Source organism: Alligator mississippiensis, chromosome 8 (assembly GCF_030867095.1).
Source record: "Alligator mississippiensis isolate rAllMis1 chromosome 8, rAllMis1, whole genome shotgun sequence".
In the NCBI taxonomy this organism is placed as follows: domain Eukaryota; kingdom Metazoa; phylum Chordata; order Crocodylia; family Alligatoridae; genus Alligator; species Alligator mississippiensis.
Genome location: NC_081831.1, coordinates 30,715,578 through 30,778,841, shown reverse-complemented (window position 1 = coordinate 30,778,841; position 63,264 = coordinate 30,715,578). Strand labels below are relative to the sequence as shown.

At 48.4% G+C, this 63,264-nt stretch overlaps 3 protein-coding genes across 5 annotated transcripts; 2 read left to right on the top strand and 1 right to left on the bottom strand.

The window, feature by feature from the left end:
- The first annotated feature begins 5,809 nt into the window (after positions 1–5,809).
- TMEM220 (transmembrane protein 220) lies at positions 5,810–20,749 on the top strand. 3 transcript variants are annotated; one of them, XM_006277767.4, is made up of 6 exons: positions 5,822–6,089; positions 12,701–12,730; positions 13,843–13,903; positions 16,179–16,302; positions 17,599–17,658; positions 20,575–20,749. In XM_006277767.4, exons 1-6 carry the CDS (start codon positions 5,982–5,984, stop codon positions 20,705–20,707), a joined length of 516 nt encoding a protein of 171 aa, XP_006277829.1. In that variant the 5' UTR covers positions 5,822–5,981; the 3' UTR covers positions 20,708–20,749. The 3 variants fall into 3 exon arrangements, with proteins under 3 accessions (XP_019337401.1, XP_006277829.1, XP_014453734.1); XM_014598248.2 differs by lacking the exon at positions 5,822–6,089 and adding an exon at positions 7,084–7,297; XM_019481856.2 differs by lacking the exon at positions 17,599–17,658 and having other exon boundaries at positions 5,810–6,089.
- A 6,954-nt stretch (positions 20,750–27,703) lies between these two features.
- Positions 27,704–31,519, bottom strand: ADPRM (ADP-ribose/CDP-alcohol diphosphatase, manganese dependent). Its single transcript, XM_006277769.4, has 3 exons — positions 30,840–31,519; positions 28,445–28,561; positions 27,704–28,033 (listed from the first exon to the last, which is right to left on the bottom strand). The coding sequence occupies exons 1-3, from the start codon at positions 31,399–31,401 to the stop codon at positions 27,738–27,740; spliced, it is 975 nt and encodes a 324-aa protein (XP_006277831.1). The 5' UTR covers positions 31,402–31,519; the 3' UTR covers positions 27,704–27,737.
- A 75-nt stretch (positions 31,520–31,594) lies between these two features.
- Positions 31,595–50,587, top strand: LOC102564085 (protein SCO1 homolog, mitochondrial). Its single transcript, XM_014598254.3, has 7 exons — positions 31,595–31,700; positions 31,808–31,918; positions 32,884–32,974; positions 33,708–33,905; positions 39,458–39,550; positions 39,723–39,838; positions 45,665–50,587. The coding sequence occupies exons 1-7, from the start codon at positions 31,611–31,613 to the stop codon at positions 45,794–45,796; spliced, it is 831 nt and encodes a 276-aa protein (XP_014453740.2). The 5' UTR covers positions 31,595–31,610; the 3' UTR covers positions 45,797–50,587.
- Positions 50,588–63,264: the final 12,677 nt, after the last annotated feature.

The window sequence follows — 63,264 nt, the reverse complement described above, 5'->3', positions numbered from 1 at the left end:
TTGTAGATAGAGTAAATATTGCATTAGAACAATGGTCTAGGGGAATGGCAAGGGTTAATTTGTTTCTAAAAGTCTGTTTGTGGCAAAGTTTCATGTTCTCAGCCTTCAAGGCCAACTGTCTGAAGCTATCAGACAAGTAGGCACATACATCCTGGGAAATTGAAAGCATGCCCTGAAAACCTATAACAGAGATAAGACATTGGCACGAGGTCAAGTGACCAGCTGCAAAGCCCCTGGGATTTCCAGTTTTGGTGGAATGACCAAATTAGGAGGCCAGGGGTGCCCAAACTATGACACTGGTAAAGATAAATTAAGATGTATGCATGTGATGAGTTTGTGGGAACAAAAGGATATGCTGACAAGACAGAATGTGGACAATATGATGACAACAAGGAGACCAATCAACAGTGTTCTGAAATGAAGAGTCATCAGGAGAAAGAATACAAAAGAAGGGATTTTCAGACCAGCAGGGGGATCCTGAGGCCATTAGAGGCAGAGGGAGCACCACCGCCCCCACTCACCCACCACACTGGACTGGGGTGGGGGGGCACACCGGCAGTCAAGCTCCAAGACTGATGATATTCAAGAAAGAACCACAGGGTGGCGCTCATGTACTGGCCTGGCATACCATTCCTCTGTGAACCCTGGAACTGGTAGATAAGTAGAAGTGTGTGTGGGGGTGTTATTTTGTTTGCCTGCATTACTCTGATCTGCTATCACTGTGTATCAATAAAATTTGTCTATTATCGAATAGAAGTTGTGGTTGGTCTGAGGGTTTGGGTTCTCTCAGAAGAAGGTATCTGGGTCATAAACCCAGTGCCAACAACTTTCATGGGTTAGACTGGATCTCCTCATGGACTGGATCCAGCCTACGAGCTGTAGGTTGCCAACCCCTGACTTAATTGTGGGCTATAGGAAAAGCTCCCAAGCAGGGTATATCTGAACTTTTGTCCTTATCCGGAGCTCAGGAGCCTGTGTGGGCTGTAGGGAGGTGCCTCTGTTTCCTGCAGATCAAGATTCTAAAATCTTCTTTTGGGGGTAAGTGCTAGAGTTGTTTTATGACAGAAATTCATCAAATTCCCCATGTCCCTTTTAAAATATAACAGAGAAGGGGTGCTGGGAGTGGTACCTACCTTTTCTATTAAAGTAGAGTGGTGGGAATGCTTCCTGAGGGGGTTCATACGCACATATCCCACCTCCCAAAAGTGTGCACTAATCACCAGGATATAGAATCATCAGGAGGCACTCCCCACCCCTTCTGTTGAAGCTGAACCACTGTCCAACACAATAGGTAGCCTGGTTGTGTATTCTTCTGGTTTGAGCACTCAGGGACGGAGAGTCCTTGGTTCTGTTTCTTGCTTCCAGGACTGTGTATTCATTTTATGTTAAAGTCAGTTATTGGGTTAACATGCATGAATACACAAACCCCCCCCCCCCCCCCCCCCCCCAATGTTCAGAAGGCCTCCCTGATTACAGCATTCTCGCTCAAAACTTCGAATTCTGTAAAGGCCTACATTTTTTCTTCCAGGAACTAAGGAGCTTTTCAGTAAAGATGGATGATTGCTCTTATAAATTTATGAAACTTCTTGAGAACCCATGCATTTATTTTTATTTTAAGTAAGAAACTAGGGGAAAAAATTGCATTTATGTTCTGAACTATATCTTTTTATCCATAGAAATGGCATCATGAACTTAGAAACAAACTATACTCCCCTACACTCTGATCTTTGTGTGTACAACATAGTATTGTGTCAAGCACTGTGTATAATATCAATACAGTGATCCCTGAGGGCTTAACTGCACATTAGAAAATAAGCTTTGCAATACATATGAAAAGAAGGCCAGTATTAAGATAAGAGAGAGCCATCAGCTCTTCCCCCTCTTCTTACTTCCCCTGGTGTTGGGAAGTGTTGGTTTCCTATTACTGTGGACTTGTTCCAGGTGGTAGTTGTATCCCTGTGGGAGACATTTGTAAAGACTGAAAATGCTAGAACAGCTACTAGAAGTGGCTGCTACACTAAACCTGTGCCTAACGTTGTGCACAACGTTGCCTTCTAGCGGACTCTGTTGCACAAGGCAGCCCTGCTAGCTCGTTCACTTTACAAATCTTTTCCCCCGACCCTTGTAGCTTAGCAAGAAAGATGTAGACATGAAGGCACGTGTGTGACTGAAACTTGCTGCACAGGTTGTTGTCTCCACATGGTGTAACCCATGATAGCTGTTGTACGAGAAAAACACACATGCACAGTCAATATTATCCTGAGATCACTGTACTTTCACATCATATCATTGCAGCCACACAGCACGGTGATATTTCAAAATAAGCACACTCCTTTTTTTGTGAGGCATTCCCTAGGTGTTGCTCCACAGCTGTGCTACATGTGTTCTGGAAATTTCTGTTCTGTGCATTATGATAGTGGAATTCAAGGGCTTTGAATCAAGTGAGACAATTCCTCTTACTTCAGCCAATTCCTCATTTGGTTTCTGTGAGCCAGTCAATCAAATTTACACAATTATCAGCACAGAGGAAACATTGACTGTGTGATCTTTGAAGTGATGACTATTGCTATTAATGTCTAGATATGGGGTTGATATTTACAACCCCTCCTAAAATAAGCACATAATTACACTCTAAAATGGTGAAATATGCATGTAAAATATGCCTGATAAACTTCAATATGTTATCTTCAAAACTTATAGAAAATAAGTTTAGAAATAAACCCCATATCATTAAATATAGTTTTCACTTTTCAGTTTTCAATTATCCATGTAAAAATATTATTCACAACACACTTGTGTGCATTTTAGAATATGCCTGTGCTGATGCTGTGTCCCTTTACTTGCTTAAATAATAATTAGGGGGTGCACCGATAGAGATTTTGGGGGCCTATACTAATAGCTGATTTTTAAGGAGGCATATTGGCCAGTACAATCCGATTTCCGATACATTTGTGTGCAGCTGGTAAATCCGTTGTGGTGGAAGGGGTGGGGGAAGGGAAGGGGCATGGGGGCGCAGATTAAGGGAGGGAGTGGGGCAGGGGCTGGGGTAGGCACTGCCCAGCTGCGGCAGGGTGGGTGCGGGATGGAGCCACAGCTCATCCAGGGGGCACAGGGAGGAGGAGTTGGCGGGGGGGGGGGTGGCTCCCGCTGCTGCATGCCACTCATCCAGGAGCCGCTCATCTGGCAGCTCCTGCTGCTGCTCCCACCGCTCATCCTAATCAGACCTGGGATAAAACTGACATCTGATTTTAGTCTCTATGTGGAGTAGAGCTGAATTTTTTTCTTCAGCCTCCTTGATTTAGTCAAAGGACTATTTTATCTTTCCCCAATACCACTAAGAATCTGGAAACTATGTCAAGATAATTTCTCCATACAGTCAGTTCATCTGGAACACACCAATTTACGCAGAATTTTTTTCCCCAAGAAACCACAAAAAGCTGGTTTATCTTAGGGCTGTCTAGCTGGTGGCCCATGATGGGTTTACTGGGTACCACTTCCCCCACATCACTCTGGCTGGAACAGCCACCTCGCTCCCAGAACCTCCACTTCCTGCCCTCTCCCAGGGAGGATCACAGTATGGTGATGGGGGAGCCCACAGCTTGGTGAGCTGAGGGTGGTGGCTGGGGTGTCCATATGAATGGTTTTAAGAGGGGTGGGGGCCAGCTTCACATGCAGCAGGGGAGGAAGGCCACTTGTGGCCTGCATAATGTGCAACTGCTGGTCACTTAGAAATTGGACAGCCCAGATTTAACCTATTTCAAAGAATGCTGCTGTATACCAGGAGGTCAGCAGCAGCAAAATGATTAGGCTCTGCAGAAGTGGATTTATCTGAGAAGGTTAGACTATAGATTTGTATAGGATGGTTTGGATAGGGATGATCCTGTTTTGGGCAGGGGTTTGGACTAGATGACCTATGGAGGTTTCTTCCAGTCTTACTTCTCTCATGATTCTGTAAGACAGTGGTCTCCAACCTTTTAAAATAGATCGGCTTTGGCATTTAAAAGCAACCCAAGATCTACTGTGCACCGTTGTCACTCCCCCCACCCAGCAGGTAAATCTGTGGGGAGGGAAGGGGGGGGCAGATTGAGAAAAAAATATTTGGGGGCACGCCTCCCTGGCAGGTAAGTCCCACCCAGCCAGGGCCCCACCCTGCTCCAGCCTCTGCCGCACTGTCCCTCACTGCAGGGGCTTCAATTTAGCCCCTGTCCCTTCCCTCCCCCATGGACTGACCTGCTGGGCTAGGGCACTCAGCAGCACCCCACCTCAGCCTTGGATCGACTCCAAGAGGCTCCGAGATCTACTGGTGAATCAAGATCCACTGGTTGGTGACCACTGCTGTAAGAGTTGAAGTGCTTTGAACCATTTCACTGTTAAGCAAAAAAAATGGTATTAGTTTCCATGAGTTCCTGGATCTGGCATTATTTTCTGCTTCTCTCACTAGTAACAAAATAATTTTGTGGACTGTGGAGTCAACATCAGCTACAATCCACTGTCATAATAGTTTACTCTTACTAGATTTCCCTTTTGGCAGTATTGATAATAAAGAGCTAGCACCAGATGGAAGCTCTCAAATCACCTTATATAAATAAAAACAAAAATCTAACCCCATTGACTGATGTGTGATGTAAGGTGTACAACAGGCTACGCAAACTTATACAATAAACATTCCTTTGGGCCTGGTGGCATGAGAGAGACTTAAGGGAGAAGAGTAGCCTGAAAGCTCCAAGAGGATGGAAACTTAGAGGGGGATCTGAGTGGAAAGGATCAATGGGAAAGCCTAACAGGCTTAATCTGCATTACATATTGCCCAATATTTGGGGGCTTTTCAACTAAAAATGACCTATAGTAAAATTTTGGGGGAAATTGCATTTAAGAAGTGGATATAATGAAGTGTAAAGTTTGTTTTTTCTTTTGAAAACATTTGAAAAATAATATATTTTCCTCCAAAACGCAAATACGGTTTTTATGCATTAGCACCATCACTACGCACTAGCCACTATGCAAGAAGCAGAAAGCAGAGCAGCGGAGCAGGCAGGGGAGAGGCATCAGAGTAGCACTAGGGGAAGGTGTGGCGCTAATTTCTGGCACACCTGCCAAAAGGTTGGCCCTTGCCAGACTCGATGACTTCCTGACGTCCTTTCCAGCCCTATTTTCTATGATTCTCACTCACTTCCACTTCCCTCCGACAGCTCGCCACTCCTACTCAGTTGATTTCCTGTCCTCCACTCTGAATTCCTTCTCTCCTCTTTCCTGCTACAATGCCTGCCCCTCCAACCCTCATCCCTCTGCTGTTCTACTACCGGAAAGCTTTAGAGACACGCCTGCGAGCTTGTTTCACTAAATTCATTCTCTTCAGTGCTGCCATTTTTCTCTCCTGTCTTTTAATTCTTTTAAAGCATGTCCTCCAGTAGTAACAGTCCATTGAAGCATTATAGTAAGGACTAGAAGTGGGGGTGCATTTTACTTTCTGCTATGGCTGTCTGTTGAAAACAGTTAAAACTTTGCCAAGTTCAGGTGTTATCTGCACGGGGGCTTTTGATTTCTGGGACAGATGATGTCACAGCAGGAAATAATTCCCCCTCTTCCCTGTCCCCTGGGTCTAAAAAACCCACCAACACGTCTATATTAGACCGGGCAAATATGTCCTGACTTCACGGCTCTTAGGTCTCCAGAAGGCTGATGCCACTTTCTCTCTAGAGGCGAGGCGCGCGCAGGCGCCGCCTCGAGGAGCTTGCCCAGGGCAGAGGAGCAGGGGACGCGCTCCTCGGGCTGGCGGCGCGGGCCGGCGGCCGTCGCTGCTGCGGTGCCGGGGACGGGCCCTTGGGCCAACCTCCCTGTGCCGCGGGCAGCAGCCGAGCGCTGCGCCCCACAGCCCCCGCTGGGCGCGCAAGGCCGCCCCTCGGCCCGCCCAGCGGCACCAGTGCCCCGGCCCGGCCCGGCCGCAGGGAGGGCGGGAGAGAGGGAGGAGCCGCCTCGGCGCCATGGCTGCCGTCTGCCCGCAGCCTCCTGCCGCCCGGGGCTGGGGCGGGCTCTGGAGACTCTGCAACCTGCTCATGGCCGCCTTCTTCGGGCTGGCGGCCGCCGTGCAGGTTGGGGCCGGGCCGGGCCGGGGCGGGGAGCGCGGGGCGGGGCTGGGTGGCGCCGGGCGCGGGCAGGGCCACGACCCCGGCTGCAAACGCGCTGGCGCTGAGGCAGCGGCGGGGAGCGAGCCCCTTCCCTGTGCTGAGCGCAGCCCGCGGGCAGGAGGCTGATGAAGTGCGGGCGCTGGGAGGAGACCTTGCTTTCCCTGCTGGGCACCAGCCAACGCCTGAAGAAGGCGGCTCTGCGCCAGCAGATGGGACGCCAGCCTGCCTCGGGTGTCTGGTCGTGTCCCCTCTTCGGCAGTCCCTGGCAGTGGAGGATGATTGTTTTCTGTGACCGTCTTGCCTGTGTGTCTGAAGCTAGCTGCTGAGCCTGGTGGGGATTGGCATGCTCTGTTGCAGCTCCCACATGTATCTCCAGTGGGGTGGGTGGCACTGGTTTCTTGATTTGGTCGCCAACAGGCCACTTCTGCGGCTCCCACTTTTTCATCTCCTGGTGTCTCGTAGATTGTAAGGCCGGAAGGGACTTTGGAAGATGGTTGGGTCCGGCCCCCTGCACCAGGCAGGAAAGACAGCGGGTCAGGTGACCCCAGCGAGGTGACTGTCTAGTCTCCTCTTGAAGATTTCCAGAGATTTATTGTTGTCACGAGGTTTCACAGTACTGAGATCTGTGCAGCAGACTCTTCTTCCATTTGGGGCCATCCTGGGTGATGGTCTCCCACAAGTTAATAGCAATGTTGTTTAAGTTGGCCTTAAGGGCATCCCTGAAGCACTTTTTCTGTCCTCCATTTGGGTATATGCCTGGGATGAGCTGGGAAAATAAAATTCGCTTCAGGAATCTGGAGTTGGCTATCCAAATGACGTGGCCAGCCCAACCAAGTGGATGTTGGATGATTATCACCTTAATATTTGTGGTGTTTGCTTGCAGGAGGACACTCACATAGGTGCATCTAGCTTCCCACTGGATTTGGAGGATCTTCCATAGGCAGCATTGATGGTACTTCTCCAACAACTTTAGATGTCTCCTGTACATTGTCCATGTCTCAGCTCCATATGACAAGTTGGGGAATCACAACTGCTTCATAAAGCGTGAGCTTGGTTTCAGAACTGATGGAGTAGCCTTCAAACACCTGTTTCTTCAGGTGTCTAAAGGCACATTTGAGGCAAAGTTGGATTTGTTCAATGATGTCAGCTTTCTGCCAGAAATGATGTCCAAGGTACAGGAAATACTCAGCATTCTCCAGAGTCTTACCATGGATGTGGATTACCAGAGCTGGGAACTGTTCATTAAGAGCTTGCTGGTGGAGGGCTTTAGTCTTCTGAATGTTAAGCATCAGTCCCATTTTCTTGTATGCCTCAGTAAAGAAGTCAATGATTGCCTGAAGGTCTGCTTCCGAGTGAGCACATGCTACAGCATCACCAGCATGCAGAAGCTCAGTGATTGGGGTGGTTTTGGTTTTGGCTGTCAGCTGAGGTTAAACAGCTTACCATCCATTTGATAGTTTAGTTCCACTTCATCTGGAAGCTTGTTGATGGTCAAATATAACATCACGACAAATAATATTTAGAACAGTGTTGGAGTGATGATGCAGCCTTGCTTAACTCTCATTTTAACCTCAAAGGGATCTGTGATAGATCTATTACTGAGAACTGCTCACATACCATCATGGAGCAGGCAGAAAATGGTGACAAATTTCAGTGGATATCAATGCTTCAGAAGGGTGCTCCACGACACTTCTCAGCTGACACAATTTAAGGCTTTCATGGGGTCAAAGAAGGCCATGTAGAAAGGCTTATGTTGTTCCCAGCATTTCTCCTGCAGCTTGCGAGCTTTGAAGATCACGTGACTTGTGCCACTTGATTCCCTAAACCCACACTGAGATTCTGGGAGCAGCTCTTCAATAAGTGGGAGGAGATGGTTCAAGAGGGTTCTCACAGTAATCTTTCCTGTGGTGGACAGTCAGGCGATCCCTCTGTAATTTCTACAGTCGGGCTTTCTTGAAGCTTGTCACAATCATGTCATCTGGGATTTCCTCATCATTCCAAACACTTAAGATAAGGTCATGAAGCTATGTTGTGAGCTCGTCTCCTGGTTATTCTCATCAAACCAGTCTTAGTGTTTTTGGTAGAGAATCCAAGTATCTCTTCATAGGCACCGATGATGGTGGCCTGAAAGGCACCCCACACACTGCTGACGTTCTCCCTTTGTTGATTGGAATTACCCAGTTTTTCGTTGAGGCACTGGGTGGAGGAGGTCTCGCTTATTTGGGTCCTTGAGTCCTTCAAAGTTGATCTTCCGTTGGCATTGCTTCTGCCATCATTTGGGAGCCAGTCTGAGTGATGTAACTGGGTGGATGAGTTGATGATCAGTACAGCAAACATTGCCTTGTAGCCCTGGTAGTTGGGGGGGGCCCCTCCAGCAGGGCTGGGGGAGGCAGGGGACTTCAGGTCAGGAATGAAGGGCACTGGCAGGGATGGGGTCTGCAGGTTGGGTGTGAAAGGCAATCATCAAGGCTGAGGGGGCAGAGGCTGTGGGTTGGGAGTGAGGGGCACCGGCAGGGCTAGGGCGGGGTGCAGGTCAGGAGTGAGGGACACCAGCAGGTTCAGGGTGCTACAGGTTGGGAGTGAGAGGCATTGGCTGGAGGGGCTATGGCTTGGAAGTGAGGGGCAATGGCATAGGCAGGGGCAGGGCACCAGCATATCAGGGATGCTCAGAGCGGGGACAGCTACAGCTGGATCCATGTCCTGGTGAGCAAAGGTGGTAGGGGGAGCTCTGATTTTCTATGATAAAAAACCCCCCAAAATCAAATACCAAAATATATAGGTATTTAGAATTTATTTTTATTATAATGATTGTGGCACTGGTAGGCTTCCAAATTGTTTTAAAATTGTAAATATATCAGTAAAACATTGTGTTCAACTAATATATATATAGTGGTGTTCAATTTTAATCATGGAAAAATGTGGATTTGGGGTTTTTAAGCAGAGAATTTTGTGGGTTTTTTGTTACAATCAGAAAATATGGGATTTTTAAACAGAGAAAACGAGATTCCCCGGATGGTGAGTCCATATTCCTCACATTTGGTCAAGAGGATGCCATTAGAGTTGACCTTTCCTATTCCTTTCTTGCTGATGGTTCCATTCCAGAGGTTAAACTTCCTTCAGACTCTGGCGTTGAAATCACCAAGAAGAATAAGTTTGTTTCCCTCCAGAACATCAGAAAGGACTTGGTCATGGTTGATGCAGAATTCCTCCTTGTTTTCATCAACGTTGTCAAGAATCAGGGCCTATGTGCATATTGGCTCCCTGCTAGTTTACTACGGACAGTCATAAGGTGCTCATTAATTCTAATAGGAAACTCATTGAGTTAGCTTATGAGTTCATTCTTGATGACAAAACCAAGTCCGTGAAGCCAGTGTTCTCCTTCCAGTTTACCCTTCCAGAAGAAAGTATAGCCACCTCCAAGTTCTTTGAGCTGCCCATCTTCCACTTGCTGGGTCTTGTTAGTGCAGCTGCATCAGTGTTATGTTGTCTGAGTTTTGAGGCCATGACTGCAGTGCAGCTTTTTTGATGTTCACTATTAGGGTTGTCCATGAAGGTCCTGATGTTCCAGGTCCCGAACATGATAATGCATCTTTGCTGGTATTTTCAACTTCAGTAAAGGTGATCCCACTGGATGCAATTATCTGGTCAGGAAGAAATACAGAATACTGCATTAGGTTATTTTTACGGCACCTTTTCTAGCCCCCTCCCTATGTCGGGTGAATAGAGTGGACCCTGAAGAGGGCTGTTCAGTCAGTTACAGCTGCCAAATCATACTCCTGTCTCATCCAAGTGCTAGACGACTTTCTTGTATTTGCCGCGTTCATGCCAGTTCATGACTAGGAGTTTCCAGACCTTAGAATCCTACTCCCATCATCATTAGCTGGTCACCAAAGGGCTCGGATGTGCTGGAAAATTTGTTTTCATGGAAAATACCTGGGCGTGACTTCTTTTATCGTGGAGAAGCTGCTGCATATCAACTTCCACATGGCTCTTGACAGAATGGGACTGTGATCCAATGGCAAGGAGATCAAGACAACTGGGGATCTTGTTTTGCAGCAACCTTTGTCCACCTTTGTAGCCACTGAGATTCTAACATCATCTTCTGCCTGCTGTGCTGTTGAAGACTTGTAGACCCATGGCTGGTGGCTGGGCAGGCTTTTATAGTGAGGACCTACCTGTACCTGCCATGTTACAGCACCATCCAAGGATATATGTGACATTTCGGGAGGGAGACCATTGCTATCTGTTGTTCTCACCACATCCTGGTGGTGGTGCTGCTGCTGCTTGGTCCACAACATAATTACCCCTGCTTATTTCAGTTAACCTTCCCTGAAGGTCATTCCATTATCCACCACGTGTGGATGCGCTGGGTAGCAGTACAGTATACCTGAGCAGGAGAATTGCATTCTGCAGAGCAAGGAAGTAGGATGCTGTGTTGCTTAGTCCTGATCTTGGTGCCTAGGCTTGGTTTCTTCTCTAGGGGCTTGGGCTTCTTGAACTATCCTGTCAAGGTTCGTTCTTTCTAATCTTTCTCTCTAGCCTCCCTCTGAGAAGAGGAGCATGTTGGAGAGGAACTGCAGTCACTGCATAACTCTTTAGAGTTTTGACCAAGCATAGCTCTTTCCTGTCCCCCTCCCCTCCCCCATGCAAACTGTTTCCCTTATCCCCGTAAGTGCCGTGCACAGCTCTGCTCTCTCATCTCCTGTGTAGCATTCAGAACTGTTTTTTTTAGTGTTCAGTCAGTGAAAGTATGGCATACCCTTAATATGCCATAGATCCAGTGAATGGAGGTTGGAAATAAAAGCAGGAGTGGAATCCAGTGCCTCCTGCTAACTAGTGTGATCCCTCAGAGTCAAGATTGGCATAGGTGTATGGAAGGGCTGCAACAGCTAAGTCAGGGAAGTGGTCTGTTCAGTGTTTGAGTTCAGAAGTAGTTATTGAATCTGGCCAGTTCCCTAGGCTTTACTTTGTGCATTTAAATTAGATTATATTGATAAGGGTGTAACAGGGAACCTACTGTACCTGTTCCTGAGAGAGAGCAAAGGGAGGCAAACTGCACTCAGGCAGTCAAGAGGAGGGCACGCCATAGCAGGATAAGCAGTCACAGCCCTTTAAAAGGAGAAGTGCCTATTACTATGCTATACCAGGGGTCAGGCTCTAGGCACTGGCTGGGCTCAAAGGCCCAAAGCCTTTGCAGGACAAAGACTGGAGGCCAGGAACCATGAGCGAGGGGCAAGGAGTGAAGATCCCAAGATACTGAATTGACAGAGACACCTGTGAGAGTCAAAGCAAGGGTCAGAGACCGATAGCCTGTGAGGGGTGAACTCGGGCCAGGGACTCAGAGTGGGAGGCAAGGGGCAGAAACTCCAAAAGCCAGGATTGACAGGGCTGGGACCCAGGATCCTAGCCCAGCATGATGGGCTGGACAGCAAGGGGCCAGCCAGAGAAAAGGGGCAGAAGCCAAAAAGGCTAAGACTGCCTGAGCACAGTTTGCATCCCTTTGTTCTCTCTCAGTAACAGGAATCAGAGGTTCCCTGTTAGAAAAGGGAATAACTCTATGACAGATGTGAAGAAAAAAAGTGCTTTACCAAAAGAGACAGTGCGTTAGTTCAACCTGGCTCCACAGTGTCTGTATGGATCGTGTGGTTCAGCAGGGTTTTTTGGTGCTTTTATCTAAAGTTGATTCAATCAGCTATTAGATAAGAGCCGAAAAAGCCCCGCTGAAGCACCTGATCTATACAGATGCTGGGTGAACTGGGTCCAACTAACGCAATGCCTCTTCTGGGCATGCACTGGGCTTGACTTGGGGGTGCCCTGAGTTTAAAGTAAAGCACGTTTTCAGGGGGAGTGTTAACATCTGTAAGCAGACGGTATATATATGTATAGTTTGAAAGTTGCCCAATTGCAGATGTTGCATGAGTGAATGTGATCAAGGTGGAGTTTGTGTTGACTGTTGCTCCTTAATGGCAAAGACCTGAGAAAGTATGAGAATTTCCACAACAAAATTAACAAATGCTTGGTCAAAAAAGAATAGAATAATAGAAAATTCAAACTTGTTGAAGAATTGGTGGGTTTTACAGAGGGACCAACTGACACAGAAACAAGCAATGACCTTCCATTGTCAAATAGTAGGTCCATGGCAGAAATTGTCCTGACTTGCAGTTTATACATTCAAAAGGACAGTTTATCTTGACTGAATCTATTTCCCAGGTGGCTCAAATTGACTCTGAAAGTTGCTTCATGCTGTTCTTTACCAGCATTACCCTTAATCCAGTTGGCCTTATCAAGGGAACAGTGTGCTCATTGCATAATAAAATTTTGATCTCTGTACTTTCTGTATCTGATGCATCCAAATGACAGTGACAATCCCCATACAGGCTTTAGTCAGCCCATCTTTCCTTTCCTCCCCAAAGTTAAGTGCAGCGTGATTTAGGAAGGCTCCCTTCAATAAAGTGCTTTTTAGTTTTGCCCCAATTGGAAGCACTAACATAAGTATGTAACTAAAAGTAGCACCTCATGGGTGAGCTTGTAAAGAGTTTGTCTAAGCTGCTGCTCTGTCCTTTTTGTTATTCCAGGTAAATGACCCTGACGCTGGACTGTGGATAGTGAGTATGACTACAAACACATGCCAATGGTTGGGGAATCTGGAATGCTTTTTTGGAGATGATCCTAAATTCTCTTCTGTTACATGTAGCTGGTGCCTATGTAGCAGCTATGCTGGAGTTAAGTTTCTGTCCTATTTCCTTTCACAGTCCCCTTTCTCAGAGATTAATAATGGCTCTTTCTGTTGGGGTCAGCTAAAGCCTTGATGCCCTGGTTATTAATGTGTGTGTGATCTCAAGCTACCTGGAATGGGTTCTGAAATTCTGCTTAGAATAAGTAATATTTGCTTTCTGTTTCAAATGAGGCTTACATCCAGTATCAGTGAAAAAATAGTCCCCCTTTTAAAATTTCACCTCTGGGGAATATAATTTTCCCTATTAACAGTTACAGGGGAGGGGTACAAAAATTGCTCAGGTTTGATTGTCCACATGCAACTTTCATGGTTTTTCTTTCCACTTTAATATTTATCCCTGTCGTCTATCAATTTGCTCTGAAGTAAGCAATAATTATCACTTCTTTTTCTTTTCCTTGGGCACACGCCTCCTGTCCTGTTTACCTCCATCTCTATTATAATCATTCCAGATCAGGGGTCAGCAACCTATAAGAACAGTGGGATGCTGCTTGCCTTTTCCCCTCACCTCCAAGCTCCACAGCCCTCCGTGCACTATGCCAAGTGCTACTCCTGTTCTCCCCCATGCCCTACAGCAGCTCAGCTTATCTACACCACCAAGTGTTGCCGATTCCTGTTGTTGAAGGCAACAGGGAGTGCCAGATTCAATCAGAATGATAACTGGAGGCTGTAGTAAAGTGGTGAGAGAATGACCCTAGGAACAAAGCAGGGAGGGTGGGGTACTGCAGAAGTGATCATATGCACACAGCAGAGGTGCATGGTACAGAGAGGAAAAGTTACCCTTGCCACCGCATGCTGCTGATCCACCCTGTTGTCGACGCATCTAATCTCTACATGGACTGGATCTGCCCTGTGAGCTGTAGGTTGCCAACACCTGCTCCAGATCACCTGCTTTTCTGCATGGTGTCAGTTATTTGGATGGGGTATTGATGCTTCGTGCACCTACCTGTCTTTTGTGACAAGATATTTTTGTCTCATTAACAGGTGGTCTATTCTGTACCAGCTGCCCTCACACTGCTTGTGGGCTATAGCCCATCAATTACAGGTATGATGTTGGTGTTCTGAATAAACTTGCTTTTCTCATCCAGAAAATTAGCTTCCTTTCTCTTTCATAGTGAAATGAAAATTCAGGGCCGATCAGGGAAATGTGCTCAACTGTCCTTGGCTCCAGGTACCAAAAGTTCCCATTCCCCTGAATGATGATAACTACCTTGCTGTTTGCAGGTAGACAACTCAGGAATGGATGTAGCCCATGGGGTTGTGCATAAAATTTAAAACATGGAAACATTTTTGTTATTGAATGTATACCCTAATATTTTAGTTCTGGTATGCAGAGAATGGCCTGAACATGAGAGGGAGACAGACAGGAATGTCTGTGCTCTAAACTTGGCTCTGCCACTGGCACTAGTACATCTGAACTCTCTCTTTTCCAATTTGTAAAATTGGAATGGTCCTTTGAAGGGGGGCTGTGAGGATTGTTTGTACCTAGTTTTGAAGATACAAAGTTTTTGTTAAATGTCAGGCATTCTGAATACTGCACAAGGTACATATACAGCAATATATTCTTTATCAGTTACAATATGCCATGGTGGGATTTTTAAAGTTGTGTTGATTAGGCAAAGTTATCCGCTGGTTTGGGCTGATACAGCTGTATGTATGTCAGGCTAAATTTGGTACAGAAAGTATCAGTAAGATTTATACCATTTACAAGTATTAGAAATGTGTCTTTGATTCATTTAAAGTATTTTTTTGTAGACATAGTCTATATTTTATCTGAATAAATCTTATTTTAGATTAACAAAAAATAATTAAAATTCCAAAAAATTAAATTCTTGAAGACCGTGCACATTGTTTCTCATCTGCAGCAAGCTGCATCAGCTCTGTTTTCCCAAATGCTGTTTGCTTCAGAAATGTGAAGGTTTAGTGTATAGAAAACAGAATCACAACAGTTACTGCTCAGTTACTACAGTTACTGAGTTATGTATGGGTACATCACACAAACACACAGCTCTCCTATGCTGTTTACAGCTTTAGCATTGCAACATTTGGATGGTTCTGAGAACCTGAAAGTGAAGCTGAGAAGCCTATTATCCTTGTCCAAGCTGTGATAAACAGAAAAGCAAACAGCATACACATTGGGAAAAGAAATAGCTTTCCCACAGTCCTTTGATTTAGATAGTCTAAAAGTTATTTGCAGCAAACTACTATGTTTCAAAGACATTTGGTTTCCCTAGATATTTTTATCTTTAATAAATTCACTAGGACATGGATTGGCAATCTTTTTTGTTTGGGGGGATGGAGGGAGAGGCTGATTGCCTGCTGTAGGCTGCAGGTCTGCCCCAGAGAGCTCAAGTTGCCTGTCCTTATGCTCACAACAGATATCCAGCCCTCTGCAGTGAAAGTGAGTCCAGGCAGGACAGAGCAGCAGGGAGGGCTGTGGAGGAAGGTGCTGCTGAGGGTACAGGCAGTTGTGTGCCCTGAGCTAAGTCAGACCTCTTTGTGGGCTGGATCCAGCCTGAGGGCAGTAGGTTGCCAACTCCTGTACTATTAAGTAGTTGACACAGCTGTGGAAGGCCCAGATTCTGCCTCCATAGGGCTATAGCCAGTTTAGCAGATTCGGCGAATTGTTAGTTCACTTTTGAGACCTATTACGAAGTTAAAAATCACATAGATAATCTATTTTGCTAGTCTATAATGCTCCTTTCTGGAGTCTTCCAAGTATTCACTGCCCTGAAGAAATGTTAAGGTTTTCCATTTGTTGACTTTTTATTCCTGGGGTCATTCAAGGAACCACTTGCATCGTTTGCTCACCTTTACCTCCCACAGCTCTTGGGAAAGAACATGTAATGTATGTGCCCCTTCTAATCTTTTGTGATTTTTCTACTTTCCTTGATGACAAGAGCCTGAAGACATGGGACGTGAGAAAATTATGTTCCTTGCTTTGATGAGGCTTCAACCTGTCATTTTAATTGGTCTTTTCTGAAGTTATTGAATAGTGGGGTATATGTGTATTTCCTAGGGAGAAAAACAACTTCATAGCTGTGGAGTTGAATTCCTGTCTGCCCATGGTGTGAATTTTTCAGCAGTTCTTCCGAGCCTGCTTTCCTTCATTATCCGAAAATTTGACTCCATAAAGGAACAAGTTCTGTTTAGGACTGGAACAAAAAACCCCTACATCTGCTCCCATATTGAGCACACACTTTATTGTAAGGGTCCATCTTTCTTTGACTCCGCTGCCTTACGGTCCCAGAAATACAGGGGGTGCGTTTTGTTTGGTATGCTCCTACACAGTTAGTCGTGCAGTCTATTCTTCTTCCCAGATAATGTTGTTTGGAGGACTCTGTCTGATCTGCACTCAGTTGCTTGTGTCATGGGGACCATTGCCTTGGGGTGCTCTTTGTTTGCTTACACACAAGCTAATATCTTGCATGAAGAGGAAGGCAGGTGAGTAACAAATCTGCTTTGTACACATTTGTACCCCATTGTATGGGGTAGGTTTGTCCTGCAGCACTGCCAGTTAGTCAGAGCCTTACTTATTTGGTTGCTGCAGTGAGAGACTACCCCAAACACTAAGTGGAGTCAGGCCAATGAAGAACAGTACTATGGTATTGCAAGTCCAGAATTTGTTGGTGAAAAGTTGACTGAAGGGACTGAGAGGTCCCCTGACTGGCTGGACCCATTGTTCTTTCTACAAGGTTAGCCCACAGCAATGAGTAGGATTCATTTTGGCTTTGAAAACCTATAACACAGGCACTATGCATCTTAAAGCCCCTTGTATTCTGTTTCCAGAACTTTAAAATTAGAAATTGGGAAAGTTTCACAAGTTTCTTGTATTTGAATGTTACCATATCCCTGTCTGTCTGGACTTGAATTCTGCTAAGCCCTTGGAGTCACTCCTGCTGAACTAGGGGAAGAAGGTGGAAACCTCTTACTAGGCAAAGAAACAAATATTCCTTCAATTGTTTGTATAACTGAGGTGCTTGCTTGTGTATAGAGTAAAAGCAGTGATATCTCAGACTCCTGTATAAATGGGAGACACCTGTGGGCAAGTGGAGCACTAGTCCTGGGCACTCACTTTGAGAAGGTGCCAGAATGGCAGCTCTGGGGAGTTCATGGTGGTGCAGCAATAGCAGCATCCCTGGGCTATGGCTGTAACAGGGCCCCTGTGCCACTGCTGTGGTAGCGGCAGCAACAACAACCAGGCTGGGCAGACTGCTCTGTGCCAGCAGCAGCCAGGGACTGAGTTCTGCCAGCCCCTGCTCACTGGCAGCCAGCACCCCACTTGCCACATGGCTGGTTTATGTCACATTTTAATTTGAACAGGTGGCATGCAGCTTGGCCCTTGGTTGCATGATGTAGCTTATATGTCCACAGTCTACAGGCCTTGGGCTACATGGCATGGCTCTAAACATCAGGCATAGGGAGCTGGTGAACATCTGGCACAGTGGGATGTGTGATTGTTGGGATCCAGGATAGTATTCCTCAGATCCCATTGCACGATTAAATTAACATCTGATGCTTACTATAAAACATTGAGTAGAATACAAAGTAGAAGTAAAAATTTTGCATCTTCTAAAGGTTGCTGGGTGCAGGGAAGGGAAATTTCCTTAAAAATTTTTAAGCTCAGATCCTGGTCAAAGATAACTGAACTCCTCTGAAAGAGAACTTGCACACCTAGTGCCTTTTGCAGTTAATTATTTTTCTACACAAATACTGTAGTAACTTTTTTTTTCCCTCTAGGGAGTTATCTGGTCTGGTGATTATTGTAGTATGGATGAGTCTCTGTCGCAGTTCAGCAAAGTATGTCTTTCTAAGCCCTTTGTATGGGAAATACTATAGGGCTATTGAATTATGGTTAAATGCTCCCTGTTCTGGCCACCAGTTTATCTGTAGAAATAGTTTAAAATAGGTGTTTAATAAATTATAATCTTGCAATCAAGATCTATGCAACTGACAAGGTGTCAGGCCATGAGCTGAGACAAGCTTATGGTTAGGTTAGCAGTTGATCAAGGACATAAAGGGCTCAGGTGGGCATGAGATGCAAGGCAGCAACATCTGAAAAAGCTCTTGCTAGAACACAGCCTCAAAGCAAGTGGGAGAGTTTGATAGTAGGCCTGTGTGAAGCAGAAAGTATTCACTTCGGATTCGGCGATTTGTAGGGACAGCAATTCGACTTGGTGATTTGAATCGCTGTCCCGATTCAATTTGGCCGAATCCAAAGATATTCAGCACTGAATCTTATTCGGCCATAAACTATACAGGCAGGCAGTGCCGGCGGGAGCAGCTGAGGGGGCAGCTGGACAAGTCCTGGCTTGAGCTGACAGCCCCAAGAGAAGCCGCAGGGGCTAGGGAGAATGATCAAGGAGCTGGGGGAATGATTGGGGGCTGGGGGAACGAACAGGGGCTTCCCCCCAGCTCCCAGTTCAATCCCTCAGCTTCCCGATCATTCCCTTAGCTCTTGATCATTCCCCTAACTTCCTGATCATCCCCCCCAGCCCCTGTGGCTTCTCCCGGGGCTGCCAGCACTGCCTACCTCATCCAGACAAGCTGCAACTTGAGCTGGCAGCAGCTGCAGGGGCTGGGGGGAACTATTGGGAGCTGGGGGATCGAACTGGGAACTGGGGGGAAGCCCCTGTTCATTCCCCCCCAGTTCCTGGTTGATTCCCCAGTTCCTGGTTCAATCCCCCAGCTCCCTGATCACCACCCCCGCCGTCCCGCAGTTTCTCCTGGGGCTGCCAGTGCTGCCTGCCTTGCCCCAGTGGGGTGCAGCCGGGGGGAGCCATGGCTTCTCCTGGGGCTGCTGGCTCAAGCCAGGGCTCGTCCAGCTGCTCCCCTAGCTGCTCCCACTGGCACTGTCTAGTGCCTGCCTGTACAGTCTATGGCTGAATCTCTCCAAATTTCTCTGAACTGATTCAGAGGCTTCTGATTCGATTAGAAGAGTTTAATGGGTCTCCCAATTTGATTCAGATTCAGAGATTCAGCCATCAAATTGGACCAAATCTCCAAATCGAATCTGCTACCGAAGCTTTGCAGATAACCTATTTGATAGACCTCACATCAAGGGCCCATGGTTCTTATTGTTTCCCCCAGGTCTCCTGGTTCCCCACTGGGAGCCTCATGGGAGGGCCAGCTGGGATGGGGCTGGCATTTGGTCTCTTCCTATGGGAGTAGAAGACCTGGGGTTTGAATCCCAGAGGGCATGACAATTGCTTTGATTACTACTGTTGCCTCAAGGATTAGAAAGCTTTAAGAGCCAAGGGTGTTCCATCAGCACTGAGCTAAAGAGCGAAGACCCAAGAATGAGCATCCTGCGCAATACTCCATGCCAGACACAAAAACAAGCTTTTTGCAAGTGCTGAAAGCAGCAGTTCTCAACCTTTTTGGACTTGAGGCACCCCTCCATAATTTTTGTGACTTGAGTGACACCAATTTCAAAAACTATTTTATATATTACAGAGCTTACCTCCTTAAACAGGAGCTGGGTAGCAGGGGTGGGGGGATCATCCAGACAGGAACAAGCTGGAGCCTGGCTTATCTGCTTAATTTATCAGCTTACTTCCTCATGGCTAACAGTACCCTTCAAAGGTCCCCGTGGCACCCTGGTTGAGAATCACTGTCTCAGTTTACTTTACTATTTAACTTGGAAGAGTTAGGTATGTTAATCCATAAGCATTTAAAAAAAACACAGCAGAAAAAAAAGGTGGTGCATGTACACCACCAGAAAGCACAGTCTGGCTGGCCAGAGCCACACTTCAGCTTCTGGCCAGGCTCTGAACGCCCAGATCACTGCCCCTGCTGCCCTGGGAGGTCCCCAGGACTCCAGGTAAGGCTGTCGGGGCTAGCCCAGGTGCTGGCCCCAACTCCCTTTATCCACCCAGGGCAATTAGTCACATGCCAAAATACATGTGCAGCAGCATGCCTGGGGACAACTTGCAATGGCACAAATATGTGCTACTTCTATTTTTCCCCAGGGAAATGCACTTTCCCACCCCTGGGGACAAGCTCATAATAACTATTCCTGTCATTAGAAAATGCCATCAGGCTCTCAATTTCTTAAGGGCTAAAAGATATCCTTTTTTAAAAAGAAACTAAATATACAGGTTTTTCCCTATCTGGTAGTTATTGCCATTGCTGTATCTTTACTGATTCCTATGAAGTGCAGCATTATGTGTTTTTCTTATTTAAACTGGATCAGTTTTTATTTTTGGTCTTACATGGTTATCTGGAAAAAATAAAACCTGGGGAGTCTTTTTATGGAAGTAGGGAGAGAGGGGAAATCATATCCTCCAAAATTGGCTTCTTGAATCCTGCTATCTTTTTTTCTGCCCTTTGGATTAAAAACAGTGCCCTCCTTCCTCCAATACCTGTAATGCTGCCTGGATTCCTATGTATAGCACAGGCTTTTAGCTCTGTGCAGCTACTGAAAGAAGGCAGAGTGTTAAACATTCCTGCAAGTATGGCCTTAGAAGAGTGTTTTTGTTGGCTGGGGTGGTGATCTTGTTCTGGTAGGAGAAGAACTTGTGCTGTTGGCATATATTACATTTCCATTATGGGGTTCTGCTGACATAACTGTTGACATAGCTATTGTGGCAGAGGCTGTCTAGTGTAGACAAATCTTGAGAGCAAGTCTTATGTCACCCCATACATTTATGAGTGTTTGTTTAGATAAATCTGAAATAACAATACTGCTTTTTGCTTTTTTTTTTTTTGTTTTAGAAATCCGTTTGGAGGAATTCGGCTGTTGGTTGCAATTTCTCTTTCTCTCGTTCCTTTTGTAATGTGGCTGTACATTTATGTGAACAAAGAAGTGCGATCATCTTGGCCAACACACTGCAAAACAGTGATTTAACTACATGGGAAGAAACTCACACAATAAATATTTTAACATCTATTTGCTTTCAACCTTTGGTTTTTAGTTGAAAATTGGGATCAGAACGAGATGAACTGCAGCATTGAAAACCTTGAGCACTTTGAAATTTTAAAAATGCAATTTGAAATTTTCAGTGGTCAGAGGAGAAAACTTAGGAATTTTGGCAAAATCAGTAGAAAATATGCCCAGATCTGAAAAACTGTATCTTGCCTGGCACCACTGACCATCTGGTTGGCAGGACCAGAAAGAGGGGCTGGGTGATGGTCAGGGTCCATCAGGGTGGCACAGCCAGTGTTACAGCTCTGCTAGCTCTGCCCCTGACACAGCCCAGTGTTCTGGCCACAGACCAAGGGCCCCACAGTACTGCTCAGGCTATTAGGTTGCACCCATGGTCTGATGGCCAGGTGAGAAGCCCTACTCCTACAGCTAGAACACTGGCAAGAACCAGTGTCCTGGTCATGGGATCTACAGACCCAATCCTTGTGGGGTCGGGCCCTGATCAGAGTTCTGCCCATGTGCCCGCTTCCACCCCTGGCCCTTGCCCTACAGGATGCCCAAGAACAGCCTTGGTTTTTGTGGAGTGGCAGAAAGCTCTGCTTGCTGCTTCCCTGCCCCATGGGATACCTGGGGACAGCCTCACTTGGGTAAGGATGAAGGGAATCCTGGCCAGTGGCAACAAAGACTAATGAGGGGAAGGGGTTTCTACACCCTATCAGCTCTTGCCATCACAAAAGCAGCTGCAGCACGCACAGCTTGCAGGCTGTCCTGTCCCCATTGCCACCCAGGGGCAATGGAGACAGGGCTGCTATACAGTAGCCAGGTGATGCTTGGGCAAAGAATCTGGCATTTCCTGGTTCCAGGCTGCTTGTGCACCAAGAAGTTTAAGGGGTGGGCAGCCCAGGACCAGGTGCAAAGCATGTGAGGGTAGAGGGGGATGACTGGAGGGGGTTTTGCCACCCTATCAGGCCTTATCACCACTTCAGCTGTTTTGCCTCTCTTGCTGCCTGGTGGCAAGAGGAACAGGATAGCTTGCAAGCTGTTCCAGGTAGCTGCTGCCAGACAGCATCAGGGACAAGGCAACTCTAGCTGCCTGGGGTATTTTGCAGGCTACCCTACACCCCACCTGCTATCTGAGGGGGAACTTTAAAAACTAATCTGCCAAATTTCCTTTCTCTTTTCACATCAGACAGTTTCTGGCTTATAGAGACTAAATATACTTAATCTCCCATAAGGCACGCTGGGACTAGAGACATTTTCCATCTTGGATAGGTTTTGGAAGCTAGTGCTTTACAAGTGAGAAAAGGTGCTTCTGGTGCTTGGGAAGCAAGAAACAGTCAGCTCTCAAGTATCCCCAGACAGTGACTGTTAGGTGTGAACAGGTTGCTTTGGTAGAGGGAGCAGAAACCAGCTCCATCAAGTTGTATAGCCTTTCTGTCAGTTCACCAGCATTAATGGAATGATCTTAACTAGTTCATTCACAAGCCTCTCCCTCTCAGTCAGATGCTGGGGAAATATCTGGGTTTCAATTTGTCTTTATATATAGTAATAACATGACAGCCCTTGTTTTGCCATCTGTAGTACCACTGTGAACAGGAGTAGTGACTGACTAAGTATGGATAAACAATGTTTAATAGTACCTGTTAGAAATTCTTGTAAAGAGAACAGAAAGTGCTCAAATCTGATCCTCTCCTTTAGGATGAACAACATAAGCTCATGAGCAGTAACATCAAAGGCTACTTGGAGATCTAAGAGAACTAGCACGGACACTTAGTCTGTCCATTCAGTCAATAAGAATAAGTAAATATGTGCGTCATAGATCGAAAGAGGTTGAGAAAGTTAGAAAACTTTGAATAGCTGAAGACTTATCACTTCACTATACTTCTCAAACCTTCCCCCTGAAGTGGCTTGTGTTGCTCATGGCTGCAGAAAATTAAAAAATTAAAACTGAGATTGAAGGGGAGAGCAACCTTAGATGTTGCCCATTGCACGTTACTTGTTCAGAGTTGTTCAAGAGTCAAAGGTTGTGGACCACTGCCCTAAAGTATAAAGGGGCCAGTTGTGGCTGCTGTAGTCCTTGGGTGCTTGTATACGCAACAAAATTTGCCTTAAAAGCATCTTAATTTCTCTTTTGCACTGCTTCAACAGCATTGCTATTTACATGTTTGGCAGTGTATTCCACTTTAATTTTGTGATGATGTACATGTTCGGTGGCGTATTTTGCTTTAAATGACTTTACTACATAGCAAGGTAAAACCCAGCCGAGGTATTTTAGTTTGCTGCATAACAAAGCGTGATGGTGCACAGGTGTCTGTAAGTTGATGTGCTTGGGGAAGCTCGGGCCTGGCGGGCTTCCAGAGCCCCATGCACTGTCCCTATCACCTTCTCCTGCCACCAGCACACCCAGCTGCCCTCCTGCTGCCTTGCCGCTCTGCCCCAGGGGCAAGCCAGCTTGTTCCTCGGCAGTCCCAGGCAGCGGGCAGATAGCAGGGACTGTGCATGGGGTGCTGCAGCCTACCTGTCTCTCCCACGGCTGGGGGGACCAGCTGCTGGCAGGCCAAGCAGTCCCTGAGTTGCAGGGGACCCCAGCCCTTCCCAGGTGGGAAGCACCAGATGCCGCTTGGCTTGGGGGCTGTGGGACCTGATGGCAGCTCATGCAGGCAGGCTCCACTGAGGAAAAAAAATGGAAGCGAGGAGACTAATCTTTTTTTAATTTTCTCCCAGAGCCTGCCTGTCTGCCTGAGCTGCACAGGGCCATGCTTCCCTCCGCACCTGTCCGCTAGCAGCCCACCTGGGTGGTCCCGGGGGGTGCTGCAGCTGTGGAGAGAAGCACCAGGCCCTGCGCAGCTCAGGCAGGCAATCAGGCACCAAGAGGGGAGAAAAAAAAAAAAGATCAGGTTCCTCAGCTTCCCCCCCCCCCCCCCCGGGGAACCTGCCTGCACAAGTTGCTGCTGGGTCGCACAGCCCGAGGTGCACGGGACCCAGTGCTTCCCTTCGCGTTGGTGGTGCCCCCCTACGACTGCCTGGGCTGGGTGCTAGAGGGCAGGTGTTGCCTGGGGGGTGCCACCACCATGAAGGTGTAGCAGAAAGCCCCCTTTTCCTCTTGCCTGCATTTGCTCTCCCCTCTGGATATGTTTCTCTTTTTCTACCTTTTCTTCCTTCCTCTCTCTTTCACTTTAAGATAAGGAATTGTGTTTTAAAATTTGTATGTGTGCATTTTGCATCTCCCCTTGTAGTTTGGTATTTTTATCTATTTGTGTGCCGTGGCATTTGTAGCTTATATTTTATACTCCTCACCTTTCAACTTTCAACTAAATGTGTTTAGTTTCATAAGTAAGTTATACATTGTAACAATGTTAACAAGGGCAGGAATCAAACTGCCCTTCCCTGTATCAGGCTGGCCCCTGGAGTGAATCAGTGACTGAATGTGTAACACTGTAGCAGCAGGCAGCAATTAACACCTGGGAAGCTGCAGATCAGCCAATGGAAGAACTCAATAGAAGACAATGTAACAACCAGGAAATCTCTAAACGTCACTGATCAAGGGATAGAAGCCCTGGCCTGAGTTAATCAATGCCGGGGACCAACTTTTGGACTGAGTATCTCCAGATCAACGGCTCCCAGAGCCCTATTCAAAATTCATCAATGGACTCCCAAACCTTCGTGTACATGCGGACGACCCCTGGGGCTGACATATGTCATCTGGTAGCCACCAAGGGGTGGGGGGGAAGTCCCACAAGGGTCCATGACCCCTGGATTGGGCAAACCTGAAAACTGGGGAGTCACCAAAGTCTGCCAAGGACAGATAAAAGGCAGTGAAAAGTGACCCTCAGTGGCACCCTCTTGATCTCCAACTCGACCACACCTGTCCAGCCAGAAGGACCAGCTGGCGACCCCCTTCTGGAAGATAACACCATGCTGAAAGAAGCGTCAACGGCAGACTCCAGCGCTTGTAGGATAGGTATAACTGACTCTGTAGCCTGCTACTCTGTGTGTGTGTGTGTGTGTGTGTGTGTGTGTGTGGATGAGCCCCAAGATTTATGATTACAGTGTTTCAATCCGCCTAATAAACTAGAATTTTAAGGATCCCGAGTTGGACATTTGTAGCCAACAGAGGGAAGGACCCGGGGCCCCCACAGCTCAGGAACTACTTGGCCCACCAACTCCCCCCACCCATCCTGTCTTGGGAGAGGCAGGTAGGCTCTGGGGAAGAAAAAGCAGCAGGGCCCTCCGCTGTTTATTTTCTGGTGGAGCCAGGGGGAGTGAGAAGCGGGTGAACTGACAGGGGGGCTTGATGTACTGTGGGGCCACGTGATGTCATCAAAGTCCTTAAATTGAAACTGGGTTTTTAAACAACACAAAAAAAACACCAATTAAAAACCTACCATTTCAATTTAGGGAGAACTAAACCCCTGTTGCACGTACAAGCACCCTTGTAACAGAATCACGCACCAGCTCAAAATTGGGACTGATAGGTTACTGAGAAACAGCAAGATCCAATGGCTCAAGTACTGGACTAGGAATCAAGAACCCTGTGTTCCATGCTCAACTCTGCTACTGACTTACTCTGAAATGCTTAAAAAGTCATTACACCAAATTGTGCTGCTGTCTGTCTGTCGTCTTAGAAATGCATTTTCTAAGAATTTACAAGTAATTTCTTAATGAATTACTTTAAAATGGGTCCTTCAAGAAGCACAGCACCCTGTCAAAACTTTTTTTGTATCCACTTATCTTATTAATGGAATAACAGACTTTTTAAATTCATATGGGAAAAGTTCACTAAGATCTTAGGCATATTTGAAGAAATATTTTGAAGTAATTGGTCTTTTTTTTGATGTTATTCTTAACTGAAAGTTACTTCTACAGAGCTGAAAATTTCTCTGAGGGAGAATACTGTTTTATGAAAAAGCTGCCATCTCTTCTTCTTTTCAGGAGGACCTAGGCCAAAAGCTTCCTTTAGCAAATATGAACACTGCCACAGTTCACCTGTTCCTCATTATTCTTTTGCTTGGTGAAAGTGGACAGTCCTCCTTCAGCACTGCTTTGATTCAGTCTCATTGGAAGCATGGGAGTTGCAGCCATTTTGAAAGAAAACATCCTAACTGTGAATAATATTTGTCTTCTGAACAATGGGTGACTGTAGATATTCTCCAAGGGTCATTATGAATTTTTAAAGATTTTTTTTTGGCATTGGCCACTACTGACAAATTTTCAGCTGTGAAAAATAGTGGCAGAACTGACTGTCAATCCCTTTTTTTTTTGTTAGGGTCTATTTTCAAACCCCTGCAGATCAGAGCTGTTCTGCTGTTCATTTATTCCAATTTAATTCTGGTGCTGTCTGCAAATTTGACAACGTAATTTTCACCAAGTGATTGCTCAATGAAGAGAGAAACAAAATGACTATGTGGGTTTGTGGGGAGGTCAAAAACATTTTAATAGCTTTATAGAAGATTGAGGTCTGGCCTCAACTAGCATAAGGGTCACTGTCTGAATAGTGAAAAATGCTTCACTGAGACTGAAGCAGCTGTGCAAACTCAGTATGAGAACTGATTTAATTCAGGCTTAGGAAAGACCTGTAAATATACTTATTAGACCATCTTCTGATCTCAGATGTACTAGTATAAATTTGGAACAGATTTTGTAAAATTAATTGACTTATTCCAAGTTAAACCAGATCAGAATCTGTCCCCTTTTGTTCATTTCCTCCAGCAATGGTATTGAAGTGCAACGTGATATTTGTAGTAATGCACATCCTATGGTAATTTTATGAGTTTGTGACATTTCAGTTGTTTCTAGCACTTGTTGAGATTTTGTGCATCTCACAATGATTACACTATACCAGATCTCAAGGCCATATCTCCAGGGTTTAGAAATTTCAGTGTCCTTGGCTGCAAATGCCAAAACAGTCAAATTTAAGTACCTAAAAGCACGTAATCTCAATCAATGATTAGGCATCAATGATTAGGCAATCAATACAAACATGCACTTCTCTTTTACCTCCCAAAATACCAAAACTCAAAGGAGAGGGATTTTCAGGTATGCTAAGCAGCTGCAACTCCTGTTAATTAAGGAAGGAATCTCCTGCCACACTGAAGAATATTGTCAAAGTTGATGACTGAAAAGCATCTGAATTATTGTTGACTCAGGTTTACGTTTTATAAGTGCGACCAATAAAAATGCATTCAAATCCTTGTTACTCTTATCAAAGTTCCCTATACGTTGCTTGTGCCGGCTGTGTCATAACAACTAACAAAGGCTGCTTACAGATGTAAAAAAAATTAAAATGGCGCTTTACTATGAACTTGGCATGTTCCTGTGCTGAGCCCAGCACATGTCCATCGCATTAGTTCAGGGATGGGCAAAATGCAGCTCGTGGGCCAGATGCAACCTGCCAGGCCATTCTGTCTGGCCTGCGGGGCCCCTAAAAAATTTAAAAAATTAGTATTTATCTGCCCCGGCTGCCTGTCATGCAGCTCTCGGTGGCTTGCCAAAACTCAGTAAACAGTCCTCCACCCGAAATAATTGCCCACCCCTGCATTAGCTGGACCCAGCTTGCCCAATGTCTGTATAGATTGGACGCTTCAGCAGGGCTTTTTAGGCGCTTTCAACTCATAGCTGACTGAATCAGTTTTAAAGCACCAAAAAGCCCTGCTGAAGCACCCAATCTATATAAACACTACAGAGCTGGGTCAAACTAACACCTTTTTTTTTTTCGTGTCTGTCAGCAGCCAAAGTGCTCGCAGTTCCGTATTTCAAGAAGTTACCCAAAACTAGTACATTTAAATACAATTATTTAGTATTGCCCTCACAGAAAACATTTTTTTTCTTTTGCAGATCCAAAACTTCCATAATCCAGGATCCAAGGAAACTAGATTCTAGTTATCAAGCTTGAAGAGGTAAACACCATTTTACATAAATGGGAAATGTGATGAACTCCATGGCTTCAGTGGTCACCTGTTATTAGTAAACGGACCATGGTACTGCAAATGCTCAGTTTTTTATTTAGGTCTATCTACTGTGTTCTGTAATACATAACTTTGTCTGGAATTCTACCTTTCCCCTTTAATATCATTCTATCTTCATAGACATATATAGTTCCAAAGGCATGGCTTTGTGGTGGAGTTTCAATAATCCCTTCCACAGTAAGATGATGGACTCCATGAGAGTCTAGACAATAACCACCATCATGGAGGTGGCCTGCAAGAAAACACACCACACACTGATGAGAGTGGATGATGGAAAGGGCATCTTTATAATTCCAAGCAAGGCAAACGTTGTTTGTAGAGCCTGGATGAATGGGAAGGTGACCTGCAATTGGGAAGAAAAAAAAAAAGTGAGAGGGAGACAAGACAGTATTTCAAAATAGTAAAGCAGCCACCATATCCCTGCTACTTGGATATAAAGCTTTCAAGGAACTGGATATCCTCTGCAGGCTTCTGCCCTGACCCAAGTTCTCAGTAGTTCTTTCCCTCAAGTCTCAGTGTCTTTCCAACCCTATGAATTTTCAAGTCCCAGCAACATTTTTTCTTGTTCCAGGACAAGCCTTAGCATTCATCCGCCACAGCAACTTCCTTCACTGAGCAGAGACCTATTCACCCCTTACCTAGAGCCCTCTGAAATCCACAGCATTCTTTCACGTGCTCATACAGTACATATTTACTCTTTGAGGTGTGCATGTGAGGGGAAAACCATAAGTGGTTCCAGGGTTGATATACTTACCCATGACTAAAACTTTCTCTCTATTTTTATCAGAAGCCGTAAGAACCTCATTGAACCAATCCAACTGCAGTTGGCTAAATCCTCCATTGAACTTCACAAACTGAGGCTCATCAAGTCCTGTAAGAGAGAAGATTAAGGGCACAGACACAAAACAGCTGCTTCTCTACTTATTTTAGTGTCAATCTAGGCTCAGAATAAACAGTTGCCTTTGCCCGTGTGGTACACAAAAATAACACCCTCTGGAGTAGATAAGGGAAAATGATTTGCTAGTAATTTTGCTGCCTTTGATGTTGCCACATGCCCAGGATTTCCAGTTTTGAGTCTCAGCATCCTAGCATGAGGATTTCTGAGTTGGCAGTTAGACAATAGTCCCTTGTGTCCTGTTCCAAATGCCACTGTCTCAGCTCTTGCCTAAAAATGTCTACATGAGAAACAACAGCTCCTGTAGATTGAGAACTATATAAAACTACGAGTATGATTTTTTTCAGATGGCAATGGCTATCTAGTGGAGGGAAATAATAGGGACAGTAAGATACCATCTGTATATAGAGCCCCAGACTCTAAAGAGACATGCAGAAGAATCCAATGAGATGCATTTAAAGACCCAGAATTACAGGTAGGTTAATATGGGTATTTTAAAAGATACTTTACATACAGGATTCCCCCTTTTGGAGAGGAAAATGCTCAAGAGTCCCTGCGACGGACACCATTTCTGCAGGCAGGGACATGCAGGGAGCCAATCACGGCTCTGTCCCAGGGCCCTGGCCCCTCACTGTCACCACCCCGTGATCCCAGAACCTTATCTAAACCCCATATCAACAGAGCCATATCAAGTCTTCCACTGTGGTTTCTGTAAAGGTTCACAGTTCAAAGAAGAGTCCGTGCTTCAGCAAGTATAGTCACTTCAAGGAGACACTTGTCATGTTTGTGTTAACACCGACATTAAAAGTGAGTTTGAGCCTTGGGAAAAGTGCCATGGTTCCAGAACCTTAATAACCCATTGTATTCCTAAGGCATCCGGTACTAGAAAATAGGGTCTAGCCCTGGATGTCTAGAAAAAAAAAATTGAGTGCAATTTTTCCCAAATTCAGTATGCATAAATCCTCAACTGCTGAGATGCAGCTGCTGAGGTCTAACTGGCAGACAGCTTTTGAGCTCTGTCTGGCTTAGGTATTCATGCTTGCATGATAGATGTCATGCATCCCCACTAAGTTATTTGGAATGCAAAGGACTCCTGTTGGAAAAGTAGAGCCAAACAATTTGAAAGAAACAAAGAGCATCAAACCCCTATATCCAGAAAGCCCAGGCTATGACTATTCAGTTCACCAGTGAATCATGCTCCCAAAGCACTGGTAGAATTTAGATGAAGCCACATGAACCAACTATACCCTGGAAAACAGTATCTACAAAGTACAGAACTAGGGCTGTGTGAAAAAAATGTTGTGCAGGAACTGGCATCCAGCCTCTGTATTGACTCAGATGACAATATCTCCCAGCATAAACTAAAGTACTGACGTTGAACTGCACAGCTCAGCCCTTTGTCCCAGGCATCCGTGGATCTGTCTAGGCACCGCCAAAACTCCTTTTGCACTCCTATGCTTTAATAATGTAATCCTTCAGATTATGCAAAAGATCAATGCAAGAAGTTGTAAAGCCTGTGATAGAATAGTCTCAGAAAGTGCCAGAGCAACGATGGTTGAAAAATAAAATCCGTGCTGCTTACGTGGGACAGTCTTTGCCTGACTGCATTTGAGAGAACCTACTTGCAAACATCCTGGGGGCAACTGAGGCAACTTGTATCAGACCTCAGGAAGAGGCTTGTGCCTCACTGGACAAAACCCACTTACCATCTAATGAAGGTCTGACTCCTCCTGCACTAGAAGGCTGTCACCCAATCGGAATCCTGCCCACAGCTTCATTAATGAATGCACCCCACTGCACATTGTGGCATCAGCACAAACTAGGGCAACCAAGCTCTTAGTGATCTGTGAAGTCATATTTTAAGTTAACTGTGAGTATTTCTGGTTGACGGGCAAGGAAGATTGATCCACCTTCTGCATCCGCCAGCTGTGCTGTGTGCTGTGCATTACCTAGAGCAGTGGTTCTTGGCATTTTTTGTTCCAGGACCCATTTGTAAACATCAGTGGCCAGTCGTGACCCAGTGCCCCTCACTCCCGATCTGCTGCCCCCTGCCCCGCAATGTGTGGGGCTGGAGGGGTGGCGGGGGGGAGGGGGCAGGCAGCCCCTGGCAGGCTGGAGCTCTGCCAGCCTGCGAGGGAAAGCCACATCTTTCTCCTGTAAAGGAGAACCCATTTTTAAAGTTTGTTCACGACCTTTTAATTCGTTCTCGCGCCCCACTTTTTGGGTCACAACCCACAGGTTGAGACTGGCTGACCTAGAGAGCTGTTCAGATCCTCGTTTGGGTTCTTCTCTTTCAGGAGCTTCAGGGAGTGCTGGTATTTCTGAGAATACTTGTCCCACCCGAGGACACTCAAGTCGTAAGCGTCGAGCATAACAAAGCGGAAGCCCGCGGCGGGACTGAAGTGATAGGCGTAGCAGGCGTCTGCCTCAGCGCCCGGGCCCGGGGCGCCCCCGGGCGCGCTGTTGAGCTCGGAGCGCAGCAGGTACTCGCGGCTGAAGTTGTAGAGGTCGTGGTTGCCCCAGGCGTGGTGCACGGGCGCGCGCAGGTGCCCCAGCTCGCCCAGGACCGCGCGCAGGGCCGGCTCGGAGGCGCCGCGCTGCGCGTTGAGGCCGTCGATGAGGTCGCCGAGCTGCAGCACGCAGGCCAGGCGGCCGCGCTCGCCGTTCCACGCCCGCACCGCGCTGCGCACGCGGCCCAGCCCGCGCCGGTAGTAGCGCCGCGCCGTGCGCCCGAAGTTGTAGCCGTCCTCCACGTCCGCGTACTGCACGTCGGCGATCACCCCGAAGCAGAAGCGCGGCGCCGGGGCGTCCCCCATCGCCGCCGGGCCCGGCCGAGGCAAGGGCGACCGGCCTGCGGGGTGCGCGCGAGCGAGCCTGCAGCGACACGGAGAGTCTGGCGTCTCAGAGTACTCGGCCCGCGCCGCGCCGCGCCGGACCTACCTTCCCGCCGCCAGGACGCGAGTGATGCGGCGGAAGCGGCTGCTAGGCACTGGAACCGGAAGCGGAAGCGGGCGGGTGGCTCGCGATGGCGGCGCGTGCTCTGGGGCTGCGGCGGGTCCAGCTGCTCTGCTGCCTGCTGCGGCCTTGCGGCGCGGGTGGCACCGGGAGGCGGCTGGTGAGGGCCGGGCCTGGCCCGGCCGGGGCCCTCTCCCTTCCCCTCCCCGCGGGCCTGGGGCGAGACCGGGCTGCGGCTGTCTGACTTCGCCGTCTCCTTCCTCGCAGGCTCTCGCTGCCGGGCTGCGCTGGGACTCCCTCGGCCCCCCGCGGCTGACGCGCCGCCTGGCCACGCTGCCGCCCGGAGACGGGCCCAGGACGCGCCCGTCCAAGCCGGGGGTGAGAGCATAAGAGTCGCCTTTGCCCGGGGCAGGGCGTGGGCCCGCGTGGCGCAGCTGCAGGAGGAGCAGGTGCTGCGAGTGAGGGGTTGGTTTCTCTGCTGCTGCTCCTCTGCCCGGCTGCCGCTGCCTTTCAGGGCTAGGCAGTTCTGCTTCAGAGTCTGAGCCCCTGGCTCCCGAGCCCAACTGCTGCTGGTGCTCTTTCCTCCAAAAATGTATCTAGTCCTTTTCCGAATCTGGCTAAACTGTGTCAGCTCCCACAACGTCTTGTGGCAACAAGCCGCACACTTGAATGAGACTCTGGGGAAACAGACCTTCTTTTTGTTAGTTTTAAACTGCACGCCTGCCTGCTGGCATCATTTTGTGACCCCGCGTTCTTGTCCTGAGAGAGAGTAAATAGTAAATCCCTGTTTGCTTTTTCTTCACCATTTAGTAGTTTGTAAAACCTCATCATGTCCCTTAAGGGTCATGGCCAGAACAGGCCTAATCTCCTCATATGAAGCCCCTCCATAGCACTCATCATTCTTGTTGCCCTTCTCTGCACCTTCTCTAGTTTTTCTATGTAGTTTTTGAGGTGTAGAGGCCAGAACTGGGCACCATATCCAAGGTATGGATGCACCGTGGATTCACAAAGAGGCATAATGATACTTTCAGTTTTGTTCACAATGCCATTCTTAATCCCTAATATTTTGTTTGCCGTGCACTGGGTGGGAGGACTTGGGCTGAGCCCAGGCCCCCATGCCAAGTGTGGCAGCTCCAGGGGCCTCAGCAGCTCATGCTGGCAGCCTGCACAGTGGGGCTTTTTCAGCCCTGCAGGCTGGGGGTTTACACACAGCCATGCCTAGCTGCAGGCATGGGTGGAAGCAGGGAAACCAGCACAGGCTCTTAACCAGCGCATTCAGCGTCTTGCTGGGCTCCAGCACGGGAAGGAGACACTCAGTTCATACAGAGTCTCTCTCCCAGTAGCCAGTTTCTTGGACGTCCCTGGCAGTCACGTTTGCAGTCGGAGGTGCTCTGCTGGCAGGCATGAAGTACTTGAAGAAAGAAAAAGAAGAATGTAAGTTTAATGTCATCATCCTGACATCTCTGATCCTGCTTAGAGCCTTCATGAAGTCAGGACTGCATGTATGGCGCATGACAGCTTACTACCCCAACAGCTTCCTGTACAAATAAATCTGGAAACAGGATGCAAATTGATTTATTTTTCTCATCACTCCAGTTTTAGTTTTTGTACTTGTTTATTTTGCTCGGTATTTTTAGTCTTTGCCTGTGGTTATTTAACAGCCTTTTCCTCGCTCTCAATCGATATTTTTATAAATTCATACTTCTCTACACCAGCTCCAGATAATACTTACGTAATGGATAGTTGTGACATCTGCCTTGCTAACTTATGTGTCCTGAAGAATGAGGCAATATAGCCTCCTGGCACTGTTCCTGGAGTGCTTGACCTTGCTTATTGCCATTCCATGCTGCTCTAGGATAGCTAAAAGGCACTCACTAAAAATAAATGATTTCTTCCATCCTATTCCAATTTTGGTACATGCCTCAGTGCCATCTTTGCAATTAAAACTTTTGGAGCCTTATGGGATATTTTGTTTAGAAAATATCACAAACTAAAGGTTCTCTGTTTATCAGTTTGACTTTTCTTGTCTGGGAGCTTTTTGAAATTCTAGGTGCTGGTAAGCTTTGGTTCTATCAGGTTGCCTTATCAGTCTTTGAGGATTTCTGAATTTTTTCTGTTCTCTCATGTATGGTGTATTAGGCAGTAAACTTCCGTTATTTCCTTTCAGTGCTGGAGAAGGAGCGAAAGCGATCACTGGGGAAGCCTTTGCTGGGAGGCCCTTTCTCTCTCATCAATCATGAAGGGCAGCCAAGGACCAACAGTGACTACCTGGGCCAGTGGGTGTTAATCTACTTTGGCTTCACACACTGTCCCGATATCTGTCCAGAGGAACTGGAGAAAATGATTCTAGTGGTGGATGAAATTGGTAAATCCAGTCTGAACTTTAATTGGAGGGAGGGAGGGAAGAGCATCCTATTTCAGGAAGAGTTCATGTTACTTATTCAGTAAGAGCTGTGTTGTTCAGAATGGGGAACATGTTTGTCTGTTTGTTTATAAGCGACTTTTCTCAGTCTTTCTTAGGCTCTATCTTAGGTCATACTGGTCTCCTGCTTTGATCTAGGGAGAGGCTTATTCTAATCTAAAACATTCACATGCGGCATACTTAGAGTGAGGATTGGTTCTCATCAGTCTCCTGTACTTGGTATTGGCCTTTGAATATGCTGTGGTACTGCTAGAAGGCAGACACCCTGTCAATGCAGCCTAATTGTGACCACTAAGGCAGCTTCTTCATTAAGAGGAGAATGGCTCTGTTGTTGAAAATGTGCTTCCATTTAGACATGGGCAGTGTTTGTGTTGAAGAGGTCTCTGCTTTTTTCATTCAGTTACAAAGCACTTAAATTATTTTGCATTTGGTCAATTATTGTAGAAGCAGGGATTAGTGTAATGTACTCCAAATTCTTATAGGGCAAGAATTGAGTAGCGATATAGCTTGTGTTGACTATATTCATGTGTATATGATGATTTAAAAATGCACTATCCATTCTGACAACTGTTACCCTCACTAGTGATCAGAGGTGACAGCTCTATCAGGTGGCAAACTGTCATAGTTAGTTGAGGGATCCCTTCGATGTCTCTTTCACAGGAATATTGCTGAAAGTGTCTCTTGGATCCTGCTTTGGATGGTTTACTGCAGCTGGGTTCAGTCAGTAGCTGTGTAGTAGCATAAGATAATCGCAAAGAAATCTAGTCTATCCAACTGTGAGGTCTGTGACTCTAGGACTCCTGTTGTTGTGGGGCAAGGTGTGCTGTGACCCCTTATCCTTATGGTAACAGTAAATTCCCACTGTCACTGCATATCCCTGTTAAAATTTTACTGACAGTGCCCATTTCTGGAGGAGCTTCTGCAAAGGTCTAAAGTGTAACTGATCTATAGCAAAGTTGTTTGGTTCTCGGGAAAAGGTTGTTTCTGGTATCCTGAATACACAGATCCCCAGTGAGACTGACAGAGTTTAGTATTAGTCTGATTTCATAGACATTAGGGCTGGAAGGGACCTAGCAAGATCATCGGGTCCAGCCCCCTGCCCAAGGGGCAGGAAATCACCTGGGGTCGAATGATCCCAGCAAGATGAGCTCAATGATCCATTGAGGTCCCTTCTGACCCTAGCATCTCTGAATCTACATTAAAGAGTACAGGTCTGACTATGGAGCCCTGGGGCATGCCACTGGTCGCTGTGCGCCATGTTGATTCGGTTCCATCGACTGTCACTCCCTGGGTCCGACCATGGAGCCAGTTCCCCAGCCATCGGACCATAAGGTCGTCAAGGCTGCAGTTCCCCAATTTTACCATGAGGACATCATGGGACACCAAGTCAAAGCCTTTTTTGAAGTCCAAATATGATAACCTCTTTTCCTTTGTTTAGGTGATATGTCACCTGGTCATAGAAGGAAATGAGATTGGCCAGGCAAGACCTACCCATTTTTTTCCAATATCTTTCCAGGGATTGAGGTCAAGCTGATTGGCCCATAGTTTCCCGGATCTTGCTTCCTCTCCTTCTTGAAGATAAGCATCACATTGGCCCTCTTCCAATCTTCAGGTACCTTGCCTGAGTGCCACTAGTTCTCAGATATCCTTGCCATTGGCCATGCTATGATGTCAGCCATTTCCTTTAGCACTGTTGGGTGCATTCCATCCGGGCCAGCTGATTTGTGGATGTCCAGCCTCTCAAGGTGTTCTCTCAAAGGATCCACGCCAATGATGGGCATATGTTCACCTTTACCCTGGTAATCCTGCATCTTGTCAGGCAGAGTGATTCCCTTGGTTTGGTGGAAGACCAACACAAAGTAATTAAGGAGATTGGCTTTTCCCTGGGTGTCGGTTGTCAGCTGCCCCATTTGGTTTAGCAAGAGTCCAGTGTTGCCCTTGTTTTTTCCCCAGACTTCCCACATATCTGAAGAAGGACTTTTTATTCTCTTTGATTCCTGTAGCCAGTTTGAGTTTGGTTTCAGCCTGGCTTTCCTAGTTTGCTCCTTAGAGGTGTGGGCCAGTGCTGAATACTCCTCCTTGGTGGTGTTTCCTGACTTGCATTCTTTATAAGCTTCTCTTTTTAGGTCCATGAGTTCCCTACTGAGGCAAGGGGGTCACCGAGCCCTTTTGCTACCTTTCCTGTGGGCTGGAATGGACTTCTCTTGTCCTTCAAGGATCGCGTCCTTAAGGAGCGACCACTCATCGTGGACTCCCCTCCCTGTCAGATCAGGGCCTCAACAACTAGCCTTCTGAGCTTGTGAAAGTTACCTTTCCTAAAGTCAAGGATTTCTGCATTGCTGACTGATTTGCTAGCTTCGAGATGGATAGAGAACATGATCAACTCATGGCTACTGTCTCCCAGCTTCCCTTCAATCCTCAGGCCACTGACTAGATCATCCCCTTTGGCCATTACCAGGTCCAGCAGTGCCTTGTCTCTTGTTGGCCTGTAGACTTCTTGAGACAAGCAGAGCTCAGCAATATAAGTGAGGAAGCTTTGCTGCCAATCAGATTTGGCTGAGTGCTCTTCCCATGAGATGTCAGGGTAGTTAAAGTTGCCTGTGACAACCATGCACTGAGAGCGTGCAGCCTCTGCCAGTTCCCTAGTGAATTCACGGTCAAGCTTTTCCTCCTGGTTAGGAGGTCTGTAATAGACTCCTACTGTTATATCCCCTTCACCACGTTCTCCCCGTATTCTAACTCGGAGGGTCTCGAGTCGCCCTCCTTGGGTACCAATCTCCACTTGTCGGGAAGTGTACTGCTCCTTCACATAGAGAGTTACACCCTGACATTCCTTGCAACATGATCCCTCCTGTACAAGGTATAGCCATCTATACTTGTGATCCAGTCATAGGTAGAGTCCTGTCAGGTTTCCACTATCCCTCTGAGATCATATTAATTTCTGTTTAGCAGAAGGGACAGTTTCACCTGTTTGTTCCCCAGGCTCCTGGCATTTGTGTGCAAGTAAGCCTGCCATTGGAAGCCCAAGGCTTCCCTGCACTCCTAAAAGAGTCCTGTCGCTGTGCTGGGGTAGGAATGATTTGCCTTGTGCAGCCTGACCTGTGATTTTGTGGTTGATGCTTGTGGGGCTTGCACTGGTGGTTGTCCACCTATCCCCTGGCGAACTTAGTTTAAAGCCCGGTCAGGCAGGTCAGCCATTCTGGCTGAAAAGAGCTTCTTCCCCATTGGAGCGAAGTGGAGGCTGTCCCTTCCCAACAAACTGCTGCCTGCCTCTCTCTCAAGTGCAGGTGGGTTAAAGAAGCCGAGTGTTTGCGATGGCATGAAGGCCTCAGTCTTCTGTTAACTTCTTCATTTTGTCTGTTCCTCTTATGCCTGTGACCCATAACCGGAAGTACTGAGGAGAAGACCACCTGTGCCCCCAATGCTCTGAGCCCTATAGTCGCTCATAACCCTGCTGGGATCGCTCCAAGCTGTGTCATTTGTGCCCACATGGATAAGGAGTATGAGGTAGTGGTCAGAGGGCCAGATAAGTTTCAGGATCCTCGCCTACGTCTCAGATATGGGTCCCTGGGAGGCAGCAGACCTCACAGATTAAGGGGTCAGGGTGGCAGAACGCTCCCTCTGTCCTCCTCAAGAGGGAGTCTCCAATGACAACCACTTTGCGTTCTTATGGGTGGTTGCTAGGTGCCTTTCATCCTCAGGTGCTGGAGCTGGCGGCTCTGTCGGCTCTTAGTGCTACGAGGAGTTCGTACCTGTTGTGCAGATCGAGCGAGGTGGTGACCCTGATGCAGCATGCCTTGGGGCTGGAGACAACCTTCGTCCAAGCGACCCCTGGTTGGACTTCATGGAAGCTCCTCTTGTCCACCCTTGTCCTGTCAGCCATTTTTGCTCTTCCCTCATCATTCTTCAGGCAAAGAGCCTGGCAGTAGGCATTGATCTCTTCATCATCCCTGATGGTGTGCAGCCTCTGCACCACAGTTGAGCTCCCCTGTCCAGTACTCCAGAGATTTCAGTGCAGAGCAAACCTTGCATGGGGAGGTGTCATTGCTCCTGATCCCAGGTGCCTGCAGTTGTACCAGACATCCCCCACAGCTGAGAGCCAGAGGGCTCGTCTGAGCAGAGGCTAGAACCATGGGTTCTGTCTGGGTGGAGGGCTCAGTAGTACCAGGGGTGGGGGGACGACACACACGCAGTCATGGAGGGGATCTTTGGGATGCAGTGTGTCCTGACGGTGGTACAGGTAGTAGTCTGGGCTGCTGCTGTGACAACCCTCTCTTCAGGCTCGCCGCCTAGGGCTTCATGCCCCTCCTCTGTGAACTCCCACGCTAACTCAGGCACCAGGCCTAGAGCGTGCCTGTTTGCATCCTCTGGTTGTGCAGCTCCCATTGCGTGGTTCCCTGGGGGCCTGGGCTAAGTAGGAGCCCGCGGGATGTGACCCTTCTTGGCTCCTTTCAGCTACCTCCTGTGGTTGTCTAGCACCCACCCACCATGGGCCCCACCTACCCCCCAGCTGTGCTGGGGTTCAGGGTTAGGGTCTGCCGAGTGTCCACTGGGGTCTTGGGCTCACAGGAGTGCAACGGGCTTCCACCTGTGCATCTCGCTCCAGAGCTGGACCCAAACTGCCAGTGAATCTGCAAACAGAGCCAGTAGGAGAATTTTTCTTCTAGGCCACTTTTGCTATTTCCTGGATATGTTAAAAGCTGAGGTGTAAATCCTGTTTGCAATTTCTGATCTAGGTTGGGACTCTAAGCAGTAGGTCCTTGATGAGGGCAAGTTAGCAACTCCTTGTTGGCAGAATGAGTGCTGTCTAGCAGGGAAGAAAAAAGTAACTGCCTGGAGCACGTGAGTTGAGAGAGAGGGCAAAGCTGATAAATCAGTTTTCTGCCTTGCTGCATTGATGACAAGATGACTGCTAATACAGCATTTGGATTGGTGGCTCCTGTGAAATAATGTCACAGGAGCTTGTGGCCTTCCCAGTTCATGACCTGACATGTTTAATAGCTGTAAATATGCCCTCCAAAGTCAGGAGTGAGCTATTAGTGCAGGAGCAGATTGTAGACCTGACCCCTGCTTGTGTCTCTGCTGTTGCAGGAAGGTCATCCGCTCGCTCTCTGTTCGCTCACTCTGTTTCGCTTGCTCACTGACTCTTTCTCTCACTTGCTCGATCTGCTTTGCTCGCTCTCTGTTTGGCTCACTCACTCTCTGGCTTGCTCACTCGCTCACTCTCTCCTTTGTCCGCTCGCGTGCACTGTTTTGCCCGCTCGCTCACGCGCACTGTCTTAGTTATCCCTGAAATTCTCAAGCCTTAGTAAATAGGGGTTAGGTCTTCATTTCAGGAGGAGTGTGTAAAGTTACCCTCAAGGTGTACAGGGTTTAAAGAACTGCATTTTTGCAGTTCTTTAAACCCTGTAATGATAATGGCTCCTAGTTTGTGGGAGCTGAACTGTGGCTTTGGGCTTGCCAAAAATAACAATTATTAATTTTTCTGGTAACAGACAAGATCCCATCTTTGCCAGACTTGACCCCATTGTTCATTACTATTGACCCAGAGAGGGACAACCAAGAAGCCATTGCCAGATATGTTAAAGGTACCGTTTGACTTTCTATTACTAATTGTCTTCTGCTGTACAGCTCTTACGTATTCAGTGATATCTGTTGCAGTTGAAAAGGAGGTGGGGTTGTATCTCATTGATTCTAGGAGGGAAGGGCTTTGCATGGCTTTTCATCTTAGAATAGTTAATCATTCCTTTTCTCCTTCAGAATTTTCTCCCAAGCTTATTGGATTGACTGGCACCAAAGAGGAGATTGAGCAGGTGTCCAGAGCCTACCGTGTGTATTACAGCCCAGGGCCCAAAGATGAAGACAGTGATTACATAGTGAGTAAAAACACAGTCTTCATCTGACCGCCTGTCATTATAGGTGTTGGAGTAAAAATGAAAAACTGAAAGTTGATTCTGAAGTCATGCATAACAAAGATATATGTTTGGCTGTTACTAGATACTTTTGTATTTGGTCAGGGTCAAGGTACTATTTTACAATGCCCAGAACAAACATGGAGAAACGTGGATATGCTTACGAATTTCAGTGTTGTTATTTGTTTTATTTTTATCTGGTTTTATTGACGTGGAGGTAGGGTGAGAGAATGGCAGGAGTGTGGGAAATGAAAGTAGGATGTGAAGGAAATTAGAGACAGCTGCATTTTGTCACCTGCCTAGCCATGACCAAAAGGTAGGATCTGTAGGTAGGAAAAGGAGAGGTTTGAAGTATGGATGTTAAGTTGGTCTGCAGATTCCATAAGAGTCTTGATCCCAGTGTAAATGGCAGTATGGAAGAAAAAGCAGATATTTTTTAAAGGGAGAAAAAGCATTTGTTGCACAATAGAGCCTGGCACCTTTGTTGAGACTCCTTCACTGCACCATTACTTACAGCACAGTGTTGTTGCTGAAAACTCACCATTTTGCCAAAACTGATGGTACCAGAGTGCTGTCAGTGCTCTGCACTTAATGAGCATTGCTTTTTTTCAGAGTAAGGTTAACAAGTGAATGCTCTGGATAAGTGCAAAGCATTTTTCCCAGTCCCAAAGTTATGTGCTTCAATGGAGTACTGTGTGCTTACCTCATACAGGTTAAGAAATGTGAAAAACTTTGACCAGGCATACTGAGTTGAACCCCTATGAGTCTGTTGGATGGGGCGGGATATATGTATAAATAAATACCATATTTATCGAAATTGAAGACAGCTGCTGCTTGCTCTTCTGTGCCAGTCACTGTCTGTCCGTTACCTCTGGGTCACCCAGCCAAGTTGCAGGGGGAAAGGGAGGGGGGCAAGCACATACCCTTCCCCCTGCAGCCTGTCTCTTTCCCCATGCCTACTTCTGTTCCTACCTGCAGTATGTTCCCCCACACCCTTTTTACTTCTCTCCTTCCCCACCAATTTTCTGCTGCAGCTCTGTTCTAGATCAGAGCATCTGGCAGCAGTGACAGCCCTGCGCAGCTACAGTCCAGCCTGGCCAGAGAGAAGTTGTGGCAGCTCTCAGCTGGGTTGGGTTAGGGCTGGAGGTACCAGGGTAGAGCAGAAGGTAAGCAAGGGAGGGGCAGGTAGTGGGAGGAACCCAGGGGGTGGGAGGGGAGGCAGATACAGAGAAGGGGCATGCTGTAGGTTTTCCCCTTCTTCAGCTACCCCCTCCCCAGCTGTGTACCCTGTCATCTGTTACATACACCATTGTGGCCAGGAGCAGGCAGCAGCTCAGCTCCAGCTTCAGCCTGGAGCCCAGGGCCATAGCCAGGGCTGAGCTGCCACTTGTCCCAGGCTGGCACTTGAATCCTCCCCCACTCTCCCTTGCTGACGGGTGGGTGGGAAAGACCTTGGATTTGAATAAATGTACCCCTCCTCCATGAGGGATTTCCATTGTGAGTCAGTGGTGCTTGACTTGTAAAAGAATTAGGTGGTTTTACAAATTCCACCTTTCCTGAAAATTTTTCTCTCTCTTAAAAAAGAAAGAATATGAAAGTCTAATATTTTCATAGTTGGTAGGGTCGGAAGGGACCTGAACCCCTGCCATGGACAGGAAAGAATGCTGGGGTCAAATGACCCCGGATAGGTGATTGTCTAGCCTCCTTTTGAAGACCCCCAGGGTAGAAGCGAGTACCACTTCCCTTGGAAGTTTGTTCCAGATCCTATCCGCCCTAACAGTAAAGTTAGTGCCTCCTGATATCTAGCCTGAATCTACTCTCGGTCAATTTATGGCCGTTATTCCTCGTTAGTCCCGGTAGTGCTCAGGGGAACGGACTCTCCCATTGCCTGCTGGTCCCCCTTGACCAGTTTGTAGACGGCCATCAGATCCCCTCTCAGCCTTCTCTTGTGGAGGCTGAACAGGTTCCGGTCCTGTAGCCTCCACTGATAGGGCCAGCCTTGCTGCCCCCTGATCATGTGAGTGGCCCTCCTGGACCCTCTCGATGCTGCCCACATCCCTCCTGAAGTGCAGCGCCCAGAGCTGGATGCAGTACTTCAACTGCGGCCTGACCAGTGTCATGTAGAGGGGGAGGATCACCTCCTTGGACCTACTCGTGATGCATATGTGGATGCATGATGAGGTGCGGTTAGCTTTCCTGACCCCACATCGGTGGCTCATGTTCACTTTGGAATCAATAATGACACCAAGATCCTTTTCTGCCTCTGTGCTGTCTAGAAGGGAGTTCCCCAGCCTGCAGGTATGCTGCTGGTTCTTCCTCCCCAGGTGCAGTATCTTGCACTTGTCAGTGTTGAATCCCATCCTGTTCTCATCCGCCCACCTCTGCAGCCTGTCCCTCTCCTCCAATGTGCGCATTTCTCCCCGCATCTTAGTGTCATCTGCAAATTTGAACAAGGTGCTTTTCACCTCGTCCAAGTTGTTAAGGTGTTGACCGGGACCGAGGGGGACCCCACTGCCCAAATCCCTCCAGGTCAAAAAAGACCCAACCACCACCACCACTGTCTGGGTGCGGCCCTCCAGCCAATTTGCAACCCATCTGACTGTGTAGGCAGCAACACCACAGTCACCTAATTTCTTAAGGAGAATGGGGTGAGAGACAGTGTCAAAGGTCTTCCTAAAGTCCAGAAAGACTACATCTACCACAACACTTGCATCCAAGGATTTTGTGACCTGGTCGTAGAAGGCCACTAGGTTGGTCTGACAGGACTTGCCTCGAACGAACCCATGTTGGTTGCCCCTAAGCATGATCTCCCTTGCTGGTCCCTCGCAGATGTGCTCCTGGATAATTTTCTCAAAGAGCTTCCCCAGGACCAAGGTCAGACTAACGGGCCTGTAGTTTCCTAGGTCCTCCTTCCTCCCTTTTCTGAAAATGGGTACCATATTGGCCCTTTTCCAGTCCTCCGGCACCTCGCCAGAGCACCATGGGTGCTCGTAAAGCTGTGCCAGAGGTCCTGCAATGACCTCTGCTAATTTCCTCAGCACTCGGGTGGAGATAGTCAGGACCTGCTGACTTGAACACGTCTAGACCCACCAGAAGTTCCCTGAGTAGGTCCTCACTGACCTTGGGCCTGGCTGCACTTCCCCTGGGTCCATTGGGGATCCCAATGTGGGGGATGCCTTGGCCCCTGCTCAAAAAGATGGAGGCGAAGAAATTGTTAAAGAGGTTAGCTTTGTCGTCTGGTGCGACCACCAGATTTCCTAGTGTATCCTGCAGAGGCCCTATGTTACCCGGTACCTTCTTTTTACCCCCTATGTATTTAAAAAAGGACTTGTTATCCTTGATCTGGGTCGTTAGTCCCGGTTCCAGCTCCGCCTTAGCCTTCCTAACAGCCGCCCCTGCAATCTTGGGCAATGAAGGTATAATCCTCCTTGGTAATTGCCCCTCCCTTCCATTGGGTATACGCCTCCTTTTTAGCTTTGAGATGTTCCTGGATGCTTTTGATGAGCCATGGGGGCTTTTGAACACTCCTGCCCACTTTCATTCGCATAGAGATTGTCACCCTTTGGGCTTGGAGGATCGTCTCCATAAGGAACAACCACTCTTCCTGGACTCCTAACTCCCCTCCCCTCCGGGACCTCAGTGCCTCCCTGACTAGTCTCCTTACCTCATTGCAATCCGCCCTCCTGAAGTCTAGGGCTGTTGCCTTGCTGCTGGCCTTTGACACCCTGTGCTGGATGGTGAATTCCATTAGGCGATAATTGCTATTGCTCAGGCGGTCGAGACCCCACAGTCCACTTACCAGGTCATCGTCTGTGGCCAGGACCAGGTCCAACAAGGCATTTCCTCTGGCGGGACTGTGCACCACCTGGGTTAGGTGGAGGTCCCGTAACTCAGCTAGGAACCTACACGAGTGGTCAGACCTGGCAGACTGATCTTCCCAGCTGATGTCCGGATAGTTTAGGTCACCCATGGTGACCGCATCCCTTGACTTGACTTAACTGCCTCCACAAGCTAACCTGAGAATTCCCGGTCCAGCTCTTCCCTGTGGTTGGGTGGCCCGTAGTAGACACCCACCGTTAAGTCCCTTCCCCCCCCCTGGCCCCCTTGTATTCTGACCCAGAGCACTTCAGTCTGCCCTTCCTCTGACCCAGTGCTGTTTGTTGAGGATGTGTATTGCTCTTTGACATAGAGCGCCACACCCCTACCTTTCCTCCCTGTTCTTCCCTCCTGTACAGCCTATAGCCCTCGATGTTCACCGCCCAGTCATGCGTTTGATCCCATGAAGTTTCAGTGAGCCCCACTATGTCCGGGTTAGTGTTAACTAGCAGGAGGGCAAGTTCCTCCTGCTTGTTCCCCATGCTATGAGCATTAGTGTAGAAGCATTCAAGGCCTCCTGAAGGTGCATGCACCGCCCCCCTAATTCCAGGACTATCTGAGCCCCTGTCTCTTACTGGGGTATTTCTTGTGCTCGTTGCCTGTCTTGGCTGAGCTGTTTTTGTGGGTGGCTCTTTGTTCAGTGTTCCATGGCTCCCTCTGTCCTCAACTTCCCCTTCCCCCGATGAGCCTAGTTTAAAGCCTGCCGGAGGAGATTGGCCAACCTGAAAGAGAACACGCTTACCTTTGGAGAGGGGTGGAGCCCACCCCACCCAAACATGTCTCTTGTCCTGAAGTATGGTTCGTGGTCCAAAAAGCCGAAGCCCACCTCAAGACACCATTTCCAAAGTCGCAGGTTTTTGTTTAATACAGAACTATTTTACAGTGTTCTTAACTCAGTTTTAGCCTCTCATACTGCAGATGCTTATGCAGATGATTAACTAATGAATAGTCTCTTTGAAATGAAGGCAATTATTCATATGAACAGATAAGTGTTATGTATTTTCAGGATTGGGGTTTTGATTTTCAGTACATTATTTTTGTTAATTACAATTTTAACAAATTCAGTTAGAGGAGAACCTACCAGAAATAGTTAATTAATAATACATTTACTCTTAAGTTGCAGTTACACAAACTTCAAATAATTCTTTTTAAGCCATTTAATTCAGGTTGAGGCTTTGTAAAGCTTGTCCGATTGTTGTTTAAACTTATTTCAAGCTCTCCGCTGTGCTTAAATCACTGGAAGCTTCTTTGAACATTAACAGAATTTGGCCACCAAAGGGGACCATGGAGCATGGCACACATGTCTTTTCCTGCACACTGAAAGAAAGGTTAGCTGTGGAGCAAAGGCAATTGCAGTATTTTTATTTTTTGTACCTTTTGTTGTCTGCTCCAAGAGTGAATTTGGCTTAATGAAGTGTTCTCACCACAGTGTCCCCTTTCATCATATGAATGTCTAGATCTATGCCTATCTCTTGGCAAGGGGGGAGTCCTTAGAAATAGGCTAGCAGGAGCTGTAGGAGCCCTGCTTTCTCTTAACCCAGAATTCAGAAGCTACTGTGGGGTGGAAGAAAGGAAAATTCAGGAGAAAGCAGCTCAAGCAGCTGTTTTCCTCCCTTGCTGCACTTTACATTCTACTTTCTCAAAGATTTGAATAGGTGATGACACCTGCCACTCGTGAAAGCTCTCCTACATCCATTATCTCTTTGCATTACTTGTTTACAGTTAATTTTGCTTATTTTGTTGCATTTGAGAGTTGAGTAGTCTGCTTGGGCCATTTGTAGTTGAACTATCCTCTATTTTAAGTTCTCTATCAAAGAGACATTTGGAAGGAGAGGTTAATTGGACACTATTCTTAGCAACCTTTTGAGAGATGTTCAGTACTTGTTTCACAATTTGTTCTGTACCCTCTGACAGGTGGACCACACAATTATAATGTACCTCGTTGGACCAGATGGTGATTTTGTGGACTATTATGGTCAGGACAAGAAGAATTCTGAGATTGCGGCTTCTATTGCTGGACATATGAGACAACGTAAATTCAGCTAAAATGCAAGATGTTCAAAGAATGTTTGCAAACCCAAACTATAATGAGAATTGCTACAAGTCTGGCATATCTTTGCTTTCAACTCCACTGACCCAGTGCACTTTATCCTTGTGTCATGAGTCATCTCTCCCAAATAAAGGAGGTACATATCGTACTTAATTTTACAAAATGTATTACCAGAAATATGTATAGAATATTAACGAATTGATATCTCTTAGAGTGACATGTGTGCTGCAAAATGAGGTTTGTGGCTTCTTTGAAATGCTGTTTAGAGCAAAAAGTTAACCCTTTTTGGGGGGACCTCATGTCACTTGAGAGGTTTTTGCCAGAAATAAATGGGGTGTGCATAAGGTAGGGAAGGCTATTTCCCTTATGTAAGCCAGATAGCTGTGGTGTCCCCTTCAATTTTCTGCAGGAGAGGGGAGGGTACTGAGAACAGTATGCTCTTTAACTCACAGGACCAGCCTAAACATAGGGACACAACTTCACTTAGATGAAATGCTCTCTTCTTTCTTTAAAAACAAAACAAAAAAAATCATTCTTGCTCGTAAAATTCATCCCAAACTTGATTCATTTAATTGTTCTGATCTAAATAGCATTCAACACCTTTCTAGGCTAGCCTGTGAAACACTGAATAACAAACTGGGGAAGTAAGGTATTGTGCCGACGCCTGCATGCATAAGGCAGTTGATCAGGTAAAATGTGTGCAGTAATCTGATTGTAAAATAAAGGAATAATTTTGATTCCTCTGGACCAAAAAGGGTGCTGACAGATGTGAGAAAAAATACACCCTCACACGTTACCAGAACCAGCAGCAAGTTATTTGGACCCAACTCTGTAGCATCTATATAGATGGCACACTTCAGCAGGGCTTTTTGGCGCTTTTATCTAAAGCTGATTCAATCAGCTAGTAGACAAAAGTGCCAAAAAAGCCCCACTAAAGTGCCCAATCTATATAGACATTGGGAAAGCCAGGTGCAGCTAATGCACTGCCTCTTCTGGGCTTGGTGCGGGGGCATGCTGAGCTTCAAGTAAAGTGCCATTTTTTCCCCTACACCTGCAAGCAGCCTAAGTGACTTTTGAAATCTCAGAACCATCCTCAAAGAGATGAAAAGTTATTGTATATATCCAGTATAGTACTTGCAGGCTGGAGATAGTCCCTTTTCACGGTAGCTTAAAAGTTGTTTGGGTGGGTAAAATCAATATTAAATTAGCACGTGGACAGCCTGTAGTCCCGGAATATATGCAGCATTACAGAGAGTAGTCAGAGGCCATGCCATTTCATGGTCACAGCAGATAGTCCTCCTGCACAGTTTGTGCCTTTGAAAACACAGTAACTAGGGGTGCACCGATAGAGATTTTGGGGGCAGATACCAATAGCTGATTTTTAAGGAGGCATATCAGCCAACACCGATCTGATTTCTGATACTGCTGCATGCAGCTGGTAAGTCTGTTGTGGTGAAAAGGGAGTGGGGAGGGAAGGGGCATGGCTGGGGCAGGTGCAGGATGGAGCTGCAGCTTGACTGGGAGGTGCAGGGAGAGGGCAGTGGCTCCTGGGCAGGCTGTAGCTGCGAGCTGGGGTCAGGGGCTGCAGCGCCTACCCCAGCCCTGGTCCCTCCCTCACTGCAGGGGGCATTAATCTGCCCCCCACATGCCCCTTCTCTTCCCCTCCCCTTTCATCACAACAAACTTACCAGCTGCACGTAGCTCTCCATGCTGCTGGCATGCTGGGCACATGCACGGGCATTTATTGGCCAAATTATTGGCCACATCAGGCCAATTTCCAATATAGTCAATTTTCTTTATATTGGTGCCAATCCGATATCAGACTGATGTATTGCTGCACCTCTAACAGTAACCAAGGAAAACAATTTTAAAGAGCCTAAGAACTGCTTGGCAAACACTGCCAAGGTCTGTGTATAATCTGGGCAGTTATGGAACCCAGCTTCAGTCCTTAGCAGCAGAAGATTTTGCTTAGTGACAATTCTGAATTATGTGCCCTTGTGCATTTTTAATTCAGAACTGTTGAGGTATGGAGATCAGTATTTCAGGGGAAAGTATTTTGCATTGCTTGCCACATTGTCATCTATAGCAATAAGAACCAGCTGGGTCAGACCAAAAGTCCATCTATCCCAGTAGCCTGCCTTTGAAAATGGCAAGGCATGGATGCGTTTGAGTAGTGGGGGCAACAAGGTAGACCCAGCCCCCCTCCCCAAGTGTCACTCCAATCCCTTTCCCCTCCCATATCCATTGCCTCACCTATTCTCCTTCCTGGTCTATCTACCCCAGTTTTTTCTTCTTGCTGGATCTGTCACATGTCACACAAAGCGGCTGTGCCTGCCACTTATGGCATGTACACTGCAGCTTGGTCACTTTACTTTAGAGAATCAGTATAAGAAACATGGCGTGTGTAATCATCTATCCTGTCATTATCTCCCAGTTACCAATAGCTATAGGTTTAGGGATGTCCTGAGCCTGAGGTAACATTCCTGACTGCTGTATTTAATACCCCTTTGTAGATTTATCCTCCTCAAATGCGTCAGATCCCTTTTTAAACCCTAAGTAGATTATTGGCTTCAACAAAATGTTGTATATGTGGAGAATGAGTCTGCCTTGACGTTGAGATTACAATCAAGATTTTTCATAGAAGTAAGGTGCTGTTAAAAGTTACCTTTAAGCCATTCTATATCTGTGGACTGTTAGGCAGTGTTACAATTAGAGCAGCTGCAGGTTGAGGCTTAATGCTGTTTCTGCCCTTCACAACTTTGATTTGTCACTAGAGGGCCTGGTAAGCAGGGGCATGGCCAGGAGCTAGAACTCTATCCCTCGTTTTGCAGTTAAGCACTGCAAGAGTATGGAGTGTGGGAAGCATGTGTCCCTAGGTTCCATGCTTCTGCCACCTCGTAGCTCTGTTCCTAGTGTGGAATTACCAGGGATTAACAGTGGTGACAGCATGGACCCAGGGGCATGTGCCTCCCTGTGCTCCATGCTCTTGTCACATTTGGCAGTAGGCAGCCCTTCCTACCGCTCCATCCCCCCTGGAATGTGCGATGCTGGGCAGAAAACCATAGCTGACTCTTTCCCATCTTCTCCCCCACAAAATTCTCTTGGTTCTGAGAGAGTTTGCCTGTGTGTGCTGCAAAGGCTTAGCTCTCTGAGAACAGGCTGCCTGCCTGGCTTCTGGTCCTGGGGTCCTTGGAGCCAGCATGATGTCATTACTTCACAATCAGGGCGGCTAGGATCTGGAACCAACTTCCAAGGGAAGTGGTGCTTGCCCTTACCCTGAGGGTCTTTAAAAGGAGGCTAGATAATCATCTAGCCGTGGTCATTTGACCCCAGCATTCTTTCCAGCCTATGACAGGGGGTCAGACTTTATGATCTGCTCAGGTCCCTTACGACCCTATCTATTATGAAACTATGTGGGCTAGACCCATATCAACTGGGGGTGGAGGGGGTGTTGGCTTGGGGACTAGTACCCCACCACCTGGGCAGGAGAGCTTGGGAGAGTGGGAAGCTTGGCTGGGTAAAGGGGCTGGGAGCCGTGCATCTTGAGATGCTAGTTGACAGTAAATTGGTCACTATATCTCCATGGAGCAGACTAGCAATATCCAAGCTCAAGCTGCATGCAGTGGCTCAAAGATAACCCTCCTCCTTATTTAGAGGGTACGTAGCACAGTTTAATAACCTTTAATTAGGGACCTACCTAAATTGTTTCTGTAAAATCCAGGGTTACCCACAAAATCCGTGCAAAACGAACTTAATAAAGTTTTTATTTAGTCTCCCTCTTAATAGCAGCCTGCCAGAAGGGGAAGGCGCCAGCTGGTAGAGTGGCATGAAAGGGGTAGCAGACAAGATGGCGGCTGCCCCTCCTCCCCCTGCCGCTCTCTAGGGCCTCTCTGCCAATCAGTGCTGAGAGGCAGGGCCAGATGAAGGGCAGCCAGCAGTCAAAATGGTGGCCACCCCCTCATTCCTTCTTCCTACTGGAACCTCTCCACCAGTCGGTGCTGAGGGATGGGGCCTCTATGCCAATCAGCACTGAGAAGCAGAACAAAATTGGCTTTGTAAAGTTTAAAGGTAACCCATACCACCACCATGAGAATTAGGAGTGTGCATTGTCAACACTACGTATGTGTTGGGACCGACTTAATTTGTGGTTTCACATATTTTGTTGAAACAGCAAAATCCGGGATTGTCCACAAAATCGCCAACAAACCTTAATAAGAATAAAATGCTGCCTCCGCAGTGGGAGCCAGTGGTTCTCCCTGCTGGGAGGGGAGGCACTGTGTGACAGGGTAGCATGAAGGGCAACAGACAAGATGGCAGCCATCCACTTGTCCCTCCTTGCCCTGCCAGGGCCTGTCCACCAATTGGTGCCAAGGGGTGGAGTAGCTCAAAGGGCAGCCAGCAAGCAAAATGGCGGCTGCCCCCTTATCCCTCCTCCCCCTGGGACCTCTCCACCATTCAGCACTGAGAGGCAGAACCTCTTGGCCAGTCAGTGCTGAGGGGCGGTTCCACTGCAAAATGCCCATGAAATTGGCTCTGCTTGCCAGAAAAAAACTTTAACCTTGCTGTGATTTAAGTAGCTCCCTATGTATATGTTCAACAGTTTATTCATCAGAACTTGAGAAGGAAAATGTGAACCAAAGCGCAGAACCCAGATTACTTCAGACGTCATGCAAGAATGGTCTTTAATCTTTTCAGTCAAAATGAAAAAGTAACTGTTCTGGAAATTGTTCTCTGTATTAATTCTCAGCATTCAACAAAATCTTTTGATAAATTCAAATTCTATTTAAGTTTTGGTTTTTTTCCCAGTTTTATTAATATTGTCCAGGAGGTGGTGCTGTCTACAGTAGTAATAATACATTTGTATTGGGCAAGCCATTATTTTTATTATAGCATTAGAAGACTACTACATGAAAAAAACTGAAAACAACACAATAGAAAAGCTCTTGTTGTGGTATTCCACAATGTCGTTTCTAAAGCTAATTAAAATTTTATTTTTAATAAGTGCTGTTACATGGATGAAAAATTGACTGAAGGCCTGTAAACTTGAGAGTACGGTAAGGGATCGAGTGGAAGCTACAGGGAAAGGACTGGGAGGTAACATCTTACAGAAGATGACATTATATAGTGCTCCTGCAAAATGAAAAAGTTCAAACCCCTACACCCTTCTGGGCTGTCTGTGTCGCCAGTGCTCCCTGCACACCTTGGGCAAGGGAGGAAAGCCCCAGGCACAGGAGGGAAGCCCCAGGCACCTGGGGCCCCATGCCATGTGAGTGCAGAGAGCGCCCGTAATACAGATGGTCCACCGGGTGCTGCACTCCTCACTGCAATGTGCAGTGCTGGCAAGAGCCGGACACCAGTATCCTGAGTGCCCCCACCTGCTGCTGCGCCATGGGGGGAGTGTGGGTGGTCCCCACACCTCACCCACTCTCCCTCACACCCCACAAATGCCACCTACCCACACTGCAGTGCTGCCTGCGTTGACTGCAAGAGAGGATAGTGTGTTCCAGAGCCACACAAATGCCTCACAACCCCCCAACGTACCCTATGCCCCCACACACAGCCACACCCCCTCACCAACTCCCCCTTCACTCCCTACATCCCCCACGTCCCACCATACGCGCATGCGCACGCGCGCGCACACACACACACATCACATAAAAGACTAAGAATTTATTTTTGAGTTACTGTGCAATCATCTCTATATAGAGTACACACAAATCATGACAAAAATATTTTTGTAATGAAATTAAAATACGTTGCAGTAGGTGTTTAACTTCTGGTGTATGATTTGTTTTGTGCTGTTTCTAGGATGGCACCCCGCCGCTCCCCCAGGAGTATTTCTCGGGAGCAAGGGGAGGGACTTCTGGTGGCAAAGCTCGGGTTAGGGCCAGGGTGGGCAAAATACAGCCTGCAGGCTGGATTCAGCCTGCCAGGCCATTCTATCTTGCCTGCAGCGCCCCTAAAAAATTTAGAAAATTAATATTTATGTGCTCCTGGCTGCCTGTCAAAGATGACAGGAGCCAGGGACAGTAGGACACAGGGGGAGGATGCAGCAGCTCAGTCCTGTCCCACCCCCAGCCATTTCCCTGCCTTCCTGCTCTTGCACTGCTACAGCACCACGTGGCTCCTGGCTGCGTTGCTGGACTAGGGGAGCACGAGGACCACATCAGTACTCGGGGGGGGGGGGGTGTTCATAGGGTGAGTCCCATATGCACACCATACACTCACACCCCCCTTTGCACTGCCGCATATGCAGATCCCTCACATCCACACCCCCTCACATACTCCAGCCACCCTCCCTCCCCACAAACCCCATACCCACTCACACCCCACATATCCACACCCCCCACCTCACACTGATACCCCACCTATCCCCTCCCCCACACACCCACAGCCCCCCACAAACCTATTCCCCCCCCACAATATACAAGAGCAAGACTCCATTTAAGCTATTATACAATCATCTCTATGTACACTACACAAACGTAAACCAGGACAAAAAAAAAATTTTTAATCAAATTAATGAATATTGTAGATGTTTGCTTTTTAGAATATAATTTGGTATTTTTCTGCTTCTGAGATGGCAAAACCCCTTGCTGAAAGAAGTACTTCTTGGGACAAGAAGAGGGAGTCCTGGTGCCAAAGGTCAGGGTTTATGGGGCAGGACTTCCAATCACAAGATGGTGATCAGGGCGTGAGGTACCTGTCAAGGGGTGGGGTTAGCAATGCAGCTCTCAGCAGCTTGCCGAAACTCAGTGGCCCTCCACCTGAAATAATTACCTGCCCCTGGGTTAGGGGGTGGGACTTCTGGTCCCAAGACGGGGACCAGGGGGCAGGGCAACTGTTAAAGGGTGGGGCTACCCATGCAGCCCTCGACAGCTCACCAAAACTAGTGGTCCTCCACTTGAAATAATTGCCTGCCCCTGGCATAATCCCACAATCACGCCTCCTGCCATGCACATATGACATGGTAAGAGGCATGATTGTCTGGACTGCACATTAGATCCCATTGCATCTTGGTCTGCATATGTAGAGGGGTCCTGAGATGTTCACCCCAATGACGAGATGCATGCAGACAAGTACACATAATATATGTAAATTTATATTCTAGAGGAAGACTGAATCAGAGATGGTAGAGAGACAAACCCAGATATGAAGGAGATGTAAGAGTGCTAGTGGTACTCAAACCAGATGTGAATTTGCCATGGGATATTATGGGGTACCAAATGGGGTGAGGCAGTTGTTGGCATAGGCTTTATATCACAGAGCAGGGATGCATAACCTTTCTGAGTCTGATGAGATGGCACCCCAGTATTCTTTAAACTGGGCTCTTAACTTCCATTCTCTCATGTATGAGAAACTACTTAGGTTCATAGGAAAGTAGGGCTGCAAAGGACCTCATGGATGTATCCAGGCGAGTGCAGACATGTGGTATGCAGCACCACAGACCCATCTGTGGCACCACACACACAGGTGTTTCTTGCACTGCTAATTTTCAGGGTGGGGGGAGTTGATCCCAGGAGATCCCGGGATCAAAAAAATTTGTGCCTACAAAAAGTGGGGCGATGCACATGGTGGCAGCATGTGCTGCTCAAAACCAGAGCCTGGCTGGCCAGAGCCACATTCCAGCTACCAGCCAGGTTCTCTGCTTCAAGATCGCTGTGGCTGCAGCTCCCAGAAGCCTCCAGAACCTCGGGTAAGGCTGCTGGGGCCAGCACAGTTGCTGGCCCCAGCCTGCCCTACCCCACCTGGAGCAAGGTGTCATGTACCAGAGCGCACATGGCACAGGTGTTCCCTGGGGACAAGTAGCAGCGGCACACTGTACCACTGCTGTTTGTTCCCAGGGAAGAACATGTTCATGCTCATGTGGATGTGCCCCTGAGGTCATATTTTAGTCCAGAAGCGTCCTGGACTGGCAGGAGCATCACTGATTAAATCAGCCCAGCCAAGTGTGTCCAAACTGCTCCTGAAAAGTTCCAGGCATGGAGATTCCACAGCATCTCTAGGTAGCCTGTTATACTGCCTGACCACCCTCATGATCAGAAAGTTCTTTCTAATCTTCAGCTGAAATTTCCTGTGCTGTAGTTAAGGCCCCTAGTCCCATTTCCTACAGCTACAGAAATTTCCATATCCACCTTCCTTATAATCATCATGTATTTGAATACTTTTCAGATTCCCCCATCAGTCTTCCCTCCTACAGACTAAATAGTCTTAGATCTTTTAGCCTTTCCTAGGAAGTCATGAATTCTAGAGCTGTAATAACTTTTATTGCTCTCTGCTGAACTCTTTCCAATGTATACACATCTTTCTTGAGGCAGGGGGCCCAAAACTGGATGCAGTACTCCAGGTGAGACTTCACCACTGCCAAATAAAGTGAAAGAATCCCTCATTTGCAAGCAAAAGATCCATCTCCCCATGGTGCACAGACCCTGTTGCCGGCAGCTGCAGCAGCAGGCAGTGGGCTCTTGGGGTGGTTATGGCCCACACAGTCAGAGCCCCCTGGCAGCATGTGGCTTTGACAAAGTCCCAGGAGCTGCACATGACAGGGAGTGGGGCCAGGTCAACATGGCTTTATTGCATGGGGCTCCCTGTGGCTCACTTGCAGGCCCTGGGACTCGGCCACAGCTGTGCACTCCTGGGAGGGAGCCCCACACAATGGAGCCAGTGGTCTGGCCCGCTCCCTGCAATCACATGCAGCTCCTGGGATTCAGCTGGTATGGCTCTATCCTGCAGGGCTCTCCACCACTCTCGGCAGTGTCCCAGGAGCTGCACATGGCAGCAAGGAGTGGGGAAGGCTGCTGGCTGCATCACGTGGGACTCCCTGCAGCAGTGTGTGGCCCCCATTAACTCCCGAGGGCTGCATATGAGCTGTGGGAAGCCCCATGTGTTAGAACCGAGCTGGCCCTGCACTCTTGCTGACCTGGATTCTGCACTCCCTCTGCCCTACCTGATGCAGGCCTCACACTCTGGGCTCCCTGCTCCCACCAAGCATGGCCCCGTGCTCCAGGTTCCGTGCTGCCTCTAGCGCTCGCCCTGCACTCCCGCCAGCCTTCACCTTGCTCTCAGATTGCTGCATCAGGGAGAGGAAGAGAAGCTGCTGGAGACCAGGGGAACTGAGCAGTTCCTTGGGCAGCTGCACCAGTAGCAGCCTTGCCTGGAAGCTGTGCCCTGTGGCCAGGGCTGAGACCCTGCCAGGGTCAAAACTGGGATCTCAGAGCCCTGTCCTGGTGGGATTGCGTGGGGCTCAGCCACATGTTGAGTGTAACAGGGCAGCCATGGGCCAGGTTAGATACAATTAATTGGTGGGTGCCTGCCTGTGGGCCAGATGAAATTGTCTGATGGGTTGGATGTGGCACATAGACCATATGTTGCTTGTCGCTGTCCTAGGTCCTTGGTGGCTAGGTCTGCAGTTTAGCCATTTGTTCCCCAGTCTGCATTTCTGTATGCAGTTATTCCATCCCAAGTGTAGGGCCTTGCATTTGTCCTTATAATCATAGGGAAGTAAGGTTGGAAGGGGCCTCGCAGGGTCACGTAGTCCAGCTTTTTGCTCAAGGCAGGAGCATCCCAAACCATCCAAGCTAAGTGTCTCTCTGGCCTATTGAAAATTTCCAGGGATGGAGATTCCACAACTTCTCTAGGTAGCCTGTTCCAATTCTTGACCAACCTCATAGAAAGTTCCTCTCAATCTCCAATGTAAATTTCCTTTGCCACAGCTTGAGGCCATTGCTCCTAGTTTTGTCCCCTACAGCCACAGAGAAAAATGCCATCAGTAGCCTCTTGATAATTCCCCTTCAGGTATATAAAGATTGTCAATAAATCCCCCCCTCAATCTTTTCTCTTCTCCTAAGTAATAAGTAATTACAGGTACTAATAACAGGTACTAACTTAATGCACTGTAATTAGCACTACTGAACATTAGTGCAGATGAACACTTTTTGTGTGATGCTCAATTGCTCATTGTACTAATCTACTGCACATTAGCACTTTTTTTGTTAGTCATGCTAATGCCCAGTGGAATTAGTCTAATGGGCATTAAGCATCTTGTGTAGATGCACGCAGTGTTTCATAATAGATTCCATGTAGATCTGATCCATGATCTTTCTAGGTATCAAGGTCAGACTGATCACTCTGTAATTCCCTAGATTCTTCCCTTTTTTGAAGACGGGCACTATATTTGCCTTTTTGTGATCATCCAGGGCCTGACCTGACCTCTGAGTTCTCAAAGAGAATAACCACTGGGCGTATCTACATGTGCATTTGCTGCAGCACCAGTTTATGTGCGAGTAAATTAATCATGAGTAAACAGTGGCATCTACATGTGCAGGAAAATGGCACTTGCTGGCAATGACAGCAAATCTGCTGCCGCTTCCTGGGGCCCTACAATAGGCCCCTGCCGCCACCACGGGGATCTCTGGGTTCCAGCAGCTCTTTTTAAAGGGCAGCCTGACACGCTGGTCTCTGGCTAGCGCCTTGGCCAGGAGCAGCGTATGCAGCTCAGGGACAGCATGTGGCAGCACTCTTCTCATTGCCTGTGGCTCCCCACACCATGGCTGCTCCAGCCTCTGCCCCTGGCAACAATGACCAGGCTCTTGCTGGCCACCGCGCTGGCCCTGCTGGCTGGCTGTGCTGACTGCCACCTGGCCCACGGCCGTCTGGCCTGTCCTGGCTCCCCCATGCCCAGCGACCATCTGGCTGCCCACTGTGTGCCATCCCAGTGCTGCTGCTGCACAGCTGCCATCTTGACCCTGTCCACTTGGTCAGACCCCAGCAGGGATGCTGATGATAGGCTCCAGAATGCCACCACCAGGGCCACGATTGCCCTCCTGGTCCTGCAGCCCCACCGCCTCTGGGCCCACTGGGCCATCCAGCACTGGTGGCTGCACATCGTCCAGCACACATGGGACAACGAGCAGTGCCTGGAAGTGTTCCGGATTACTCGGGCCACCTTCCGGGATCTCATGGAGCAGCACCGGCCACACCTGGAGTGGCAGGACATTGGCATGTGGACACCACTCCCTGCGGACATTCAAATGGCCCTTGCCCTGCTGAAGCTGGCTATGCCTGCCAGCCTGTAGCACTGTAGACTGGCCACTTCTTTGCCATGGTCACTGCTAGGGAGGCCATGGTGCTCTGGGTGACACAGTGCTCTGTGTGCACGACCCCCTAGTGGTGGTGGTGGTGTTCCATGTCCTGGGATTCCCCTGATACATTGGGGCCCTGGACGGGACCCATGTCATAGTCACCTGCCCACTCCACGGAGACTACCCCTATTACAGCCAGAGGGGTTTTCACTGTGTGGTGCTCCAGGCCGTCCTGGACCCCTGCAGGACCCTCATGCACGTGAGCACCAGCTGGGTAGGCAGCTCCCCTGACTCCCATGTCTTCAGGACCTCCAGCCTGCCAGCCTCGGTGCAGAGCAGCACTGGGGGTATCGGACCTGTAGCTGGGTGCCATGGTGGTTCCGCCCCTGCTCATCAGGGGCCCCACCTACCCACTCCTGCCTTGGCTCGTGCTGCTCTACCCCAGCCAGATGGACCCCCGCCAGGCCCACTGTAACTACTGCCTGGACCAGACACACGCCCTGTTGGAGTGCGCCTTCGACCACCTCAAGGGCCCCTGGTGCACCCCCACCATCTGGTGGGCAGAGGATGCCTGTCAGTGGGAACACCAGCTGCGGTTGCAGCAACAGCAGTGGTTACCCCCCCACCCTGCCGAGGCCCCAGGAGAGCTGCGCACCTGCCGCTGGGGGGTCAGGGCACTGGGTACAGGAGGCACTGGCCGACTACCCCTCCTCCAGCACTCCCTGCTCTAGCCCACCTGCACTGCTACCTGTGACCCGTCCCTGCTACCGCCCCAGCACCATGTTCACTACAGACACATCTCAGAAGAACAAGTTTTTATTTTCCTCACATCAACCAGAGTCCCACTCCCCTTTTTCTCCCCAACAAAGAGAGCCCCTCTACCAGCCACCAACAATAACATACCTTCTTCCCCGTGAAAACTCTACAATGTGCTTTGTGCCAGGTGGGAGGCCACAGGTTGCCTAGGGGACAGAGCCTAGGGATAGATAGCTTGCATTGCAGCCTCTGGTCATTCCCCCATGGGTGTGCATACCACAGTTCATGCAATAGGTGGGAGGCTCACCTAAGGGCAATGGCAGCCTGTGTTCCCCCTGTGTAGGCAGCTCCCCCTCCAGCAGGTGCTGTCCAGGGCCAGCAGGGCTGTTGTGCAGTCCTGGCCCCTCTGCAGGTATCTGTGGCTCCACAGCTGGGTGGAGCTGGGTTGAGTGGCAGGGGGGGCGGATGAGTGGTGCCAGGCCCGAGACCTTCTCCCAGGCCCATGGGTGGCTGCCAGGGGGCAGCTGGCACAAATGCGACTGACAGAGCCAGAATGGTGTCCAGCACCCAGCAGTTGTCATCCATGGCCTGCACTGCCCTGGCCAGGATCACATTTTGCTCCCATAGCACCTCCACCTACTCGCATTCCAGGGCGAAGAACTGCACCCGGAACTCCTAGTCTGCCTGATCCCATGCCTCCTTATGCCGGTCCTGCACATCCTTGTGGCCCACATCCTCTGCCTGTCACCTATCCTGGTAGGCTATGTCCTCCACCTGCCAGGGCCAAGCGTCTGCCAGCCAGTCCTCCGATGCCATGATCAGGCGGTCCAGGAGGAGGTCCTGTTCAGGGTCTTCCTCTGGTGGGGCCAGTGCATCTATAGGGTCCTGGCTGTAGACAGCAGTGACCCTGAGACCACATTCTGGCTGTCAAGTGCAATCTCTCCCCTGTGTGTAGCTGCAGACCCTGTGGAGTCATGAGAAAGAAGCTGTTTGTGCGAGTTTGCAACATTTTTGAGATAAGATGCTCTGTACCAGGGGCCGTGCACTGCCTGGCTTCAGATCGGTGGTTTAGCATGCATGGGTACTCAGGGACCATGGTAAGTTGGGCAGGCAGGCCCAGGCCCAGGCCACCACCAGTGAAGCCTTCCATCCCTGTTTACTGCCTTAGGGCTGGCAGGCCGCTGGGTGCTAGCCACAGGCCACCTGCCTCCCACTGTCCTGTTCCCAGGGTGGGACAGGCTAAGCTACTGGCAGCACCTGCAGCCGTGGCTCCAGACCCCGCTGCCCCACCTCTCTTCCTGCAGGTCAGCCACTCTGTTGCACTGCCACCCAGCCCATGGTGCCCAGGCTCAGGAAGGTGCAGGGCTGATGGATGACTGGGACAAGGAGCTACCCATGCCCTCCCCACAGGGCTCTTCTCCATGGAGGCACCCCGGGGCTTGCCCCCCACTGCACCATTGCTGCGCCCTGAGTGTGCCCCTGCTGGGCATGACCTGGGCACTGTGCAAGGACATAAAAAATAGGGAGCTGCTTGGGCAGACCAAGGGGTGCCCGACCCAGCATGCCTTGCTGATGATGATGACCTGGTGCCCCATGTGAACCTGTGCACCTGGCATGGGACCCTGAGCTACAACATCGTGGGGGGCAAGCCAGGCTGCCACCACCTGGAGGGCTACCTGTGGATATGCTACACATCTCTGCCCCCCACTGCTAAGGAGGACATCGCCTCCAACATCAATGCATGTCTTGGCATGTGATAGGCCTGTGCCCATCTAGCTGCAGGGGCATGGGCTGCTCAATAAAATTTAGCACTGTCTCCTGCCTCTCTGCATGCTGTGGGGGGGAACCTGGTGCCAAGGGAGTGTGGGTGGGGAGTGGGGGCAGGGGATGGGGTGGGGAGGCCCCTCCTTGTGTTGTCCCCAAACAACGGTGAGTTCGTGCCCGGTGCGCTTGTGCCAATAAACACACAGGGTTGAAGGATCCAACTTAATCTTTATTTCTGCGCAGAAAGTGGTGCTTGGCAATCGTTCACAAAGCAAGCACCCACACCTCAGTGGGCGTCTGCCTTATATAGCTACGTAACAGGTTAAACTTGCTGATGTGATGAAATGTATAGCAAGCCCAGCAAGTAACCCCCCTTCCAGCTCCCCCCCAAGTAACCCCCCTTCCAGCTCCAGACTTTGTTGATACAGCTTTCCTTCTAGCAAGGCCAGCAATTAAGCAACTAAGCAACAAGCGATCTCCCCCAGCCTAAACAACCTACTCTGTGCCATTGGTTAGATAAAATACTTTTCAAAACATACAAAGCTGTTCCTGAAGTAGAAAATGCATAGTGAAAGTTCAGGGGTACCCATCACTTGTAGTGCAGGGCTTACCATGCGGCTAGGGATGGTGTGACTGGCAGCTCCATGTGGTCTCAGCTATCGGTGATGGTGTGCAGCTCTGGAAGGTGTCCTTGGACAACAGAGTGTAGGGGGCGGGCACCTGACCATAAGTTCCCCTTGGAGAGGAGCTGGTGCTGCTGGCAGTCAGTGGTGTCATGGCCAGCCATGCCTCACGGCAGGGCCTGGGGCTGTGGAGCTGGTGTGGCAGGCTCTGGCCTGGGCTCCCTGAGCTGCTGGCGGAGGGTGCAGCCAGGGACGGGCTGCTGCAGGCCTGAGGGGCCCTCCCCCAGTGATGTGTCACTAGGGGTTCCAGGCCAGGCCAGGGGCTTGGCCAGGCTGCCCATGCTGCTGTTGCTGTGACCTGGGTTCTGGGTAAGGATCTCCATCAGTCGCCACATGAAGGGTATAGATTTATAGGCACTCTCTGACTGACAGTTGTGGTTGGTGATGGCAGCCCACTGTGCCTGCAAGGCCTTGCCCTTTATGTTGCACTGCCACAATGATCAGTTGTGCCCACACTCCCACATCTGGCCTGGCAGCTCTCATAGACATGGGCATTGGAGTGCCCACCCCGCTTGAACTGATGGTGTACCTCCACTTCATCCTACAGCACTACAAGGTCACCAGTCTCCTCTACTGACCAGTTGGTGGCAAGCATGGGCAAGGACAGTGCCATGGGGGGTTCCTGCACCGGCTCTCTGGGTCTCCACGTGGCTGTTCTGGTGCTGTCAGGCCTAGTCAGCTGCCTATAGTGCCCAGTGCAGGGGCTCAGCATGGAACTGGCAGCTGCATAGCTGAGGCGATGCCCCACAGCACCTGAAGGCTCAGGGCAGGCTGCTGGGGGTGGGCTGCAGGCAGTAGGAGCTGGCCCCGGCAGCCAGAAGCTGCCTGCAGCTGGGCCTGGGTGCTGGCAGGCCTAACTGGAGCCTGCAGCACTCTGCTGGCCTGGATGGCACAGGCTTGGCAGCTGTGTGGCACTGCGGTGCCAGGCAGTGGCGCCGGGGTGCTGGCAGGCTGGGGCAGCTAGGCTGTGTCTTGTCTAGGGTGACACGGGCCTGGAGTTCCCTTGGGCTACTTGTTGGTGTGCTCCAGGGCTCAAAATGTCTGCAGGCTTTTAAGGGCCTTGTCACAACCCAATTAAGCAGTGCCCATGCCACTAGCAAGAGATTCCATTCAAAGCATTGCATTTTCAGTCCGCACTAGGTTAACTAAGGGTTAACAAGAGGCTGGTGCATGCCAACAAGAGATTTATAGCTGCGCCACTAACAAGAGATAAAACTTTAGCCTTCTGTGCTTTATATAAATCATTATAATTGGTCAGAGCAAAAGGGGAGTAGCCCTGCAACAAAACCCTAGAGGAAACCGCTATATAATAGGCGATTCTAATTAAATTTATGATGTGGCGAAATACAATTGGCTATTACACAAATAAAATCCGCTTGTACTTCTGCAAAATCGGAGACCTCTGAACACACGTCACAGAGTAAATTGATGAGCTGATCATTCATCAATTTTCCCCGCCGCGACCTCCTAGGTGTATCCTTCACCTGCATGCTCGATAAGCCATAACCTGCTGACCGCCGGCCCGTATATATCTGCAGACCAACCTAACGAACTCTAAGCTGTAACTAACTAAGTATCTCTGACCTCCGTCATTTACCACCTTGACGGCGTAAGTAAACAATCTTGCTTTGCAACCGATAAGCGTCCGTGTCTAATTCCACTCCAAGCGTCACAAGTACCCGCCTCCTGGGCCCCTAAGGCCCCGGACCCCTCGCTGCAGTGCACGGCAGCAACAGGCCTGAGGTAGGGACTGTCATAAAGGCAGCCCAACCCTGGGCCGGGAGAGGCTCCCAGCCCAGAACCCTGGTGCTAGCCTCAGGCCAACCCCCAAGAGGCAGAGCTGATCTTGGAGCGAATTTGCTCCTGGGTCATGTCTACACATGCATTACTGTGCATTAATTGTGAGTAAATTTGATACCTGTGCAGTAAAACCCCCCAATGAGGGGTTTTTACTGGGCAGTAAGTGTGCACACATGTAGACATGCATGCTTACTGCACAGTAAACTATGCTACTGCACAGTTAAGCATCTCATGTAGATGTGCCAACTTGCTCTGAAATTGCCTCAGCCAATTCCTCTAGTACCCTGTAGTGTATCCCATGTGGCCCTGTCAATTTGAAAGCATCTGGCTTTTCTAAGGAATTCCTAACCTGTTCTGCCATTACCTTGGGGTGTTTTTCTCTTTCTCTCTTTGCTGACACCTAATCTCATCATCTGGTAGCTGCCCCTTTTTGTGAAGACTGAGGTAAAAAAGGCATTAAATATTTCTGCCTTCTCTGCACCATCTGTATCTAGACTGTCTGCTACATTCCCTAAGGGATCTATGGTTTCTTTGGTCTTCCTGTTTTGGCGTACTTATAGAATCCCTTTTTATTTTATTTTCTATGTACCTTGCCAGTTGCATCTCAAATTGTGCCTTGGCCTTCCTAATTTTATTGCTGCACACCCATGTAATATTCTTCCTTAGTAATAAAAGCAAGTTTCCACTTTTTGTAGGATTCCGTTTTTTTCAAGTTACTGAAGAGGTTACTGTCTAGCCAAGCTGGTGTCCTGTTGCACTTCCCATTCTTTGATCACACTGGATTAGCTTACTCCTGTGCCCTTAATAAAGCCTCCTTAAAGTACAGCCTGCTCCTTTGAACTCCTGTTTCCCTCAGACTGAATCTCTAGGGATCCTATCCTCCAGTTCCATGAGTTTAAGTCAGCTTTTTTTGAAGTTCAGTGTCTTTATTCTGCTGCATTCCTTCCTTTCCTTAGGCTTCTGAACTCAATCATTCCAGGTGTGAAGAAATCCTTTCCCCTTCTCTCTGCCCCTCATTTGGGTCAGCCCAGATGACCCTTATCTCTCTTGGTTTTCTTCTTGGTGCAGGCTGGTCAATCAGGTGACCTGGCCAGATAAATTCCTAGAGGGAGGGGGGCGCACTCTCTTCCTTCTGGCAGGCATTTTGAAACCTTCAAGCAAAGACCCCAGGCTGCTGCCTGGAGATTTTCTGTAAGTAAAAACCTGGAAACTAGCCAGGAGTTAGGAATTATGTGTAGGCCAGTCAGGTCTTAAAAGGATCACGGAGTCCAATCTCTGTACAGACTCACATTGCTTATGTTTGCTCAAAGTGTATTCTGACTTCCTTGTTCTACCCTCTCCTCCCCCGTTCAATAAAAGTGTCAGGTTACAGCTTGCCTT

Coding starts and splice junctions, on each gene's coding strand:
- LOC102564085 (XM_014598254.3), top strand. CDS start 31,611: ATGGCGGCGCGTGCTCTGGGGCTGCGGCGGGTCCAGCTGCTCTGCTGC. Junction 31,701..31,807: donor GTGGCACCGGGAGGCGGCTG/GTGAGGGCCGGG, acceptor CCTTCCTCGCAG/GCTCTCGCTGCCGGGCTGCG. Junction 31,919..32,883: donor CGCGCCCGTCCAAGCCGGGG/GTGAGAGCATAA, acceptor CTCTCCCAGTAG/CCAGTTTCTTGGACGTCCCT.
- ADPRM (XM_006277769.4), bottom strand. CDS start 31,401: ATGGGGGACGCCCCGGCGCCGCGCTTCTGCTTCGGGGTGATCGCCGAC. Junction 28,562..30,839: donor GGATCTGAACAGCTCTCTAG/GTCAGCCAGTCT, acceptor TCTCTCTTACAG/GACTTGATGAGCCTCAGTTT. Junction 28,034..28,444: donor AGAGAAAGTTTTAGTCATGG/GTAAGTATATCA, acceptor TCCCAATTGCAG/GTCACCTTCCCATTCATCCA.
- TMEM220 (XM_006277767.4), top strand. CDS start 5,982: ATGGCTGCCGTCTGCCCGCAGCCTCCTGCCGCCCGGGGCTGGGGCGGG. Junction 6,090..12,700: donor GGCTGGCGGCCGCCGTGCAG/GTTGGGGCCGGG, acceptor TTGTTATTCCAG/GTAAATGACCCTGACGCTGG. Junction 12,731..13,842: donor CTGACGCTGGACTGTGGATA/GTGAGTATGACT, acceptor TCTCATTAACAG/GTGGTCTATTCTGTACCAGC.